The 72,089-nt window shown below is 36.7% G+C and overlaps 1 protein-coding gene across 6 annotated transcripts; it reads left to right on the plus strand.

Moving 5' to 3' along the window:
* The first annotated feature begins 3,289 nt into the window (after positions 1 to 3,289).
* Positions 3,290 to 42,411, plus strand: ITPRID2 (ITPR interacting domain containing 2). Of its 6 annotated transcripts, XM_047722349.1 has the most exons (18): positions 3,618 to 3,979; positions 4,340 to 4,385; positions 7,590 to 7,639; positions 8,463 to 8,519; positions 11,097 to 11,136; positions 11,220 to 11,318; positions 12,537 to 12,745; positions 13,686 to 14,383; positions 20,490 to 20,562; positions 25,069 to 25,157; positions 26,521 to 27,732; positions 30,710 to 30,787; positions 30,867 to 30,994; positions 31,637 to 31,787; positions 32,826 to 32,891; positions 33,592 to 34,056; positions 40,331 to 40,448; positions 41,252 to 42,411. In XM_047722349.1, exons 1-17 carry the CDS (start codon positions 3,769 to 3,771, stop codon positions 40,433 to 40,435), a joined length of 3,777 nt encoding a protein of 1,258 aa, XP_047578305.1. In that variant the 5' UTR covers positions 3,618 to 3,768; the 3' UTR covers positions 40,436 to 40,448; positions 41,252 to 42,411. The 6 variants fall into 6 exon arrangements, with proteins under 6 accessions (XP_047578302.1, XP_047578303.1, XP_047578301.1 ...); XM_047722346.1 differs by lacking the exon at positions 7,590 to 7,639 and having other exon boundaries at positions 3,290 to 3,979; positions 32,826 to 32,879; XM_047722345.1 differs by lacking the exon at positions 7,590 to 7,639 and having other exon boundaries at positions 3,292 to 3,979.
* Positions 42,412 to 72,089: the final 29,678 nt, after the last annotated feature.

Below are 72,089 nucleotides of genomic sequence, written 5' to 3' on the forward strand. Positions count from 1 at the left end.
GATTTCATGTTCAAATGAATTTTAGAAATACTGGGTAAAATGAAGTTAACCAGCTTTCTTCTTTTTTCCCAATAAATCTTGAGAATTTACTTCTCAAGTCTTTTACATTATTGTGACTGGATTTGGTTGTAAGAGGTGGGGATATAATATATAGTGTTTTCCAAACTTATTTCATACAGAAGTCTTTCTCAGGCAATCCTACTGAAATAAAAAATGCTGCTCTGTTTATTTAATCTGCAATTCTACTTATCTGATACCTCCCAGCTCCCTTTTGTCTTAATAAGGGCTGAAAATTTGGTAAACTGCAATGCTACCACTTTCTGATCACTCTATCATTAAATTTTGATGCATAAAATTTTGATTACATAAATATTATTGAACAAACAATGCAATAACTAGAACAAAATGCCTTAGCTTAACCAATAGCAAATCTTGTTTAGTAATTTTGAGGCATTTGTTAAGATCTGAAAAAAACAGAAAATAATTAAAGTAATTAAACTGAGCAAAATGTATCATTTCTGATATAAGCTTCTCCATTTAAAACTGTCTAACCAGAGTATGTTTTCTGTCCTGGCCTGAAATTATGCCATTTAAAAAAATTCATCTGCATTAGCATGTAGGTGTCACTTACCAGTATAAGAACAATCCCCTTATTATAGAATTGATTTTTGCCTTCTGCAATATAACAATTCCAGCAGCTATCCTGAATCACTTCCATGTGATTCCATGTGATGCTCACATCAGTTTAGGAAGGTTGTTATCATGATTGCTATTTCACAGATGAGGAATGTGATGGCCAGAGATAATAGCTGTCTTGCCTTGGGCCATAAAACTAGAAAGACATAGAGACAGATTTCAAACTTCAGTCTGACACCAAACACCCTAATGTTTCCACTACAACTTGCTGAATGGAATTATCCACATTTTATATAAATTTGTCTATTCCTCTACCTTGTAAGCATAAGTGAATCAGACATTATTCTTTACGCAGAGCTTCTGCAGTGTGGATTTGCAGTTGGTCTAAATACAGTACTTTTGAGGAAAATCCTTGAATAACCAAATAACAAGACTCTTTTCATGTGTGATATGGCATTCGTTGCTAAATAAATGAAACACCTTGGGCATTTTTTAAAATTCCAAAGTCGAGAATGCAATTAAAACCCTTTACGTTTCAAAATAGCTTGCTATTTCAAGGATTTCCTTCCCAACTACTTCTGTATCCTCAACATTTTGCATTAAAAATTTCCATGTAGAAGAAAACATACAATTATGCTATTGGAGATTCAACAATTTCTATATTCAATTCTTTTTTTTTTTTAAAGATTTTATTTATTTATTTGACAGAGAGAGATCACAAGTAGAGAGGCAGGCAGAGAGAGAGGGGGAAGCAGGCTCCCTGCTGAGCAGAGAGAACCCGATGCGGGGCTGGATCCCAGGACCCTGAGACCATGACCTGAGCCGAAGGCAGAGGCTTTAACCCACTGAGCCACCCAGGTGCCCCTCTATATTCAATTCTAATGTTACCTGCTGGCATCCCCCCTACCCCTTTCTTTATTGCTTGACTTTGGTGGTTCGTTTTTAAATTTAAAATATGGTTCACTGTTGCCTTTCTCAAAACTTCTTTGCTGTCTAAAAGTATTTAAACAACAAAGCTAAATAAAAAATAATAGGCCTTAGAGGGGTACCTGGGTGGTTCAGTTAGTTAAGTGCCAGACTCTTAATTTCAGTTCAGGTCATGATCTCAGGGTGGTGAGATCCAGCCCCAACAGGTTCTGTGCTGGTAGCGGAGCCTGCTTAAGAGTCTCACTCTCCATCTGACCCTACCCTCATTCTGGCATGTGCACGTTCTTTCAGTTTAAAATCTTGAAAAAAAAATTAGACCTTAGAAAAACAACATGAAGCAAATACTTTATCCATTTGTCCATCCCGAAGAACATAAAGAACAGAACATGTATCTCAACAGAAGTCATCATTCCTGGTGGGATTAGCACTGTACTGGAAGTATAGAGGGTACAAGAAGAATACAGAATAATGTTCTTTAATCTCTCACAGTTTACAGTGTGGCTGGGAAGTCAAACATACACCCTCAAAGGCCAGTCATATTATTTATTACACAATTCAGTCTCAACATAAGTGACCTAGGCATTTAGTTGTGTATCAGGAGATTGTGGGAGAGATGTGACCAGAAGTGGTGGAAAGATGTGGTTGAGGAAAAGTTCTAACTCGGATCTTGAAATTCATGAAAGTATAGGACAGAAAGAACAGCAATAAACTGAGATGTAAGGACATAGAGACAGCAACAGCACGTGGGGATAATGGAGTTGAAGCTGAGAGCCCCAAATGAAAATGGTGGTATCTGTCAGGGCCCAGAATGAAAATGTGAATACAGCATATTTTGTTGTGTGTGGCTTTTGACCACCCCTTTCAGAGCCTCCTCTCCAGCTACTTCCCTTTCTCTCTTGCTTACCTTCCCTATAGGGGGCTAGGCTCTAGCCTATTCTGAAGAGCCATTACATTGTTAGGGGCATTTTGCTATCAGACTCTTGAAGGCTGCAAAGTCTTTTAAGATTCAAAGAAAGAATAAAGTGAAGTTTCAAGACAAGAGATTCTAGTATCAGTGTTCTAGCACCCCTTCTATTTTCACAGTACATACATTACATAGGCCCAGAATATAATGGTGGTTCTGGAAAGTTAGTTTTGATTTTTGATATGATCTTGTAGATATTGGTAAACCATCATAAGTCGGTGTGTGATATTTGAATAGGATTTTAGTCTTTATACTAAATGAGATTTAAAAAGGGGTAGGGGAGGAGGATGACCAACCACATTTTTAAAAGAGTTCTGAACTTTAACATCATTTGTTTCTTGAAGCATCTTTAAACACCAAAATCCAAGCAAATACTTCTACACTTTTCCTAGCCATTCCTTGCTCCATTTTCCTTCATCTTTATGTCCAACTTCACTGTGGAATTTCAGATTAAACACTCTCAATTCACTTTCATAATAACAAAACCACGATAAATAACTTTCTTAAGCATGAAGTAGCACTTCACGAAGTTTGGTCTTCTCCAGTTTGACATTTTGACAAATACCAATTATGCGCGCGCGTTTCTTTCATCTTCAACCTCCTTGGGCTTGAGTTAAGTCCGCGAGCCTAAGCCGACACTTGTTTTGAAGCGGTGAAGAGCGGCGCTTGGCCTCCCCACAGGTTTTCTGCGAGAGAAGTTGACAGGAAACAAAGATGGCTAACAAACAAACAAGCAAACAAATCTCGCCCACTCCGCAGGCCAAGGCGAGAAGGACCCGACGCCCCACTCCGCGCACGCCGCTCCACGCTCCGCCCCGCGCGCCCCCGGCCGGAAGGGGGCGTGGGACGCCGCCGAAGGAGGGGCGCGCAGACGCGCCGCGGCAGACCGGGCCCCAGGCTTGTCGGGAGGAGGCGGGAGGCGGGGGCCTGGGGGCGGGGAGCGGGACCCGGGCGGGCCGGCCGGCGCTCGTTCTCAGCCGCGCTCGCTCGGGCCACTCGCGCTCCCGCGCCGCGCCGGGCCGGCTACATGTGAAGCGCCGGCCCTCTGCCCCCTCCCTCCCTTTCCTTCCCTCCCTCCCTCCCGTCCCCTCCTCCTTCTTCTCCTCCTCCTCCGCCCCCTCCCGCGCCCGCTCCCGCTTCCCGGGGCCCCCAGCCCGGCTGGGCGCTGACAGCAGGGGCGGGGGGTCCCCGCCGCCGCCGTGTCTCACTCAGGCTCCGGCAGCGGAGCCCCCGGTGCGGCCATGGACCGGCCTCTGGTGGCGTCGGCGGAGGCGGAGGAGGAACTGGAGTGGCAAGTGGCGAGTCGCAGGAGGAAGGCCTGGGCCAAGTGCCGCGGCTCCTGGCAGGCGTCGGAAACGGAGGACCTGTCCACAGAAGCGACGACGCAGGACGAGGACGAGGACGACGAGGAGGACCTCCCGGGCGCGAAGCTGCCGGCGGCGGCGGGAAGAGGTCTGTGCACCCGGCCGAGCCCCGGCGGGCGGAGGACTCTGGGAGGTGCAGGCTGGCGGGCGGGGGAAAGTCTCGTGCACCCTGGGCGACTGCTGTGAGTTCTGGAAGATCCTCCAGAGCTTGATAAGCCGGGGGAGAGGGGACACATTGGAACTTAAAATGCGTGCGCTTGGCGGGGCGTCTCCAGAGTCAACAGACACCCCGGTGCCATCTCGTTTCCCTTCAGCTGGACACTAAGACATGTTGCTTAGGCTGCATTTACCCCCAGTAGATTTTCCTACATGGGAGTGTTCAGGTTGACCCCGCGGTGGGAGTACCCCTGGGGTTGGTAACGAGTTGTCCCCTCACTCTGCCCCGCAGGAAACGTGCCCAACGAGAAGATTGCGATATGGCTCAAGGACTGCCGGTGAGTGTTCGCTTTTGCGGCTCGCGTCCCAGAGGGAGATCCGCGGAGATGACACTCCGGAGCGGAGTCACTAGGGCCGCAGCTGCTGTGGGTCCCCTGGCTGTTGCGAGCTATAAGCCGGAAAGTGAGCTGGCGGATAGTTTCCTCCTCCAAAAGATTAGAAATGGAGTGCTGTGACCGCTGATTATTTGGTGACAGTGTTGACTTTACAGTTGTTAGGACTTCAGCCCCTGTGCATGATGTTAGCATCAGAGATCAGAGACCTGAAACAAATAATCATGCAGTGTTATTATTCTTGCCTTGTTTTTATTCGAAAGGATTTTCACATTGCACACAGTATTTTATTTTGCCTTTGTTTTGACATCTGTATATCTGGCATGGAATTATTTCCCTTTCAAATGTGTTTTAGATGAATTTAATTTACTTAACAACACGAACTGGGCTTTGATTTTACTTTTGTGTCTTAATTCTATTTGGACAGCTATAAAACCAGCTAGCTTTGTTCTTAAAGTTTACTCCTTGGATGTGCATTTGTTAAATGGCACTGGAATGCACAAGGGGAAATAGAGCTTTGAAGGCATTCAAATGACATAAATCTAACTACATGCTACATGCTTTGGCAACTGGTACAAATTTTTGATAAAGTACAAGAGGAGATGAATTATATTGCAAGTAAATTTTACTACAGTAAAAAAGGGCTTGTTTTATATTTTAATTTTTTTCCAGTTTCTTATTTGTAAAATCTCATATGAAGAATGTTACTTTTTAATTCAGTTAAGGTGTTTGTTTCTGCATATATTTGCCATCTTATTTTGGGCTTTTCTTAATCTTTTGTTCAGGTACCTACAGAGTAGGGAAATGTATTTTGGAGGAAGGAGAAGTGATTTTTATATATGCCAACTTATTTTTCTTCCCTAAACACAGATAAAATATTGGCCACTACTCCATTGATGTCCTGTTTTGATGAGTTACCTGGATTTTTGAGTAATTTTATGAATTAAAAAGCACTTTTCAGGGGCACCTGGGTGGCTCAGTGGGTTAAGCCTCTGCCTTCGGCTCAGGTCATGATCTCACAGTCTTGGGATCAAGCCCCGCATCGGGCTCTCTGCTTGGCGGTGAGCCTGCTTCCCCCTCTCTCTGCCTGCCTCTCTGCCTACTTGTGATCTCTGTCTCTCTCTCTCTCTGTGTGTGTGTGTGTGTCAAATAAATAAATAAAATCTTTAAAAAAAAAAAAAAGCACTTTTCAGTACAAAACTCCTTAACCTTTATTGGGGGTGTCTTAGACCCTTAGAGATATGAAGAAGTATATGGACCTTCTCTCTAAAGATGAATCAAAAATAATGTTTAACAGCAAGAGAAAATCACATTGTGTTTATTTTATGATGTATAGGAATTAAGATTATATGCGATCATATCAAGTAGACAGTACATTTATCTTGTAAGATAAATGCAGGAGGCAAATGGTATTCATCAGACAAACCATCTCTGAAAATTCCAAAAGTTTTATTGCTAATTTTATGTAGGCAGATTCTGTAATTTGCTGCTCCTTCCCTCATAGGTTTCCTGTGTAGATTTCCTTCTTATTCCTTACAGTTGCGCCTATTTTGTACAAAAAGGGGCATTCATTTGTACCTGGGAAAGCTAGAATAAATTGTCTTGTAATATTAGCTATATTATCACAGATTTGACTACTAGGATATATGCAACTCTAGTTTTTTTTTTTTTTTTTTTTCCCCTATAAGTTTAGGATCCTTTTCAGAGTTAGGCAACTACCTACTTTATACATTATAAGTGATCTAAAGCTACCTTTTCCCCCTTGATACATTCTTACTTTTTTTTTTTCTTATTGCTGTCCATGTCCTGAATAAAGATGCCATTTGTCATTCCTTTAAAGGGGGATCTTTATTTTGATAATCATTTTTTTGACTAAATGGAAATAAATTGCTTGAAATAACATCTAAGAAAGGATAGTTTTTGAGAGAATTTGGAAGAGAGCAGTTTTAAGAGTGAGAAACTTGTTTCGGAAGGAGAATGGCAGTTATACTCTATTTGCCATTTTCTGTTACTGCACCCACCCGTAGAGAAATCTGCAGAAGGAGTAATACAGTGTTTTGTCCTAAGAAACTAGCCCAGGCAAGAAGGACTTTATAAAGGCATAAATTCCAGTTTTATTAAAATATATGAAAAAACTTAGCTCAAAATTTTTTATTGTCTTTATGGTAGCTGTTCAGGTTCTTTTCAAAAGCACTCATTTTCAAAGAACTGCCACTGCTTGTATATTTGCTTGCAGAAAGTTTTAACATTAAATTGTCATTTCAGTAATATTTTTTGAGACTGATATTTTTATGATCTCATACCTGATTGTGAATTTTTAACAGGTATAAACTGTTACTGATGAAAGGTTCAAATCACAAAACAGAACTTTCAAAATAAAACAAGTTTCTTAATATAATTTAGTTTTGAGAAAGAAATGAAAAATATTTTCATTTTCACATTAAAAAAAGATTTCTAAGTTATCTGTGTTTGAACAGAAAGAATATGAAAGAATTTTAGCAATGGCTGCTTCTAAGGTTGATTCTCAAGCCGACTTTTTAGTTTTTAGAGTTAAATGAATTTATGTATGTTTCATAGTTTAAAAACAGAAAAAAAAAATCTTAAACTTCTCCATTTAGACCAAAAAAGATAGTTGGAGTAAGGGACGCACTGAGCAATGCTCTAAAATGCTGGTGATAGGTTTAACAGATGATGTTTTAAAAAAACTGTTGAGCCTTATTTCTAACTAGACTCTGACTTTAAAATTTTATTAAAGTAAAGATTTGTTTTCTTTTAATTCTGTTTCCTGTTTCTAGGGAAAGGATTGAAGGGAGCAGACATTTTCTTAATGCCTGCTGACATTCTTTTTTTCTGTTTTTGTAAAGAAAATGCTAATTCATATCATTTGTAATTATAGTTCTTGCTCTTAACTGTTGGCAGATCAAATTTGTGATTAAATCATTCCTGGTGAACTGACTTGAGGATAGGTGTTTGCTTACTTAGTAGGATATTACTTATGTAATACACTTGCATTCCTTTTGTGTTTGGGGAGGAGAGTTAAACTGTGATTAGAAGCTTGCTTGGCTATGATCCTTTAAGTGTAAAATTGTGCAGTGACAACTCTCCAGATAGCTTTTTAAGACTAAGGTTTATATGTTTATGTGGTTTCAGTACCCCTTTGGGAGCCTCACTGGATGAGCAAAGCAGTAATACGCTCAAGGGTAAGAGAAAGTTGCCTTTCTAAATATGCTCTTTATGAGAGCCCTACTTTATTTGTCCTTTGATTGAATGTATACATATATAAATTATAAAAGTAATGTTCACTTTATAACTATGCCATTCTGAGAGAAAAGCCAAAAGAAAGAAACTTTGTTATAAACCATAAACAGTGGATAGTTTAAGCAAATTACTGAATTTCCACAGTGGTGAAACTCATATTTTTGTCTAGTTAGATATTATGAAGACTGGTGAAATGTAGAAATATGGTATGGAAATAGAAGAAAAATAGTAAGTGAACTGGGTCAGCTTTAGTGCAGCATTTCTTTGCTTACGTTAACTGAAATTGCCACACCTGAAATTTTACCACCTGTGCAAGACAGAATTCTAAAGTTCAAAGTACAAGAATGTGCAGGTAGTGGCAAGGCATATAAAAAACATTTATAGTATTAGAAAAGTCTAGCTTGAGTTCCTGACTGTTAAGGGAGGTAAAAGAAATGATTGCTCCAGGATCTGATTTTCCATGAAACTCTTGGATAAGATGTTAGCTAAATGAATATCTTCAAAGACATAGTAAGTATAAAATAGCCTATCTGGGGGCTTTTAACAACTTTACGTGGCTGCAAATCATGGTTTGTTTGCGATAGAGTAAAGCTTATACTTGATTTTTGAAATGATATAATCAGCATGATGAGTACATTCAGGTTTGAAATACTTTATTGTATCTTATTTTTTTGCTTGGTCAATTTGCTTTAGCTAAAACTATGATTTCATGTGGGGATCTAGAAGAACAGAACACCAGGATGAGTCTTCTAATGTTTCTTTCAGGTGTACTTGTGAGAAATGGAGGCAGTTTTGAAGATGATTTGTCTTTGGGAGCTGAAGGTACATTTGTTTGGAAGTACTGTATTTTCATACAGGTTTAAAATTAAAAAAAATAATAAAACAAAAAGCAAAAAAAAAAAACAACGAGTGTTTTCAGGTGTACAGTCCTCGGAGCCAAAGTTAAAGGTCTTGAAAATGGCTCAGACACATTTTACAGAGCCTTTATATGTTAATAATCTAGTCAGAGCTTGTAGGATGCTTGTAGAAATGGCCCTGAAAACCACTGTGAAGTGTTCATGTCTTCCTTGGACTTAACTGGTTAAAGGAACTGTTTGGGGGCAAACAATGGTCATAGAACTGAGGGAAGAATTGCCCTACCAGAAGGAAGGAAACTTAAATATTTATACATGAGAAGACTGAATTGAAGCTTATTTTTAGTATGAGGTAGCCTTATGTCAGACTTACAGCTGTGGCCTGTCTTTCTCTTTGTATTCAAGTGTTTCCTATCTTTTCCCCTTTCTCTTTTTCCAGATTTTTAGAGCACTAAAGGACAAAAAATAGAGTTATTAGAATTTAATTAGAAATCATTATGCTGATGTCTATTTCAGACTGCATTAATATTTTAAAAGTGCATTGTGCCATGTTTAAATTTTCACTGATGTTATTATTTAGTCCAGTAGATTCATAGTAAAGTTTTCCACAATGTAAAATTAAACACTTATTATTTTGTTATTTTACTGGTATTAGAAGATTATGGTACCTGTGTAGCTGGGTTATGAATGTGTGCTTTTAATAAAAAAAAAAATGAGGATTTTATTAAATCTTTTTAAATTAAATAATTAAAATAAAAATGTTATTAAGTCTTTTCAAATTATAAAAGACTTAAAATGTAAATCTCTTAAATTATAATGATGACTAGTGAATTTATCCATTGAATGTAATATCCTTGATCTTTTGCTGTTTTAAATCAGTTTGTATGGTAGATTACTTATTTAGAAACTTCTAATCTTCAGCTCTAGAATATGTGAATATATTAGGTTTTATTACTTTAGTTAATGTGCTTTCAAGGAATAAACTCTGTAAAGAGGTTAAACTTACTGCTTACCAATTAGTGCAGTAAGCATATTGTCAGCCCCTTATTAAAATGCATTTCAGTGTTTTTGTAAATAGCACTTTTGACATCTGACTTAATTTCACGATATGGAATTTTTTTAGACTTTATTTTTTTTTTAGGATAGGTTTAAGTTCACAAAATTGAGGGGGAGGTATAGAGATTTCTCCTGTACTTCCTGCCTAAATATATGCATGGCCTCCCCCATTATCAGCTTCTCCCACTAGAGTGTACGTTTGTTACAATTGATGAACCTGTAATGAGGTATCATTATTACCTGAAGTCCATAGTTCTCACTGGGGTTCACTCTTGGTCATGTATGTTCCGTGGTTTAGACAAATGTATAATGACATGTTATCTATCATTATATCATGTGTGTATTTTCACTGCCCTAAAAATTATTTCTGTTCTGCCTGTTCATCCATATTGATTGAGTTTATTGGACACCAAAACCTAAAAGGAAGTTTCCAGAGAAGAATGGAAATATTATGTTGTAATACTGAAAATTATATCAAGATTATTTTCATTCATTCAGTAAATATTTATTGAATGCGATATGTTAGGCACCTTTCTGAGTGGATGTACAAAGAAATATGAAAAATTACCATGACTTTGCAGATCAGAAGTAAAAAAAAAAATCTGGCATACTGAAATAGATATGTTTGTAATTATTCCCATTCTTTGTATTTGTCTATAAAAGTTAAATGCAGGCAATTTAACTTACTTTAAACTTAACATTAACGATACTTATCTGTTTAAGTCTAGGATAAAACTAAAAAGTAACTTCTTAAGAAAACTTATTTTGAAATGAATAGAAATTTTCAAAGTAGATACATAAAAAATTGGGTTGTAACTGGGATGAATTTTTAGCCTTTTAAAAAGTAGTGGATGGGGCACCTGGGTGGCTCAGTCGTTAAGTGGCTGCCTTTGGCTCAGGTCATGATCCCAGGGTCCTGAGATCGAGTCCCACATTGGGCTCCTTCCTCGGCGGGAAGCCTGCTTCTCCCTCTCCCACTCCCCCTGCTTGTGTTCCCTCTCTCTCTGTCTCTCTGTCAAATAAATAAATAAAATCTTTAAAAAAAAAAAAAAAGCACAGTGGAAATTTATGTATACTGTTGCCACACTTAAATAATGCTAAATCATGTTTTTGCTCTTAAAGTCTTCTTTAATAACAGCTTTTAAATATATTAATTAGAACCACATTTATTACAGATGCTGTGTATCTTATTTATTTCGAACTATTAAAGAAAGTTAATTGGTTATCTATATGTCTTTTATTTTAAACATTTAGTGAAGGGAGTTGTTTTACACAGTGCTAACAAATTAAAACAATTTCCTGAAGTTACTGGTTCTGTTTGTATTGATCTGTGTGAGACTTTTAATGATTCAGATTTAATGAACCAAGACAAGAGTGTGGGATGGTAGGCATTTAACTGTAATATTTGGCTAATCTTCTTTCTTGATGACTATGTCACAGTTACTGTCCTACTAACAATTCTGCTCTGCATCTATTCTTTTACCTGTAGCCAACCACCTCCATGAAACGGATACTCAAATTGAAAACTGGTACGTAGCTGTGTTGTTTGTTCTCTTTTCAAAAATGAACATTTATGAAAATAAGGTTTTATAGAGTCTAATTTTGTTTATAGCAATAATATCTTGGCCAAAGAGAGAAGACTACAGTTTCATCAGAAAGGAAGAAGTATGAATTCCACAGGATCTGGGAAAAGTAGTGGGACAGTTTCAAGGTAACTTATTCTGAAATTATACTAGTTGCATTGTGTTATAGATGACCTATTCTTACCACTTTTTTAGTCTTGCATTCGGCTTGATAGTATGAAATAAAAAAGAATCCAAAATGTTGCATTCATTGCTTTTTTAAAAAAAAAAAGTTAAGATTAAAGAAAAAGCAGCAAATGTGTTTATAATGCTGCTGGAATTCTTGTTATAATGAGTATTTTGAGCCTTATCAACAACTTGAAAGAGGAAGTCCATAGTGGAATAACTTCTTCCCAAATTCTCCATTTTTTTTAGGGTCTTGAGTCACTCTAACAAAAAAAAAAAATCAATAAACCTTTCTAATATAAAGTTTGATATTTAAGCATAGACTTATCTTCAACATATTAAATCAAAGTTCTTCAAACTATATATTAAAATAGGCAAGTAAATGGGCCTATGGGACCAGTTTAAATTGTTACGCAGATTATTGTATTGGAATCGGAGCATTTTCTCTGAAACAAATTGAAATTTTCTTCAGTTCAAGTTTCATCTCTGACATTTTCCTCAGTAAATCTCCTAAGGTGGATTATCACTGCTATGAAGAAGAGATAAGAAATGTTTAATTCTCTATAGAATCAGAGCAAGAACTTACCTTTGAATAACCCATTCTCTCCATACCTTCCTTACTCCTCCTCCTTCCTGAGTGAAAGTGGTTAGAGAAAATTTGAATATAGGCCCCTCCCTCCCTTTCTGAGTTCAGCTTGTTACCTGTAATGCATCTTCAGTGACAGCCAAAGATAGCAGAAAAGCTCAAATTCTGCAGAATGTCCTGTGCTACCACCTTCCCAGTGTGTTTTCCCTTTTCATTTCTTTCTTACTCTGTTTATTCCTTATCCTCTCTCAGCTGTCATCTAATGGTTTTAGCTGCTTTACTGGGACTCTTTTAAAATGACAAAAAAAATAAGGTGAGGAATCATTTTGGGAGTCTTGCTGAGTATCTGATCAGGAACTAGCTCTTTTTTCCAGTCCTAACAATTTGAAAGAATGGACTCTTTTTAAGAATTATATCACATTTAGTACACAGTATACAAAGATGCTGAAATAAATAATGGCGTAAAGAGCAGAAGCTCTTTTTTATAATGTGATGTGGACTATAAACTTATTTTATATCCTGATGTTTCTTTTCTTTCTTTCTTTCTTTCTTTCTTTCTTTCTTTTTTTTTTTTTTTTTTTTTTTTTTTTTGTAGTGTTTCAGAATTGTTGGAACTTTATGAGGAAGATCCTGAAGAAATTCTTTATAATCTTGGATTTGGACGAGATGAACCAGATATTGCTTCTAAAATTCCTTCCAGATTTTTTAATTCATCATCATTTGCCAGAGGGATAGATATTAAAGTATTTTTGAGTGCTCAAATGCAACGGATGGAAGTAGAAAACCCAAATTATGCTTTAACAAGTAAGGTTTTTAAATATTAGCATCCAGAGTAGGATGGTCTTATTTTTTAAAACCTTATTAATTTTTAGGAATAGCACTGGAAACTTAATTATTGAAATTAACACAATAGCTATTTTACTTATTCTGAATTTTTATTTTTCTGTTTATAGAAGTTAACTTTCTCCTCTTCTCATTATTAAGTGTTACTATAACTGACAGTAGAACCTTGTACTTATCTTAAACTTAGCTCCAGATTGCTGATGTTCAAAAAGGGAAGAAGTAGGGGAGAGCCTTGTTACTACTAAATAAAGTCAGTGAAATTTAGGTGCTTTTCTATATATCTAAAATAACATGGCTAATTTGCCAATTTTATTATATTATATCTTATTTTTCTCTGTTGCATAGAAGTTCCAAAAAACGGGATCCTAGGTGGTCCTTGGGACAGCTTTAAGAGGTTTATAAATCCAATCCTACCTACCCCCTTCCCAACAATTAGGTATAAAATGCATACTTATATACATTTGGAAGAGTCTTAATGGAGTCAAAGACATAAAAATAGAATCATAGCTGTTGATCAATAGCTGGTCCTTTCTGTTTTATTCAGAGTTGTCATACTTTGTTCTTCTTTTTGGTTTTAAGTCATAAAACATAAATTCTTAAATAAATTCTTAAAACATAAATTCTAGTGCTTACAGTGAAAAATCTTCTTCCCTCTCCTCAGTAAATGTAGAGAACTTTTAAATGTTGGATAAGGAAAAAAGTTCTGGTTTTATAACCAGATCTTTGTGGTCTAAGTTCAATTATTGGCATTCTGGAAAGTAGTAATATGTATACATATACATATTAGTAATGTATACATATATATGTATACATATACATATTAGTAATGTATACATATATATGTATACATATATAAACAGATAAATATATATATATAATTAATGTTGTTTCCTTTTTGTAGGTCGTTTTCGTCAAATTGAAGTGCTTACTACTGTGGCCAATGCATTTTCTTCTTTATATTCTCAAGTCTCTGGGACACCCCTCCAGAGAATTGGGAGTATGTCTTCAGTGACTTCTAACAAGGAGACAGACTCACCTCCACCTTTAACCCGAAGTAACACTGCAAATCGTTTAATGAAAACACTATCAAAACTAAATTTATGTGTTGATAAAACAGAGAAAGAAGGTAGTAGTCCTTACCCAGCAATCGAAAAAGGAAAGATCCTGAATGTTTCAGTGATGGAAGAAAGTGGCAATAAAAATGATCAAAAGTCTCAAAAAATTGTAAAGAAGAAAGACTCATCTTCTATGTTGGCTACAGTTAAAGAAGAAGTATCAGGTAGTTCAGCAGCTGTTATGGAGAATGCTGATGTTGATAGACTTTGTGATGAAGCGAATAGGAATTTTAACCAAAAAACTGAAGGTGAACAAAGTGAAGAAATTCAAAGTCATGCAAATAAACTGGGTGAGGAATCTGGTATTGTAGAATCTGACTTAGGTAACAATTTCAACATGTCCAGGCACAGTGAGCCAGAAAATGGCAACGAGGTGAAAAGCGCCCATCTGTCCACACCTGAGAAAGAGCCATGTGTACCTCTTACGATCCCATCCATAAGAAATATAATGGCACAGCAAAAGGACTCCTTTGAAATGGAAGAGGTAGGTAAATATTACTGAGACCTGTTTCAAATAATGAGTTAGGAAATAAAAATGCCAAAAATATGTTTATAAAACAAAGATAGCTAATAGATTTATACGAGAAGAAAATCATCCTAATTTTGACTTCTCAAGTTTTAGTTCTGTGTTTCAATAACCAAGAATTGGTCACAGGATTATGCATTGCCAGGGTAATGTGACAGTTCATCAGCTCCTCTGGATCCTCTGTTATTCATGATAATACCTGAACTTTAACCCCCTTTCTCCATTTGATGCCATGAGAGAGTATATTTAAATTAAAATCAGTACTGCATAATAGTTAAAAACAGCCTCTGAAATAAAAGTTTGAGTTCTTTTTTTCCTACTAAATTTCTATGTGCCTTTAAGGCATGCTTTTCTCAAAGTATCTTAGTGGAAAGGATAAGTGTCAGTAAGGCTTTGAGAAAGATAGGTTTTTGGCATGGGACTGGGAAGAACCCAAAGATGGTATGTTTCTGAACGGGAGGATAGGGAACCTCAAGGAAGAAGGTTTGAAACACCATTGAATATAATTTCTGCAAACCTAGAAGACCAATGTTTGGTTATTTTTTTTTCCTACCTAGAGCTATTACTGCATTTACATAAATTACAGATTGGGCAAGATAGAGATTCATTTTGATGAGGTCAACTAAAACTACTTTTGAATGGCCAGAACTAATACTTAAAATTGGCACTGTGTAGTTTGAGACAGGAAACTGAAGTTTATCAAGACCTATGTTGTGGCAGGCACTGTACCAGATCCTTGAAGTGCTTTTCTCTTTAGTCTGTGAGGTAGGCAGTGCTGGTCTTATATTACACATGAAGAAACTGAGGCACACATATACTGCTGAAGAGTATGGCTGAAAGTTACATAACGGGCAGCTTTTTAAAAAAAATTTATTGCAGAATGGCATTAGTTATATCGTAGTAACTCCCAGTAATTTTAGAATCACATGCCATTATTTTAGGGAGTTGAAAAATGGGATAATTGATTCTGCTCATAAATGTCCTTTTGTTGAGTATGTGTCTCTTACATTAGTGAAGATTTTTTATTTATTGCAAAATTTGTATTGTTGTTATAGCTATTTATCTTTTTTGATGTCTTTGAATTTATCTTTTAGTATTTTAATTCTAATTAAAAAATGAAATGAAAAGGGAGAGGAGCAGTCCTTTGAAATAGTTTACATTATTTGTAAGCTTCTTTTCCCCTTATTTCTTCATATATCCTTTATAGTTCTATTTAATTTCTGATGTATTTCTCATTATAATGAGTTCATAAGATGACTACTTCATAAAAAACCTCTTTTTGTTCTGTTTTACTATTTGATTCCTTTTGACTTTGTTTTGGTCCATACTTGTCCTACCATTAATAATTAAAGTGTAACTACTTGCCTTTCATTAGGGACCCTTTTCTATGACAGATATGTCAGTGGGTTTCTGTGTTTTAATAGCAGAGTATGAAAATTTAAACAAATTATGTTAGATATTTGCAAATCTAATGCAGGTGACCTGATGAGAAGACACTTTTTAACTTGCTTTTTAATTCCTAGAGTTCCTGAATTTTAAGCTACATATTTTTAAAATTATTGCTAGCATACACAAAGGTCTTTAAAACATTTGTAAAGTACTAGATCTGCTTTGGTGGCAGGTTAACATTTAATGGTTTAATGTGTGGGGGTTTTATGGGGGGTTTTTTTTGCTCCCTCTGCTGGCAAAAGCAATTAATGAGGATGGTAATGTCACTTGGAAGTGAACTTTTTTTTTTAATACAAAATTACAGGCATTGGTGGTTGAAGAATAATAAAAGGTTTTTGTTTTCAAAAAAAGAATGTATGGATATGATCAACCATGACTGCATTGTAAATATGGGGAATTTTAAGGATAACAAATCCTTGTTCTTCAGATGTATTTTAAATATGGATAAAAACCTCCTAGAACTGTGTTTTTATCCCTTTGGGAACTTTAAAGAGAGCTTGTAGAACAATGGATAAAGAAAGGAAATAATGTGTTTCTTTAATTTCCTCTTCTCCCAAGTGTGACTTGAATTATACTGACAAATGAAGAGAACAATCTTACTGAAGCAAACTTTTAGATCCCATTCAAAGTAGGTTGTTGCTGTTTTTCTTTTAAACTCCTTTCCCTTGAGGTTTTATTCCTGTTGGGAACTTTCTTCCTGTAAAAACAGCAAATAAATGTAAGTTAGAGGACACTCCCTTTCTGTCTCTCAGTAAACCAGTTCTCAAACAGATCAACTGAATGCCAGCTGCTTTGGGTAGCTAGGTGGGAGAAAATGTTGCAGACCTGACTCTGTGCATGACGCTGCCTAATCCCTATGAGGCAAAGGTAAGCTCTGATAGTCACCAGGAGTGAAGACAGGAAATACTTCAACGTAAGGGGAATTAAATAGATGACAAGACTGACTCAATTCTTGGAGAGTGAGAGTGATTATTTCTCACATTAAGAAAAAAATAAATAAAAGGCCAGAGACTATTTTCAATTAAAATTTAGTTTGCCTTATAAAAAAAATGTTTTGTAAACTATTTGTAATTTTCAGTGTGTCTAAAAGTCGTAAAACCCTCCTCTCGAGTTTTCTAATTCTTAACAACTTTCCTAGATCATTCTTGTTTCCTCTCAAAATAACTAATTTTTATTAAGTACATCATGGTAACAGTCTCGAGCCATAGATTTGTAGTATGAAGGATCCACAGTTAAACCAAAGTGATCCTACTCAGTAAGCCTTTGTTCATCTTGTAGGTGTCAAGGAAAAATTTCTCATACTTAAATATTAGAAGAAAGAGAACTTTTAGCTGTTTATTTCTGTAAATGGGTTGTTCTGTGTCTTACTCTACAAATTTATATTCAAATAGGGGTACTGTTACCTGAAGTATGTGTAATTTTTTAAGCTACTGAAGTTTTAGTGTTTCTAATTCTGTCTCTCTCCTGATTGTTGATCTACTATATCTCCTTATTCTTTAGTCACTGAGTTTTAGAATTCTTTTTTGTTTTATTTATTGGCCTGAGTTAAAATAATCTGAAATCAGTCAGATACTTGACAGATAGTTAAGTTGTTCCTTTAGCCTTTCAAATTTGACTGTTTTGAAGACAAGCATTGTGTCTTAGAACAGAATGCAATAAGATATGAACTCTAACACGATACATGTACCTGTGTCTGTTTTTTTGAAGTCCAATTAACCACCAAATTTTATTTGACATTTATCTAAAAGACTTAAATTCACTTTTTTGTTATATAAGCATTTACCTGATAGTAGAAACTAAACCTTGTAAGTAAAACCTGAAAGGTTTTTTTTTTTTTAATAAAAATTTACAACAAATGCAGAATAATAAACTAGGGAAGCCACTTGGCCAGCAAGTGCCATGAATAAGACTTGAATTCAGATCTTTGTATAAACTTGCTACATTTGACTATACCATACCACTTGGTAAAGGTCAGGCTGGCTGACAGTGTAAGACACTGGACAAGAACTCAAGTCATTTAGTGTACAGCCCCATACTACTTCCTTAGAGGAATAATGCTTTCATTTGAATTTTTTGAGATGTCCTTAAAAATTAGAATTTCTAAAACTCCAGTTTTGATTTTCTTTTTTTAAAAAACTGCTATACATATCTCTTTAAACTTTAGAAGAAGGGTTATTTGAGTTAGAACATTCCATGTATTGCTGCTTTATAGAACACCGCACAATAGTTTTGTGCCTGGAAAATGTGTATTAGGATAAATGTGACATGTTAAAAAAAAAAAAAAACCGACCAAAGTAGGTGCCTGCTGTGGTAGCAGGACATTGATTCACAAAGATACAGTTTTAATAAATGTTTTGTTAAAACGTTTTTAAAAATGAAATAATGCAAATATAGGGTTACTTTAAAGCTATTTTCATACAGTTTTAAATTTCAAAACACTGAGACCAAGCGATTTTTCATTTGGTTTAGGGTGGTGGGTTTTTTTTGTTTGTTTGTTTTGGGTTTTGTTGTTGTTGTTGTTAATTTTTATTATGGAAAATTTCAAACTTACCCAGAGAGCAAAGAAAATTGTGTAGTTGCACACCTGTTTTACATTACTCAATTTAGTTATCAATATTTAGCTAGAGTTAATGTAATGAAAGGCAATCTGTAGCAAGTGATGAGAATTGAGGATTTGAAACTGTTGAGTATCCTGCCACATAAATAAATCCAGGTTTTATTTGCTTCATAATTTTCTGTGCTGTACTCCGACTCCAATTTGACTGCTTTCCTTCGCACAACTGTGACCAGTAATAACACATACTAAGCTATGAAATTTAACTGTTACCACTAGCATGTCGTTTCATTTTCGGTCTTCAACAAGTGATTAATGATTTTATTAAGTGGGAAGAAGAATCCTGACATTAGTAATTTTATTAGTAAAATACGATCCTCTCAGCTTTTCTTTAAGGGTCCTTTTCTTTGAACTAACTATAGAATTTGTAGTTTTTATAGTTTATTTTTGTTTTGTTTTGCCATAGAGTAGCATCTTGAAAGATAGTATATTGAAGATATATATTCATTAAAGTCATGTTATTTTGTGACTAATTTTATAAATCTAAGGAGTGGAATATATGATAATTCTACATTTAAATATTAGAAAGTATAGTTTGGTGTCATAATGCCCTGCCTAAACAGAGATTCCTAGAGTATAATTAAAGAGGCATTTGATTTCTGTTATACTACTTTAGTCTGTTTGATTCTTCCTTTAACAGAAAACTCTTTGAAGTATGGTAGCCCTAAATAAAAACTAATAATAGCCTTTTCGTCGAATATAAAAAGAAAATGCATTTTGTTTCCTTGCACGCATAACAATGGTTTTCCTGTTGAATTTATGTCTTCTGCTTTGAAAAATATATATATAATTTTTCAGTAATAACAAAGAGGGTAGAAACTATTTTATATAATAATTTATAGGTGGTGATTTTAAATGACCAGTGTGTTTTAGTTCTCCAAAGATTCATAAATCTTGGATTCGCAAAACTGTATAGAACAAAGAACCACAAATCAGAGCAGTTTTTAAATTAGGTAATAATATCTTTAACCTTTGAGATTTTTTTCATGTTTGTCATTCCACTGTCATTCCTGTGGGATATTTCTTATTCATGGATGGATTCATAGCTCAAAACTACCAGGGTTCTACCTAAAACCTGTTTGCTAATTTGCTTTCTCATTTGTTCAAGGTTGAAAACCCTGTTTGGCTAGTTTGCCTACTTTTCTAGGATGCTGTTTGTTATTTTAAGTACTAATCATTACTGAGCAGTGTTAGGTATTAGTGTCTCTCCCTCCCCAAATGTTTAATCTCAATATAGAGTTAGTTATATTAGAGTATTTGGGGAATGGGATGGGTGTGGTGAATAAAGAATCTGAAAATTCCTGAAGTATGTAGTTGTGCAGGTGTGTGAGGGGGGAATATCATAAAAAAATAACTTTTTTGTGTTTGATAACTTCTCTGAATATAGGTTTCAGGGAGGATTTATGGTTAAGATCTTTCAACATTTTAGTTCTGTGACGAAACATGTTTTCTATTTGCAGCTCCCAAGTTAGATCTTTAAAGACCTCTTATGTTAGGACAAAGCAGTCTTTATACAAGTATGGTTTTTGAGATACTCAAAATTTTTGGGGTTTTATAAAATTTTGTAATGGGAGCATGACACACTATTTTTTAAAGATGCAAGACTTGTAATTGCCTCAATTGTGTATCAGTCGTGATCTCCTGCAAAGTCCTGACATTTATCCTGGGATTGGCCTTACATTTGGAATTTTAATATTTATAGAATTTTTTCTTAGGGGTCTATTTTTCATTTAATAGCAGCTTTTCTGAAAAATGAAGTAGTTTTTATACATGCATTCACTTCTCATTGCTAGCTACAAATTTTAGTCCTATTGTTAACTGGAAAATAGGTCATAAAATAAAGATATGGGGCATTCTCACAATTTTGAGATAAGATGCTTTGCATTTTTTAAATATAAAGCTTTGGTTCCTACTTTATTTATGCTGATTTATTTAATATCAAGAAATATTTTTCTTTGCTATAGCTTTTTAAAGTTTTAACTACTTAAAACCATTCTTTAGGTTCAAAGTACAGAGGGAGAAGCTCCTCACATTCCAGCTGCTTACCAGCTAGGTCTCACAAAGTCAAAAAGAGGTAAGTAGACTAATATCCACTAGTTCCCAAACCCATGACCAGTGTCATTAATTGATTTGGGAAAGGGGTTTATCTATCAGTGTTTGAGTACCTGTAAGTGTAAAATGAAGGTTAAGAACACAGGAATGCATTCTCAATTATACTTTGGTTATAGAATTTTTTTGTACCCTTTTGAAGACTTTTGTGTTCATATAATATAATTTTAGTTTGCCTATCCTGAAATGCCATTCTTTGTACTCTTAATTATTGTTTAGCTCTGTATATGGGCTGGATGGGAAGTGATAGAGCAACAGATAGAGGCCTACTTTTTACGTGGTTATGATTGAAATACATATTTGTATTTTTTATTTTAAGGATTTTATTTATTTATTTTTGGGGGCATGCCTGTGCAAGTGAGGTGGGGAGGGGCAGAAGGAGAGAGAGAGAGAGAGAGAGAGAGAATCTTCAGCAGGCTCCATGCCTGGTGCGGAATCCGAGGCAGGCCTGATCTCAACCCTGAGATCGTGATCTGAACCGAAATCAGTAGTCGGATGCTTAACTGACTGAGCCATCCAGGTACCCCAGAATACACACTTGTATTATCCATCTCTGCTTTTCATTATTTAAACATAGTCTCCTAAGTATATACATGAATATGCCTCTAGCAAAAAATACCAATCTCTCAGTACTGGTTAAAGCTAGTTAAGTTAAATTCAAACTATGGATCAAAGGTGAGTGGCGCTAGATACTGTTCTTCTCTTGAATTATTAATTATTGACCAAAACCTTTGAATCCATTTCTTTCACTTTTAATTTGCAATAAGAAAAACATGTCTGATGTTTAAAGTCACAAAGCATTTGAGATTTAGAGAAAAGGAGAGAGAAGTAAGGAAGTTAAAGTGACCACTGAAGGTAGGACTGTTTATTTTTAAAGCTTACACATGCTGAACCACCCTGGTTTTTTTTTTTAAACTAGGATTCATATGTATGTTCCTAGAATAGGAAATTGCATGTTTATTCTCTTCTGATCTCTAAAATGACTTTGTAAGAGACAATTTGCATATAGTTTTTGTTGTATTGCATTGTGGTACTAAGAAACAAGATAGGTCACTATAGTTCTGGTCAGACACAAAAAGAACTTTTCCTGTTTAATTTTCCTCCCCCTTTTAAGTCCATAAATATATGCATGTGTTTCTGAGCTATAAGGCATGGTTCAGAGCCATCAAGAAATTTTTCCTTTAGTTAGGTTGACATGGAATATGTTGGAAAAAATAGCTTGCCCTGTATCAAAAAAGGGGATTAAAAACAGTATGTGTAAGTACTTCAGGATCTTTCAAGATCAAGGTCCTTGTGGTAGAAAGACAGAACATGGTTTGTATTCACATCTGAGTTTCTCCCTCTAACCAATAAGAAGAGATCTCTTATTTCTGGTGGTACAAGTAAAAATGTTGACATTTTTATGAATCACATTTTTATAAATCAAGAGTACAGTGGTTTTGTACATGCATGAGAGGGAGAGGGAACAATATAGTGTTTTCATCATTTTTGAATATAGCCTATCAAATTTTGATAATGTGATAATGAAAGTATCTTAGGTTATAATTACAGAATCAGAATCACTAATAAAGTATGCATTTCACAAGCTTAATAAAAATGAATATATTACATGCATAAAAATACTTTGCACTTTTTAGTCCTAGGACTTTTGAAGTTACAGTAATCTTAATCTCATACCCAGTCCTGGGATTTAGTACTGAAGCCTATGGGTGCCTGGGTGGCTCCGTCAGTTAAGCATCTGACTCTTGATTTCAGCTCAGGTCATGATCTCAGGGTGGTGAGATTGAGCCCCATATTGAACTCTAAGCTGGGTATGGAGCCTGCTTAAGATTCTCTCTCCCTCTCCCTCTGTACTGCATCCCACCCCCCCTACCCCTGTTCTATTTCTTTAAAAAAAAAAAAATTCTGAAGCCTAGAGAGGTTTAGTGACTCAACTTTTGTCACAATTGACATTCAGTAAGCTATATTGAGAGCAATCAAACATTTTCCTTATTCAGGATGTACAAATTTTCTTTAATCCTATATAGAGTATATAAGTGTTCTGTTTGTGTCTTTATGATATTAGATAAATACAAATTCTAGGTTTGGTTTTGTTCTCACTTTAATGTTTTGCTCTAACTTCCTGGTTTTTAATTAGAAATAATATTTAATCTTTTCAGCTATCACAGAGGTCTGACTTTTTTTTTTTTTAAGATTTTATTTATTTGACAGACAGAGATCACAAGTAGGCAGAGAGGCAGGCAGAGAGAGAGACAGGGAAGCAGGCTCCCTGCCAAGCAGAGAGCCCCATGTGGGGCTTGATCCCAGGACCCTGGGATCATGACCTGAGCCAAAGGCAGAGACTTTAACCCACTGAGCCACCCAGGTGCCCCAGTCTGACCATTTTTAATTCCACCTTTTTCTGTGGAGATACATGTTTTTTTGTGAAATGTGGACTAAAGAACATAGATTGTGATTTATAGTTTACAGAATAGTTTCACGTATACCCTATTTAGTTCCTCAAGTAACCCTGTGAGAGATAGAAGAATTATTCTGTTTTGTGGAGGAGAGAAGTTACTGCTTATTGTGATAAAGTAGGAACTTGAACCAGGCCTCCTTGTTCTTTCCACTGCCCAACACCTGCTCTGAAGCCCGAATAGTCTACAATCTGACCTAGTGTGTGTGAACTCAAGGCTAACCACAGAGGCGAACTCACACAGAGTGTACACTGCTACAGATAAAGCAGATCTCAGCAGAGAGAACCTTGAGTGGTGTTGGTCACTCCGGCTTCCCCAGGCCCTCCAACAGTTGCCCTTTGCCCAACCAGATAGCCAGTTTCACTTCTAAATCATTTAAGCCACTGTTTAATTTTATTGTTGCTTTAAGGGGAAAGTTCTCATTGATTATTCAGCAAACATTTTTATTGTTCAATTGTTCTAGGTACTAGGATACAAAATAGAGTAAATGAGGTTTCTGTCTTCATAGTCTAAAAAAAGACTCATAGTCTAAAAAAAAAAAGTCATGCAAACATGTAATTATGGTGATAACTGCTCTGATGTAAGATGTTAATCATTCTCTCAGTTGATATAATGCATAATTAGTACCCATGGTAACAGCTTATTTCAGTTCCATTTCACAATTGTTCCAGTTTACCTAGACTTATCTAAGGTATGGATTAGTTTCTTATATCTCATTATGCAGTTTTGTTAACTTAAAAACAATACTACAGAATTATTCTGAATTATAATGAAAAAAATTATGCTATTCTGTGATGCTCTACATTGGACCTGAGGCTACAGTGGGATATTTTTCAAAGTCCAGTGAATTTTAATTGATTTTGGATTTTATTCAAACGTATTATCGGGTTCTATCATTCAAATCTTGAATGTGGATTTGGTAAACAACTTTATTTAGCTTGGTGCTTTTGAAGGTTTACAGAACTTGACCTTCTCATGAAGCTTCTTTCCTAGGAAATGTAATAGCTGTAAAGTCCTCCTCTATTTACAGTGTGGATGGGCATGTGATCATTCTTGCTGTGCCTGGTTGGCCTTTTTACTTTATAAAGTTTTTTTAGGTTATCCTAACCAGGAATTTGAGTTTTCAGGCCAAAAACCAGATGGTTTTTTAAATAAAATAAACAGTATTATGTACTAGTTGAATGTATTTGAATTTCATGCAATTGTTAGGAAATCATTGATTATCATGACTTTAAAATGTTTGCATCATTTGAAGTATCAGAAACATTTAAGTACTCTGGCATGCAAATTATTTAATTTATTGGCACCTTAGTTATAGTCTCATTTTCTTATTAGGAAAATAACCGAACTTTCTACACACTACATTTAAACTTCTAATTTCATCTGCTAAATACTTTACATATCTACTAATGGAAATGGTTTACTTTGGGATCTCTATTTTTTTTTTTTTTTTTTAGAGAGAGAGAACAGGGGGAAGGGCAGAGGGAGAGACTCTTTTTTTTTAAGATTTATTTATTTATTTATTTATTTGACAGAGAGATCACAAGTAGGCAGAGAGGAAGGCAGAGAGAGAGGGGGAAGCAGGCTCTCCGCTGAGCTGAGAGCCCCATGTGGGGCTCGATCCCAGGACCCTGGGATCATGACCTGAGCCGAAGGCAGAGGCCTTAACCCACTGAGCCACCCAGGTGCCCCGGGATTTCTATTTTTTAACATGATTCTTCATTTCAGCCAGTTGTCCTCCAAAGATAAGAGATTAATTGGATTTATCAAAATACATTAACACTAGAACTTAATTAGCAACTAAATGCTGAGAATTTTTGATAGATCTGATTCTGTTTTGGGATGAATTGGAGTTAACCTCCTGTGCTTTGAAGCCATATCTTGTATAAGGATGCATATTTTTCTAAGAAGGAACCAATATATGTACCTGTTAGGAATCATATATCTGTAATATTTTCTTGTCAGATTTAGCAGTCATATTTAGCAGTTTTGCCTAAATACATTTCTTTCGGTAGATCATCTATTACGTACTGCAAGTCAGCATTCTGATAGCAGTGGTTTTGCTGAAGATTCGACAGACTGCCTGTCCCTTAATCATCTTCAGGTAAAAATTTCTATTGTAGTAGGCACTGTGATTAACTTTATATTTATGTGATTTTTCAGTAATTATATATTTTGAAACCTCATCTGTCTAATCTTTATTTTTCAAATGACAGAATAAAAAATGCCAGGATGTGGATGTTATCCAAGCATTTGACTACAAGTTTTAGTTTTCACTAATTATACATCTCTCTCTGACTGAACATTTAGAAATAAAGAGAGCTTCTCCTTTATTTTTGGGCTTTCAGTAAACAGAGGTTATTTTGATCATTATTCTGTTTGGTATTTTTCTTCTGTTTTCTCATAATTGTTTCCGTATTTTACCATAATTGTTTTATTTAATAACAGTAACTATGTTACATAGCTTGCTGAATATTATATGACTTTGATGCTAGAGTGTATTAGATAACTCACACAATAGGCACATCTTTATCCTTAAAGAGTTTATAATTTGTGTATAGTATATGGAAACCTTGTATGCAAAGGTATAGAAGTATCTTGAAAGTGTTTAAAATATCTATAACCAAATTTTAAAGAAAGGTGGAGTAGGAGAAAAACATGACCCAAAAGAGACTCTAGGAACCTAGTACTGGGATATATGGACAGGAGAAAGAGACTCAGAAAGAATAATCCAGTGAGCAGAAGAACTGGAAGTTGAAGAGCCTTTTCTTTAAAGGGAATCTGTGGACATGAGCAAGATAAGAATTTGGCTTTTTGGAAAGTGAGTGGTTGAGTGAGTGGTTCTGAGGGAGTAAATGAGGAGAAGCATGAATGGAGATAAAATCAATGATAAGAGGAGATACGAATGTTGACTCCTTTTTCAAATAAAGATGATAGGTCTTTGTGTCTTTCTCATATGAGAATGACTCAGGGAAGTTGTCTGGCCAAGGGAGAGAGCTCTAATAGGACAGTCTGATGCCGAAAAATCTGGGATGAAATTGTGAAGTGATACTAGTCCTGGGGAGGATGTGATTGGATGCACAGACTGGAGGATTAACTTTGAAAAAAAGGATAGTTTTCTTTCAGAACAGAAAGGAAGGAATGATTGGGGAGAGGTATGGGAACTTTTGTAGGTGTTGGGGAAAAAAATTAAGAAACATTTGTCCATCTCAGTGATTCAGTGTCATATCTTGGAAGAAAAGGAAATGGGTGCTTGAAAAGGGGAGCTAAGGAAAATAGTAAAATTCTGGAATAATCTTTGTGGGAAAGTGGAGGGGTTGCCAATTAGAGTCAGTGAAAAACAGTTTTTAGTAGTACCTAACTGAGGTGGGAGATTGTGAAAATACAGAAGCATCACATCAGTTTGGTTTTTTTGTTAATGATACTTATTTGAATTATCCATCTTCCTACCTGTTTTCCTTTCACAGGTTCCTGAGTCTTTGCAAGCCATGGGGAGTAGCGCTGATAGTTGTGACAGTGAGACAACAGTCACATCATTTGGTGAAGACCTTGTCACACCAACAGCGCAAGACCAGCCTTATTTTAATGAATCAGAGGAGGAGTCGCTCATCCCTCTTCAAAAGGGAAGAGAGAAGGCAGCAATAGCTGCTGAGAAGAAAAGGTCAGATAGCCAGGACTTCCCCCAAAGCGAGACTGTGGAGAATGTAGGAAACACACAATCCATGTGCAGCACAGGAGGTCACATTACTGAAATTAGTGAAATGAGAGAGGATTGGTTTCCAGCACAGCCAGTGGACCTGCTGAGGGAAGCAAGTGCTGAAAGTGATGTGGATAAAAGCAGTGAATACGAATTTGCTCACTATACCACACACCATATTCTGAAATCACTGGCTTCTATTGAAGCTAGATGCAGTGAGAAGAGCTCTGAAAACACAACTGGGCCTCCATCTTCTGTGGACAGAGTTAATACAGCTTTGCAAAGAGCTCAAATGAAGGTTTGCAGTCTGTCTCACCAAAGAGTAGGACGTAGCTTGATAAAATCAAAAGATCTCTTGAAACAGAGGTACTTATATGCAAAAGCTGGCTATCCTCTAAGAAGGTCTCAGTCTTTACCAACCACCTTATTGAGCCCAGTAAGAGTTGTATCCTCTGTCAATGTCCGGTTGTCCCCAGGAAAGGAAACCAGATGCAGTCCACCTTCCTTCACCTATAAGTACACACCTGAAGAGGAACAGGAATTAGGGAAAGAGGTGATTGAACATGATGGTCCGTCTTCAGTTAAATCCACTATTTTCATCTCTCCGTCATCCGTGAAGAAAGAAGAAGCCCCTCAGAGCGAGGTGAACAGGTCAGCGGAATGCCATCATCGAAGGACTCCTACCTGTTCACTGTATGCTCCAGCACCTGTATCTCAGTCCACCTGTTCTCTTCACTCTGTCCACTCTGAGTGGCAGGACAGGCCCCTGTGTGAACACATGAGAACTCTGAGCACTCACAGTGTTCCCAACATAACAGGCACCACCTGTAGTGCCTTCAGTGCCCCTTTTGGGTGTCCTAACTCACATAGACATGCTGCCTACCCTTACCGAGCGTGCTCCGTGAACCCTCCTTCTGCCATCGAGATGCAGTTGCGAAGAGTATTGCATGATATTAGAAACTCACTGCAGAATCTTTCACAGGTATGAGAAAAAAATACCTTTTTTTTTCTTTCATTGATTTGAGCACCTCTTAATTCACTGAGAAGCTAGGTCCCGTGAGGCAAGATCCACTTCAGCTTCATTTTCTTATATGCCCAAACTTACGTGTACCTGCCCTCCTCCTATACTCTGCCCTCCTGTATCAAGGGAGAAGCTGTAATTAGTCCTGAACAAGGTTGATTTCTCTGTTCATAATCTCCCTTCTAGGGAAGAGATTTTGCTCATTGGGTAGCCTCCCTTCTTTAGCCTCTTCTCCGTGGTCTTTTTCTTAGTCAGGTTGTCCCTATTATTAAAAAATCTTCACTCTCAAATACTTTCTCATCTTTTCTCTGCCATTTGACTGTGTTTACCGCTTCTTTCCTTTCTAAGCTTCCCTCCCCTCGGCTTCTGTGTCGCAGTGCGTTCTCCTGGTTCTGCTCATAGCTCTCTGACTAAACTTTTCCCTCCATCTCCTGACTTCTGGTGCTGGGTCTCCTGGCACAGAATGAGTCTGCTTCCACTGGTTTCAGAGACTGGAACTACCCCAGAAAAGAAAAAATCAGGTAAAGTGTGAATTTGAATAAAAATAGTCTTTGTGTCTTGTCATTTTTAAAATTATTACTCTCAGATATGTTAAGTAGGCTGGAAATAATTCCCCAAAAAAGCTTTGAAAATAACTAAATTGTCTTTAGGTTTGCATTTCACATTTCCTTTCTAAATTTCTCTCCAAGCTACTTGTGTTTAGACAGTTGAAGAAATGGAAATGACAATGTAATGTAATGATCCCAGTGTTTAGCTAGGAGTCAGGCTTAGAATATATGTAATAGATCTCTTATGATGACAAAATAGGAAAACACTAGGAAAGTAAAAATGAAAGTTGCAACTTTTTTTTTTTTTTTAAGAGAGGGAGAGGAGGGGCGCCCTAGTGGCTCAATGGGTTAAAGCCTCTGCCTTCGGCTCCGGTCATGATCTCAGAGTCCTGGGATTGAGCCCCACATCGGGCTCTCTGCTCAGCGGGGAGCCTGCTTCCCTCTCTCTTACTGCCTGCCTCTCTGCCTACTGTGATCTCTCTCTGTCAAATGAATAAATAAAATCTTAAAAAAAAAAAAAAGAGGGAGAGGAGTATATACTTATTTATTTGTTTAATTTTATTTTAGGGAGGGAAGAGAGGGCAGAAGAAGTGGAGAGATAATAATAGGCAGGCTCCACACAGCACAGAGCCTGATGCAGGGCTCGATCTTACGACCGTGAGATCACAATCTGAGCCAAAATCAAAAGTCCAACTCTTAACCGACTGAGCCACCCAGGCTCTCCAAAAGTCGCAATTTTTTTTCTCTGAGATTTTTATTTACTTCAGAGAGAAAGAGCATGAGTGGAGGTAAGGGCCCAAGGGAGAAGGAGAAGCAGGCTCCCTATTGAGCAGGGAGCCTGATGAGGGGCTTGATCCCAGGACCTTCGGATCACGACCTGAGCGGAAGGCAGACACTTAACTGATTGAGCCACCCAGGCACCTTAAGTTGCAGCTTCTTAAGTTATGTAGTAAAGATACCTTCTTTTAAATATTTTATTTACTTATTTTTCAGAGAGAGAGAGAGAGAGAGTGCATGAGGAGGGTGGCAGAAGGGGAGGGAGGAGGAAGGAGGAGGAAAGAATCTCAAGCGGACTCTGGAGCATGGAGCCCAGTGTGGGGCTTGATCTCAGGCCCCTGAGATCACGACCTAAGCTGAAACCAAGAGCCTGACATTTAACTCATTGAGCCACACAGGTGCCCCAAGTACACCTTCTTTTAATATAGATTTTATCCTCATGACAACTGTCTCCTAATGATTTCCGGTCTAACTAGAATGTGGGTATTCTTCCTCCTTATAAATCTTAGTTTTATCTGTGAGTGAGAGAGCCAACTTTAAGCTGTTAATTATGTGAAACAGGGCTCTGTCGGCCTACACCCTAATGGAGCACCTTTCTAGAGCAGCTTGTTACTCTGCTCTGCATGTGGTCATCTCCTCTTGGATGTCCTATCAGAAACTCAGCTAATTAATCTTCTTACCACCCCTCACTCCGCCCAGGAGACGGAGGCTTTGGTCTCTGCTTATCTCTCCAGTCTAATCCGTTGTGTGTGTGCTGGCCAGCAGTGTTGGACTGCATGCGGGCTTCCAAATAGGTGTGCATTCCAAGGTGTCTGTTTTCACAAATACCACTGTTTTTATTTTTGGTTTTGGTTTTGAACCTAGAATGCCCCGCCCTTGCCTTTCGTTGCACAACCAAGTGCTGTTTACTGTTAAGGCTCAGCTCAGGTGTCAGCCGGTGCCGGGATCATTTACTCACCCAATCTAGATTTTTGTTTGTTCTGTCATAGCACTCCTCTCCCCCACCCCCAACATTGTAAGTTTTTTCTCACTTCTTTTTTTTTTTTTTTTTTTTCTTCTTACACTGTGAGAACACTTGGAGGCTGGGAATGCCTTTTGTCTTCCTTTTGTCTTTTTTCTTCACTCTAAAATAGTGAGATATAGTAGATGCTTAAATGTCTACGAATAAGTGTGATGACTGCTTACTACTTTCTCCAGCCAACTCAGTAATTCCCTGTAATCTCAGAATTTGCTATCACTTCTACATTTTTGAGTTTCGTTTTTGTTTTCTATTTCCTCAAGGCAAGAGGGAAATCCTGTAAGACATAGATTTAAATAGATTTAAATGATACATGTTTCTTTGCCTGTTCTTTGTTCCAAATAGGAGTAATCAGATAGGAGTAATCAGGTGGCACTGGGGACTGATTAGGTTCCTGCTTACAAAATGAAGTGGCATTTTTTGGTGGTGGTGGTTGTTGCTGCTTTTTTTTTTTTTTTCTTTCCCTCAAAGAGATGTAGGCCCCATATCAAATCAAAAATATGTAGGCCCCAAATCACCTTTTTAACACCTTAGGTTATTTGGAAATAACCACTTTAACATTGATTTGTAATCCTACTTTCACTTTTTTTAATAGAACCCTATGACGAGAGGACCTGATCTTGTTGCTGCTCCATATAGTACTCAGAAATCATCTGTTCTACCTCTATATGAAGTGAGTTCTTATTTAGATCTTTGTGGTACAAAGTAATTTATATGATTTAGAAGTATAATTTTGTCATGTTGTATTTTAGAATACTTTTCAGGAGCTCCAGGTAATGAGGCGGAGTCTGAATTTATTTAGAACGCAAATGATGGATTTAGAGTTGGCAATGCTGCGTCAGCAAACTATGGTTTATCATCATATGACTGAGGAGGAAAGGTAAAAGTTCATTTTGTCTTAATCTAACTCAAAATATTTTTCATTCCAAAGAAGAATTTTCACCTTTTTTTTTTTTTTTTTGCTTGGTTTTATGTCTGGTGCTATGTACCTTTTATTTTGTGAATCACTGTAAATAAAATTAGGCATAGTGTTTTACTAATTAAATTGCTTTCAGTATATTAAGGAAGACAGAGGTTGTAATGTGTTTTTAGTTTGGAATATTTGAGATACAGGGTAGAGGAAGAAAGACCATTTGTCCTACTGGTCACACCTGTGGCAGTTGCTGTCACGCTAATTTTTAGAACTGGCCATCTCAATACTTCCTTTTTTTTTTTTTTTAATCATTTTTTAAAAATTTATTTTCAGCATAACAGTATTCATTGTTTTTGTACCACACCCAGTGCTCCATGCAATCCGTGCCCTCTCTAATACCCACCACCTGGTTCCCCCAACCTCTCACCCTCCCCCCCTCTTCAAACCTTTCAGATTGTTTTTCAGAGTCCATAGTCTCTCATTGTTCACCTCCCCTTCCAATCTCCCCCAACTCCCTATCTCAATACTTTCTAATGGTTTGTGAGAGAGTGGTGAATGTGAATGTCCAAACTGCTCTTTTCAACATTGTGCCTGTCATCACACTGATAGGTATGAAGTTGATCAGCTTCAGAGTTTGAGAAACTCGGTCCGCATGGAACTTCAGGACCTGGAACTGCAGCTGGAGGAGCGCCTGCTGGCCCTCGAGGAGCAGTTCCGCGCCGTGCGCATGCCTTCTCCCTTCCGCTCCTCAGCGCTTATGGTATGGTGCCTTGGGGCTTGTCTGCGGGTTTCACTTAGGACTTATGTATCATGTTCCACATAATTTAGGACCAATGCCTTAATTTTAAAACACTTATTTTAATGGCATTGAGGCAAGCACAATGTTTAAGGAAACTCCCACAGATCAGTTGAATGTGCAAGTTGTAATTCTTTTCTTAAATATTTAATATATTTAGAAATATACTGAAAAATGTTAATCATCTTTTAATAAAGATTAAGGAGCAATACATAATTTTCTGGAGTTTTAAATGTGACTAATTTAGATTTTAATCCCTGCCTGTAACTAACTGCCAAGAACATAAATATCTATTTCACTCAGTCTTTTTTCCCCTTCTTGCCTTTGAATAAATAACTTTTTAAGTTTTTCCTTTATTTTGGATTCTTTGCAAGTCTTTAATTTTTTAAGGAATCAAATGAGATCTTTTTTAAAGGCAGAAAACATGTATACAGCCAAAAGAATAAATACTTTCTCTTTGTTTTGTATCACTTTTCAAACTTACAGTGTTTCTTTGAGTGAAATTTAAATTTCGGCAGTTGATTATTATTGCTGTAATCTTTGCAGTCGTGAAATACATTGTTTTGAAATGTTGAAATAATGAACTTTGCTGTTACTTGAACCACATACTTGATTTTGTTAACAATAGGTAACTCTGTACACACATATATATGTGCACCGTATGGAGTAGAATCAGTAGAATAAGAATGTGTATTACACATATATATGTGTAGCGTAGAATAAGATTATCACTTATCATTGGTGAATATCTTTTTCCATAAACGGTTTCAATCCATTATTTTTAGAAATGCATATTGGTGACAGCAGAGAATCAGAACATCTATGAATGTGTTAATTCAGTCAGAATTAACACATTTTATAGGATCCTGAGACAGTTGAGAGCGACCTTCATGACATAAAAGAATGTTTCAGGGCAATAATTCATTCATTTGTTGCGAAACATTTACATTTTGAAGAAGTAATTTATACATACATACATATATATTGTTCTTATTTTTCCAGGGAATGTGTGGCAGTAGAAGCGCTGATAACTTGTCATGCCCTTCTCCATTGAATGTAATGGAACCAGTAAGCCTCTCTCCTTTCAAATCACTGGGGAAGGGAATGATAATAACATTTCATAAACACACTATTTTCCCAGTGTAGATGAAATGTTTTTGTTTTTAAATACAGAATTTGATGATAACTAATTGATTGGAAGTGAGTTTGGCACTTCTGAAACTCTTTTGCCATCTTAGTCCATTAGAAAGCCAGTTATTTGCAACGGTGATTTATCTTCATGGTGTAAAGGAGGTAATGGATTATAAAAAGTATTTAATTTATGCTACAGAGAAAATATGCTTTCATAGTGTTTCCAGGTCCTTCAGGTAGTTGGAGTTGTAGGATGACTACTTTTTGAACAAAAGTCTGATTTTTGTTATGTTTTAAAGAAACTGATTCATCTGGATGCCAAAGCATTATGATTAGCTATTTTTCTTTTTACTAGTTACTATTCCTTAGCAAGAAATTTGGAAACCTATGCATTAATTAACAAGTAAAATTTCATCCAACCATATAGTCTAGTTATGTATTTTATGGCTTTGTCTCATCACGAATTTACATTTTCCTATGTTTTTGCAAATAAAATTAAGTAGTTACTAGATGAATTAGAATCATGTCTTTACAAGCTAAGTGATTTTTAGCAGTAATCACAACTAGAATTTTAATCTTCTTCTAACTATCAGTCTTAATTTAAAGAGAGAAGAATTACAATTTTTCTGACTTCCAGGTTACTGAACTGATGCGGGAACAATCCTATCTGAAGTCTGAATTGGGCATGGGACTTGGTGAAGTGGGATTTGAAATTCCTCCTGGAGAAAGCTCAGAATCCGTTTTCTCCCAAGCAACATCAGAGTCATCTTCTGTATGTTCTGGTCCGTCTCATGCTAATAGAAGAAGTGGAGTACCTTCTGGTGACTCAGTGGGCAAACCTAAGACCCATCTGGTACCAAGCAAGAAAGTATTCCGAGCATCAGTGGCCCTAACACCCACTGCTCCTTCTAGAACAGGCTCTGTGCAGACACCACCAGATGTGGAAAGTTCTGAGGAAGTTGGAGCTGCCGAAGAAGCCTTGGAAGCTGTAGGACCTAAATCTGAAGTGGAAGAAGGCAATGGAAAAATCCCATTAATGCCAGCTGCTGGGGAAATGCATAAAAATGTGGAGCAAGATGAGTTGCAGCAAGTCATACGGGAGGTGAGTAAAATCTATGCTTAATTTATTTGGCAGTACTTGTTGGAGGAGGTTTTATTTGGACGTTATTTATAAGATATTCCTTTGATTCACTGTGTTCAGTAATTTTCAGAGAGCTTTTAAATTAAATTTTCAGAGAACTTTCCCATTGATCTAGCTCATATCTATTAAGATATGTTTCTAATGGCATTTCTGCAAATTTTATACTCCAGTGTGAAATAATAAGTATAAAGAATTTGATCCATTTGGCTTAATGGGTGGTAGAGATACATGGAAGATACATGAATTGTTCAAGGATAGAAATACAGAAAGAAAAGAAGATTTACCCTGGGTAATAGCAATGTGTAAACCTGAAGCATTTAACCATAGTTCTAGGTTGCCAAAAGGAGTGCAAAAATTAGGAAGACTAGTAGTCACAGGTCAAAAGCTAATTGAGAAAATTAGTAAAATAGCTGTTTTGGACACTAGGATCAGGCAATAAGAAGGAATAATATATATATGACATATATATATCATATGAAAATAGTGAGAGCACAGATCAAAATTTTTGATGGCTTTTAATTTTTTCCTTTTCTTCCCAAATCACAGTATGTCCGGGTACAAAATGTAATAGAGTACACAGGATAAAACTTGCACATGTTGAATATATTTTTTTCAATCTGTTTTCTTAAAAGTAACTGAGGAAGAACCATATTTATCCATAGTTCTTTCCCAGTGATACTAAAACCCATGATGAGAAAGGATCTTTCCATTGGTCAAAAAGGGGGATAACCCTATACATTAAAAAAAAAAACCAAAAAACCAAAAAAACTTCTTAAGAGTCTTTTTGAGTATGTTGCTCTGTAACGGATAAAAAAATACATATAATACATGAAATCCTTAAGCTTAAAAGACTAGTAGAAATGTAAATAAGACTAATTCAGGAAATAATAAAATTACACAGAAAAACATGTAGTATAATGTATTCAAGCATTTAGAAATGGAAAAGGGCAAAATGGGCCAGAGAAATTAGGGTCAGTGGCTCCCTATTTTTAATTTGCATATTTCTAATAAATTTAACCTAAGCAATTGAACCTAAGGTATTTTTAAAATTAATTTGTGAGTAACATATGAACAAATTTGTAGTGGTTATAGGTCAAGAATGGTGGCAGCAGACCAGAATCTTCTCTCAAATGGGCCATTGATCCTCTGAGTCCAGAGATTAGTTCATGTGTATGAGGTACCATTATTCATAGCTGCATAATAGTAGCTTGAGAAGTACAGTAAAAATAAATACAGTCAGTTTTACTATGGTATGATATATATGCACTCCTAAAAATTGTTGTGCTTTGCACATTGGTGCAGTTAAAACCACAGAGCTTCTGGGGAAAATAGGATTAGAAGCATAACCTAAACTTTTAAGTGACATATTTAAAAGAGGATAGAAACCTAACAAAAATAACACAATTTTATACATGTTAAATGGCTAAGAAATACATAAATACTGCAATAAATATGGTATTTGACCTTGAAAAATACCTGAAATTTGCTTGTGGAACTGGGCTTTGGAAGAGTTGCAGCTTGTGAGGTATTGCAAGGTAGCAGAGGAGAGTAAGATGAAATCCAGCAGAAAGTTTTAATATCAGATGTGAGTAGGTGTGGCTCATGACACATTGAACTGAGGTAGCTGGTAGATATTTAATGTATGTGTATTTCGTGTACTATGTTCCTACGTTCAGCTGAATGCAGTTATCTGCATTCACCCAATATTTCTTACAGATGAAACTGCACATAAGCAGACGTGAAATTTATATTATACTCAGGTTGTTTCCTAATATTTGAATCATGTTGAGACAAATTTACATTTTCAAAACCAGCATTATAGCAGAAGAGACTGTATGTTTATAATTTCTTTTCATGACTTGAATTACCAGCTCAAAGTTTAAAAGGTCTTAAATTCTGTAATTTATTTGTTCTACAAATGTATTTTTTCTAAGTTGATTATATGGAGCTGGCTAATGTGTAGCAGGCTCTCTAATCCATCTTGCTCAGTTAGGTGCAAATGTTTAGAATCCATTTTTATTTATATGTTTCATTTCAAAAAGTAATTGTATGAAATTAAGTAATTATTTTTCTCCACACTATATATATATCAAGAGGTAAGTTTTATATGAAGAAGTAAGTTTTAAGGTACATTTTCTTCCCCTAGAAATGTGATATTTTTGTTCCCTTTAGCTTGCTTTAGTTTGAAAGCTTTCCTTGAAAACTTGACTTAATTTCGCTTGTTTGGCATAAATATTCCCTAATGCACAGTTGAGTCCTCATTTTTAAAGTTGTTAATAAGTCGCCTGATGTGTGTTGTGAGTAATTTTTGAGGAGTAAAACTCCAAAAAGGACCAAGACATTTTGATTCTTTGGCTGATAGAACATAACATATAGAAAAGACAGTTGTTTCTTGGTCCTAGAGAAGTATTTGATCATTTGGGTAGAACCTCCCATAAAGGGGTGCCTGGGTGGCTCAGTAGGTTAAGCCTCTGCCTTTTGGCTCAGGTCATGATCTCGGGGTCCTGGGTTTGAGCCCTGCATCAGGCTCTCTGCTCAGAGAGCTTCCCTCTTTCTCTCTCTGCCTGCCTCTCTGCCTACTTGTGATCTCTGTCTGTCAAATAAATAAATAAAATTAAAAAAAAAAAAAAGAACCTCCCATAAAATAAGAAAGATTTTATAATTTTGAAGACATTTAAACTGACATGCAGGGCAAATGTCCGAGGAAATTTTCAGAATTTGTAACTAAACCTGTTCATTAGAAACTCCCTAATTCAACATTTGGCATAGTTTGGAGGAAGTTGGGCTGAACATTTACCCTTTTGCCATTTACAGATAAGGACTTAACAAGCAAAATTATATAAATAACACAAGGTGTTAAAAGGAATTTTGATGTACTTAAGAAAATAAACTATTTTGAAGAACTTAGAAAGTATACACTATTAGATAAGTTAGTCCAATGCCATTTATAATTTAACAAAATGTGTTGATAATATCTTAGCTCAGTTATAAGGGTGTTCTGTTAAACTTCGTTGACAAAAAGTATTAAATTCATATTAGTCTTAATGCCATTCATTTCAAATCCATAATCTTTTTGTTTTAAATACCCATGGTACTGAGTAGCTTAGTTAAAGCTAGTATCAGCTACCAAGAAAATTAAATTAGACTCTACCTTTCTAGTAAATTCTGTGCCCCTGACACCCATTAACAAAAGCTACTCCTCAGGATGGCAGGATTTAAGCCATTTGAATGTTTTGCAGGTAAAGATTAAGCATGTTTGGCAGACACGTTCAGGGATGTTTTTTACTGCACTCTTGGATGCATGAAAACAATGATGTCTGTCAGGTTTTTGTTTTCACCATTTCACCATATGTGAAGTTTTGAAAAAGTATGCTCTCATTATAATGTGTTAATACAGTAGAGTTCTTCTGAAGGAGAAAGAGCTTCTTTTCAAAGAAGTGTTTTCTCTTTCAGAGAAATGTTTAATATACTCATTCAATAACAAAGCTTTTGTCATATTGAAGGTAACACACTTTTGCACAGATTGTATATGTTGCAGTGGGAAAAAATTACACTCTTAAAATTTGCCCAGGTGGTCTGCAATGTATGTAATCAGTGGCCTGAAACTGTTTACAATTATTTAAAAAGTTAAAAAAAAAAAAAAAAACCTTAAAAAAAATCTAGTAAGTGAGCGTGTGCCATAGAAGCAAATCAACAAAATTAAACATCAAAGAATAAACATAGATTGCTTTTCTCTTTAGAGAGTACTTTTTGGTTTGATGAATTTCCTAGGCTTGGTTCATGCCTTTTAGTATCTTTATTACAGGCCATCTGACATGCATTAAACATGTATTTTGGTAAATACTCAGCTTGTTTGTGTTCTTACTACAGTTTCGATCAGTCGTCACTTGATCTGATGGCTGCCACAAAGTCATCACCCAGGCTGTGCCTGTCACACCACACTTCACACTTGCAACGATCTGCTTCTCTTGCCTGTGAGCATTCTTTTCTTAATCTCACTCAAGTCTGTGTTCAGCTATACCACGTTTTGGAAATTGTGCTCGTAAGGGCAGTTTTCCCATCCATCCCAATAGAATTTTCTTACTCCTAATCCTGTAGCCTGTGAGACTTGGGAGCTAATTTATTTGTCCATACATGTATTCCTTCATTTAATTATTAAAGGCATTTTATTGTTTTCAGTGCTAGTCTGTCTATAATCCTTTACTTTTCTACCTTCTGTCTCAGATATTGTGTCTCTCTCCCTCCTCCTGCCTTCACTCTGTATTGCTTTTCTCTTTCTCATAAACGCAATGCGTTCAGACATTTATTGAGCACTTACTTTATGCCAGGGTACATTGATAAGTGAGGCCCAGTTGTCTCCCTGAACTAGCTCACAGCACAACACTCCCCCTTTGACCTCACCCTTCCTAATCCAAGCTCCTGCTCCCTGGTGGGAACCATCTGTTAGTGACACTCCTTGTTCCCCTCTCCTCCGAGGTGCTCTTGCTGCAGTTTTCTCTCCACAGTGTGACCTGAAGTTGCCATTATTTTTCATGACCTATACTATTTTAAGGTCTGTCATTCTCTGAGAAGTTTTTATTTTTTCCTCTTGTAGCCTATACAGATCTCTCATTCTCTGTTCTTATGTTTTAGTGAGTTAATACATTATATTTCCTCTTAATATTTTATGAAACAATATTCATTTTGTGCCCTTCTACATTACAACATCCTCCTTGGCCAGACTTTTTTTTATGCTTCCAGTAATGTCTGTACCCTCAAAAAGTGTTGGCACACATTTTTGGTTTGTAGAGAATACTTTTTGGCCTCTGTTTTATTTTTTGAATGATAAAGAATGATGAAAGTTACTAAAATTGCCATACTGCATGCAATAACAGGACTGGGAAGACTACTTCTTGTCCTCTGTAAATACAGGTTTGCAAAAGTTCTGATTCAACATATTGTATTTGTGCTTATAATACATTGTGGCTAAGAGGTTCTGGTTTTTCATAATATTTGTATCCAACACATATTCATTTAAAAATAAGCGTGAAGTACTATGAAAGCCAAACACTTTTCCTGATGTTTAAAGTTTAGAAATATTGGTAGAAGAGAAAAGGAGAAGTTTGTATTGATTTAAATTATTCCAAAACAGATGGTTGGTAGCTAAGGAGCATTTGTTTCTGTGAATACTTCTGTATAAATCTATGTATTTTGTACGGTTTTGCGTGACAGATTAATACAAAGCCATTTTTGGAAAGACTTCAATTGAGATGTGTTCAGGATGTACTTAGGAACATTTTAGGAAATAGATCAGGCTGACAGGAAACTGTGGAAATGTAGAATTTTTAAAAGCTGGTTGAAGTGTCTCAAGTTCTAATTTGGGAAGACATTATCAGTTTATTTCAGGAAATCCACATTTAAAGCCTTCACAAAGAGCTATTTGGAGGTGATGTTGTATTATTAGAGAGAAAAAGGCATGGATAGGCATGCATAGTGTCTGGGCATCTGGAAGAGAAAATCTTGATGGAATTATTGTTGCCCCTACGTCTGTTTGCCTTTTCCAACAATAAAATAAGATTGTATATCCTTATCTGAAGCAAAATTTTCAGACAGGTGACAAACTTCTACCATACAACTAAAGAAAAATTTATTTCTTTAGAGTTTGTGGTGGTTTAGAGGATGTTTTTCATGTTTTAAAATAAATTGTACTAAATTATCATTTTTTCTTTCCACTTAAAATGTGTATGTTAGCTTCGAACAATATATAACTTCTTTAGATACTTTGTTTTCAATTGGTGTAAACAGGCAATATACCAACATATTAGTTTGACACTAATGAGATTTCTTAACAATGACAACACTAAGTATACTGTTGATGACCATACGAAATTAGACATTAATAAAAAAACATAAAACTGAATCTAACATTTAATTAGTTCTGGGTTCCTTTGTGTCATGAAGCAAATGGAGTTTTTTAATCTATAAATAACATTTTTAATGTTCTCAACATAAGAATTGTGGTATTATTTTATAATAGAATTATCTGAGTTATGCCAGATCACACACTAATCTAGGTTTGAGGATAGATGGACATGATTCCTCACTACCTCTCTATATTTCATGAAGGTTTACATGAGTGTTTCTCTATGGCTTAGTTGATTGTAGGAATTAAATGTTGTTTTTGTTTTTCTGAAAACAGGAAAAGTAGATTATAGTCATATTGTTAAATTCTTATTTTTCTCTTTTTCCATTTTAGATTAAAGAGTCTATTGTTGGCGAAATCAGACGGGAAATTGTAAGTGGACTTTTGGCAGCAGTATCTTCAAGTAAAGCATCTAATTCTAAGCAAGATAGTCATTAAATGGAATTAATAGGTAAACTTTTCTGAAATTTTTTGCTTTGCTAAATATAAATAACTACTTAGTGTTTAATGCTTTCTTAGTCCCCAGGACTGTTTCTCTGGCTCATTTTTAATTTTTAGAATATATATAATAGGTGATCCTGCAGTGTGAAAAATTCACACAGCCCCATTGGAAGTGTAAGTAGGTCAAATCTCATAATATTTACCTCCAGGTGATTATTGATAGTGTGTTATTTTCCTGAAATTTCATCATAGTAAATAAATACTGGAATTGAAGAAATCAGAACTTGCAAAATTAAGCATTATTTTGATACCATTGGTTATAATGGTTTTTCAGATGTATAACTTTTGGACCAAGATTGAGAAGTAATCACAAATTATTATTATCTTTTTGTATTTTAAAGAAAAGTATCCCAGGGCACCTGGGTGGCTCAAGTCAATTAAGTGTCTGCCTTTGGCTCAGGTGATGATCATGGCGTCCTGGGATCAAGCCCTGCTTCTGGCTCCCTGCCCATCAGGGGGTTTGCTTCTCCCTCCCCCCACTCTTGTGTTCTCACTTGCTCTCTCTCTATCTCCCCTCTTCTCAAATAAAGAAAATCTTTAAAAAATAAAGTATTCCATAGGTCCATATCTAATCATGGCATAATTTATAAAGAAGGATGTTATTTATATATACACACACACAATGCACATTTGTGTGTGTGTGTATGTGTGTGTGCGTGCGTGTGTATTTAGAGAAGAGTCTCATCCTCCTATTTTAAAGAACTTTTAACACAAATATTTGAATGATGTTTAATGCTCATTTCTCTTTTGAAGGTTGGCATGGATCCTTTTGGCTGTGAGATGTTGGAGTTATCAATGATATACACTGGTAGAGATGTTATTTGTGCTTCAGAAGATACTTGCTGCTGGACTGGGCTACTGTATACAGTGTACAATGTTTATTTCTTCTATGCATATCTTTTTTAAAAACGTACATAGAAACATAGGCACTTTGCTGACTTCATTTCTTTTCTAACTACCAAAACTGTAGCCATTTGAAAAGCCTAATATTTATTTGTATGTCAATATTTTCCAATTGATTCCCTATGTAGAATTAATTTTAAAACTTGAAAACTTCCAGACTTAAACAACTTATAAATAACATATTTCTTCAGACTGGCTTCTTAAAACACTGACCTCTATGAGGTATTTACTGTGCAATAACTGATTCATTTTTTTGAGAGCTTGAAGCAACCAATGATTTTCCCTCCACTGCTGTTAATTAATGTCACTTCCAAGGAGAAAAAATTTTCTGTTGTAAAATTTGCTCTTAATTCTTGAGGAGGTTACTAATAGCAGTAGGATAGAATTGTATGAGGTTACCTACAACTACTTAATGTTCTTACACTGTAAGCATTGTTACTTTACCAAGATAAATGTAATTTTATTATAGCTTATGTAGTATTTTTCTTTTGGAAACATGCATTATATTAAACACTATTACTTTTTGCATTGTCCAGACTTCTTATATTATAAGGAGATGTTTCTTCTTCTTCTAGACTAAGTAGTAGAGTACTGCCAAAATAATGGGACTTCTGACTTGAATGGATTGAAATGAATAAGCTGGTTTTGTTTTTCAAAATGGAGGTATTTTAGATTTGTTCTCCTCATAATAGATGGTTTTAATTTAGTTTTAACCAGTGAGAACTGTTTGTTTTTTTGGGAAAAAAATAAAAAGGAAGGTGGTTTCCTATTTGGTTTTGTATGTATTAAATAAATATGTAAAGTAACAACCAAATTTATTAGAATTATTCCCTTAGCATTTATAATTTTCAACTCTTATTATATTTCTTTGTGTGAAATTTTAATCAAAAGTGGTTGAGATGTTAACAATATTCTTTGAAAGAATATCTAAAATGTTTATAAATGTTTGAATTATCACACAAAGGCTGATTTCTAAAAATAAAACAATAAAGTATTTATTTTGCCTAACATCTTTTTAATAGTTTCTTTTCTTCAACAACAATGTGAACAATTTGGATTAGATTTGATGAGTAACAAATAAGGTCCAAAAGAATTGGCTATAACCTAATAGGCTGATATTTTCTTTTTCTGAAGAGGCTTCTATGATGCTTTGAAAAATACAGTTAAGACCAGACCACCCTGGAGAAAGAGCTTATATTGCTCTTGGTCTCATCTAGTTTTGTGGTCCTAATGATTATCATCTGAAGCCAAATAAAACTTTCATTTAAAATGTACTATTAAAGAACAGACATTAAAGTATTATTTTATTCTCTGGTCAAAGTATTCAACTTAGTTGATTCTAATAATAGTAATGATACATATAAACCAGCTACCCCATATTAAACATAATAGAGGCATCGATGATTTTAACTGTTCAGCTTTTTAGCCACTTACAGTTCATTTCTGACAATACAAGATACCCAGAGTTTGATGGTCAAAATTAGAGATAAAAGAGTTGTAGTAGTACACTAAGCTAATGGACAGATCATTTCTCTAGTATATACATGAAATAAAATTTAGTGAACCTTCACTATTAGAGTTTCATCCTTCTCTCCGTTTTTTTGTTTTTTTTTTTTTTTTAAGATTTTATTTATTTGACAGAGAGAGAGATCACAAGTAGGTGGAGAGGCAGGCAGAGAGAGAGAGAGAGAGGAGGAAGCAGGCTCCCCACTGAGCAGAGAGCCTGATACGGGGCTCGATCCCAGGACCCTGGGATCACGACCCGAGCTGAAGGCAGAGGCTTTAACCCACTGAGCCACCCAGGTGCCCCATCCTTCTCTCCGTTTTAAACCTTTGTGTTTAAAAGCCACCATGCTAGCTCCTGCCATGTAGAAATGAATGTGAGAAAGAGCAAGGTATCTTTTTTTATATGGGTAAGTTTCCAAGTGCCAAACGAAAAAATATAAAGAAGAATCATAAAAAGAATTTGAGAGAGTCTTAAAAGTCTTAAAAAATGGGAAGTGGAAAGGATGGGTTCAAATAATCAAGAATGTTAGTAAAGGTTATTCAGAATGTATAAATTGAATTTGAGTTCCTATGTGCATGATGAAGAACTGTTTTTAAGAAACCAAGCTGTTGGGGTGCCTGCGTGACTCAGTGGGTTGGGTTTCTGCCTTTGGCTCGGGTCATGATCTCAGGGTCCTGGGATCGAGCCCTGCATCGGGCTTTCTGCTCGGCGGGGAGCCTGCTTCCCCCTCTCTATCTGCCTGCCTCTCTGCCTATTTGTGATCTCTCTGTCAAATAAATAAATAAAATCTTAAAAAAAAAAATGGTCTCTAGGTGAGACTGCTTGTTAAAAGAAAAAAAAGAAAAAAGAAACCAAGCTGTCTGTAGCTTGCACATGTGCTAAAAGCCTGAAGAAAGAAGGCATAGAAGAAAAAGAATCTCAAAATGGTGGTTTGGAATTTGGGAGTCACCGTGAATGATATACCATGGACAAAACTGGGCAGGTCCTCAGACTTGAGTACATAATTGTTCCTCTATGAATGTTCAACTGAATTTCAGTAACATTTAAAATATGCATTACATCAGTTAAGACTGTTTGCTCAGCTGGCCATCTTTGACTTTCTGAAAAAAACAATGTTTTTAGGGCAGTTTTAGGTTTACAATACACTTCAACTTCTTTAGAGGGCAATAAAGATGCAGTAAAGTACAGATAAAATAATGTAAGGAAAAAGTCTGTTTGGGGGATTCCTGAGGAGATAGTGACTGCCCATGCTCCTCACTTGTCCACATGGGAGTGTGGTGCTTGTGGAAGAATAATATAAAACCAAACATAAGTTCTCCTTTTTTCTGTTTTCCTCTCCTGGGAAGGAAGAATTGATAGCTTCCAAGAAGTGGGAAGAAGAAATATTCTATCTTATAATTAAAGCTGAGGATCTAAGTTGTACTAAGTTATAGAATGATTGATTATTATTAGAATCTTTTATAAATGTTGAATCATTGAATTAGCACTTATCCTGGCTGCATTCTAAATAAAGTTGTCATATCTAATTAATGTTTTTAAAATTTATTTATTACTGTTATATCTGGCCCTTTATTCACTTTATTCTCATTTTCACAACCCATGTTCTTTCTCACTGAACAATGGTTTACATACAGAATGTCAAATGTGCTTCACAATAAATTAGAAATGTATGTACTCAAAGAAACATATCAAACAAATAGTACTATCCGTTGCCTCACAAGAGTCCTTTCGGATACCCCAAAGGAGACTAAGTCTTGTGAACAATAGTACTAATAAAAGTTTGCTGGAGGGGCGCATGGGTGGCTCAGGGGGTTAAGCACTTGACTTTGGCTCAGGTCATGACCTCGGGGTCCTGGGATCGCCCTGCAGTCTGTTGGGCTCTGTGCTCAGTGGGGAGGTCTGCTTCTCCCTCTTCCTGTCCTTCTGCCCCTCCCCTGACTAATGTGCTCTCATGTATGCTTGCTCTCAAAATTTAAAAAAAAAAAAGTTTGCTGGATACCCACCCTTAACAAAGCTCTGAGTTTATGAAGATGGATATACAAAGAATGAGTAAGAGCACATTGTAAAGACAAGTAATAGATTATATTATTCAGACCTTTGAAGGAATCAGTACATTTAGGAGTTAAATTGTTTTTTGTCCATTTTAAAAAGATCGAATGGGTTCTTCAAATGGATAGGAAAGCATATTAAGGAAATGTAGGTAATGTGGGTTGGAATGACAACAAAAGGTAATGAATGCATTATGAAAAATAGACTTCAGAATGACTTAGAACTGGAACTGAGAAAATAATGATGCTTTATTTTAGAAATAAAAATATTTGAAGTAGTGATGAAATATTTTAGGGAAAATAACTAGTTAATCTGTAGGCTAAGGAGAAAAAAATTATAGGAAACTTGAGAAGTTAACTATACTACTTACATGAGGACCATACAACTATAGAGAAAGCATGCACGTTATAAATATTTGTATGCTCTTGTGGTTTTAGAAATTTAACATTCTTTTGATGCCCATATTGATTTAGATTTATAAAAATGTTCCTTGAATCAATCCCCATGTCATAAATATACTTTTATGGAATCGATAAAAATAGTATCAAATGACAAGTGTACTCAACTTGGACAAATGGTAGGTATAGCAAACAAAGATAATGTTTTAAATCAGAGATTAATGTTTTATGTTAAATTATTTTCTGTTCTAAATTCTAATGTGCATAAATCTTAGTTTTCCTAAGAAAGCAATTTGGCAGTGTTAATACACTTTACAAAGTAAACCTCTTTATGATTTTCTGTCTTTTAAAATAGTGTTAAATGTCCTATATTTTGCTTCATCTGATAATAGGAATGTAAATGCTACTCTCTCTTCAAAACAAATGCACATATTAGTAAAACACCTATTTTTTTTCCCAGTGTAATTAAGCTTACAACTAGTCATAAGGAGTGTTTGACTGTTTTTATTAAATAAAAATGGTTAAACATTGTATTTTTATAGGCACTTCCTCAGAAAACAAGTTACTACATCACTAGAAAAAGTAACAAAATGTTTTAAGCAAGAGGGCTTAGTATATATGAGATTTAAGCCATCACTGACTTGGCAAGGAGGCATGCCTTTCTAGTGGTTAAGACTCAAGCCGGCTTCAAATCTCTACTACGTAGAACTGGGATGGTGAGTCTAGTGCCTCTTTTACAGAGTTGTTAACAAATGTAAATGCACTTAGCACAGTGCTTGGCACCGCTCAGTAAGGTTTGTGGCGGTGGTGGTAGTCGTTCATGATGGGTAGATACAGGGTGACAGGTAAGGAGGTCTGGCAAATTAAACTTTACATGGAAGAGAGAACATGAATTTATAGATCCAGTCCTGAATTTTTCATCATCATGTTCTTTCAAGAAGATGAACCAAGGATTGACAAAAGATCCCTGATTATCCTACTTTGTGAACGGTGAACATGACTGTGTTCAAAACAATACAAAAGACATTTTGTTCTTTGGGGCAAAAAAATTTTTTTTAAATTTTATTTATTTATTTGACAGACAGCAAGAGAGAACACAAGCAGGGAGAGTGGGAGAGGGAGAAGCAGGCTCCCTGCTGAGCAGAGAGTGGGGCACAAATTTTTGCTCATGGAATACTACTTAGAACAATGCTTTGCAAGCTTTAATATGTGTAGAAATCAAGTCACCACAGATGTCGTAGATGTGAAGGTTCTGATTAAGAAGGCCTTCGTCCTATTTCTAGAGTCCAAATTTTTGTGTTTCTAGAAGCTCCCAAGGTGAGATTAATGCTGCTAGTCTTTGAGCTGTACTTTTAGAAGCAAGGATTTAGATTACTAGGTCTTAACTGCCTGTATGCCAGATGCTTTATTTTTTTTAAAAGATTTTATTTATTTATTTGGCAGAGAGAGATCACAAGTAGGCAGAGAGGCAGGCAGAGAGAAGAGGAAGCAGGCTCCCTGCTGAGCAGAGAGCCTGATGTGGGGCTCTATCCCAGGACCCTGAGATCATGACTTGAGCCGAAGGCAGAGGCTTAACCCACTGAGCCACCCAGGCGCCTCATGCCAGATCCTTTAAAAGGAGAAATTTGGTAAGCAGGAAAAGGACTTTTTATCTCCAAGGAGTTGTCATTTTAGAAGCTCCCTTCAGGAAACTTTCCATTACAGCCCAAAGTTCAAAACTGAGAACAAAGATAAGCACAGCACATCAGGAGGAAACTATGAGGGGAACTACCTAAGGCCATGTGCAAATGTACAACTTGTCAAGATAGGCCTGTTGGCGGGGCACCTGGGTGGCTCAGTGGAGTAAAGCCTCTGCCTTCCGCTCGGGTCATGGTCTTAGGGTCCTGGGATAGAGCCCTGCATCAGGCTCTCTGCACAGCAAGGAGCCTGCTTCCTCCTCTCTGCCTGACTCTGCTTACTTGTGATCTCTGTCTGTCAAATAAATAAATAAAATCTTAAAAAAAAAAAAAAAGACAGGCCGGTTGGCAACAAAAAACAGCTAAGCAAAGAGCTATTTTGCTATTAATGACAGCAGGTGATAAGTCTTTATGTGTTGACTGGAGATTGAGAAAATGCAGACAGTCTGAGTGCTTCTGTAGTCAACCACTCAAGAGCCAGGATGAGACTCAAAATGGAATGAACTAGCTCTGGAGATGCTGTGGAAAGAGTAAATCAGCTCAAGAGTGTGGAATTTGTTCCATTCAGTGGTGTTTGGAAAAATTTACCATTCCTTTTAGGAAGGGATTAGTGAATAAAAACAATTATACCTGTGTCAAACACATTGTAATATGTTATTCATGTTTCTGAGTTGTTTAGTATATTCATCCACAGATAATTCATAGTTTGTTTGGTACACCTCAAATAATTCCTTTTATTATTTCAACAGTCCTGAGGTTAAAAAAAATCCCTTAGGGTATTGCTAAGCAATTATTATATGATATGATATATTGTATGACATTAGTTATATGTATTACTCAGGCCTCCTCAGTCTATGAGGACAAATGGGATTGTATTAATGATGATAGACTTTTTTTTCTTTTATCTTTTCCCATCACCACCTCATAACTGCTGAAGAATATCCTCTTCCGGGGCACCAAGGTGGTTCAGTTGGTTAAGCAACTGCCTTCGGTTCAGGTCATGATCCCGGAGTTCCAGGATCAAGTCCCGCATCGGGTTCCCAGCCCCATGGAGAGTCTGCTTCTCCCTCTGACCTTCTGCCATCTCATGCTCTCTCTCTCTCAAATAAATAAATAAAAATCTTTTTTTTTTTTTTAAAAGAATAATATCCTCTTCCTAGAGGAGTGTTTACTTGGAAAGTCCTCAAAAGTTATTCATGCATCTTCACAATAGTCCTTATCTATCAATGCCAAGTGATCTTTTCTCTTTATTGGAGGCTACAGTGCTCCCCTGCTCTTCTACTGGGGTCCTTAACTGGCCAAAGCTGTGATGATACCAAGCCACACAGAAGAGGGGCAAGAGCCTCTCTTGCTCTATCATTGCTTACTCCACTGGCAAAAAAGCAGCTGCTTATAACCCAGCCTTCTCACATGGATCCCCTAGGAGTATATCGTTGATTGCTTGTGCTTCATTACCATCTCCAAGGGGCTTGCCCATGGGTGAGATGTATTTAATATAGACACTTTGCTGTCCTTCCTATCCCCTGTTCTCTGATGCTGGCAAGCTCTCTTGCTGTCTGCCAAAACACCAAATTGACCATGGCTGAATCTTTAGCATGAACACAAATTAGTGTGTATAGGCACAAGCTGGTTCTCTTTTACTCTTGGACACAGACCAGCATTTAATGACAGGTGTGGAACATTCACATTTTTATTATATTTTCTGAAATCTTATCACAATTAAATTCATTAACACACACATCTAGTGAATAACTGTTGAGGACAAGGCACTAGTGACAAAACTGATTTTTATATGGCCTTATTTTATTACTTTGGCTTATTAGGGGAGATTAATAAGGTATAATAACATAACGGTATTTAGCATACTGCCTAGCAAATGGTAAGAGCTCAAAAAATAGTAACTGTTAGAGGTAGTAATGATAATAATAGAAGAGAAAGTAAAAACATAGCAATGTATTGAGATATCAAGATGAAATACTGTATTGATTATCTTAGTCAACTGAGTGAAAATACAGCTGAAGTTATTCCAACTTTATGTTAAATAAACCACTACAAACATTGTGTGCCTTATCATGCCTAAGTTTTATTTAATTCAGGAAAATCTCAGTGCTGGATACATTTGTCACAAGTTTATCTTTTATCTTATTTTTTTTTCTTTTATCTTATTTTTAATACACTTAGTTGGCACTGCAATAAATGACCAATTAGGATAATTGCCAATGGTGAGATGCTTTACTCTGTATCATTTATTTAAAGGATTTGAGGCTTTGGAAAATTGAAATCCTTAGTTTTGGCTATTTGTAGCCCTTTATTGTTTTCTTATGAATGCCCTTGACAACATCGTTCTCTTAGCATAATCCTGTTTCTTTTCTGTTCTTCATTTTTTAAAATGAATCAGTGAACAACTGAGATAAGATTTTAAAAACCCGCTGAGCATAGCAATTCTCACTGGGCAAGAGCAATTAATTACAGAATATATGTTGTGTCTGGGTGTGTGTATATGTGTGCTTTCAGGCACATAAGCCTGGGCATGTTGTTTTTATTGTTTTGTAATTTTGTATTTGGAAAAATATTCCTTTGAAATACAAGCTTCAAAAAACACAACCTTCTAAAGTCTTCTGAAAGGGTGGAGTATGGGTTTTAAAAAGTTAAGAAAAACTAACAAATTAAGCCAATTATTAATGTAGGACTATTACAAATAAGATGTACTATACCCAAAGAGAGTACATTATGATGATTTACTTTTGAGAAGTTCTGTTCTTCAGAATATTGTAATTTTAATTGATATGTAATAGCTAAGAGATTTTCAAGTTGATAGATTCTGAAGGGCATACAATTTAAAGTTTAATAAATATTCAACTGGTAGAAACTGCAAATAATTCTGACAATTTTTAAAGTCACTGCAATGGAAGAGTTGGCATCTTCTGTCTAGACGGGAGAATTTACAGCTCTGGGTCATAAGGATTGCTAAGGGAGGAACAGTTACTTCACCATGATTTGTATATCTTAGAGACTAAAGATCAGGAAGTGTGCAAATCAGTATTTCATGACCAACAAGAGGCACTTTTGAGAAGTTACAGCCACTGCCAACTTCCTGGTTTCTTCTTTAAACAAGGGACATTTAGACACCTCCAGAAGATTCTGGTACAATACCAGAAAAACATAGCATATGCAGCAGGTGCTTGCTTCTTTCTCACCAAACTATTTTTATGGTTGCTGGGGACAAAACACCATAATTACTTCTCAAAGATTATGGGACTTCTAATTTAACAATGATGATCTACAAAAATAACTATAAAAGAACTTCACAGTATTTATAAGTCACTGGTTATGTAGTTATTAAAATTCATATCTGGGGGCACCTGGGTGGCTCAGTGGGTTAAGCCTCTGCCTTCGGCTCAGGTCATGATCCCAGGGTCCTGGGATCGAGCCCCGCATTGGGCTCTCTGCTCAGCAGGGAGCCTGCTTCCCCCTCTCTCTCCGCCTGCCTCTGACTACTTGTGATCTCTGTCAAATAAATAAAATCTTTAAAAAATGTCATTTAAAAAAATAAAATAAAATACATATCTGGCTGTTTCTTGGGAAGAAATGTATAAGTGGTTTTATATACTGGAACCCATATTTATAGGTTCTAAGCACATAAAAATACGTTTATAGATTGTGCCATATGTCATTTCTTTTCCTTCAGGAAAATATTATATGTGAAGATTATGACCTTTGAAGCATTAGCCATCTCAGAGTATTTTTTATGTTTTGCCCTTGTTGAAATATCTAGGTAAAAGGCCCACCAAATTCCAGTTCTACTTACCAAATATTAATTGTCTTTGTTTGCCAGGTGCCTTGCTTCTTCACAAGTGCTGAGCATCTAACTCCTTCATATCCAGTCACCTCCACTGCTAATTCATTAGTTCAGGCCCTCTTGCTTCTTAGGCCCTTTTGTAATTATGGCCCTAATTGCCACCTAGGCCTTTCTGCCTAGTAGTTCATCTGCCGCCCATATTCCTCCATACTGTTAGACTGTTCTAAATGCAAATATGATTCCATCACCTCTTTGCCCTTATTGCTCAAAGACTTTCAATGATGCCCTGCTCTTTTTGAGTTCAAGTCCAAATACATCCCTTTTTGCAACTTCAAGCGTCTTTCTTGAAATCCCATAATATACAGATGTGCTTCAGCCATTTTCAACTGTACTGCTCCAACCTTCCCTGTATTCGCATGTTTTTGTTCTCTGTGTCAAGTTCTTTCCTTCTCCAATGTCAAACATTTTAAGCATTTCTCCCTCCAAGAAACTCTGTGATCTACCAAGCAGACATTATTTTGTCTATGCCTCCACTCTATGGAGTACATACCTTTAGGTTTGTGTGTGTGTGTGTGTGTATCATCTTTACTGAAATATAATTCATATACCACACAGTTCACCTATTTAATGTGTAAATTTCATAGTTTTTAATATATCCACAAAGTTTGCAACCATCATTAGAGTTAATTTTAGAACATTTTTATCACCTCCAAAACACTCAGTACCTATTAGCAGTCACTCTCCATTCTTCCTCAACCCACCCCCATCCTAGGCAACTACAATTTACTTTCTTTCTCTATAGATTTGCTTATTCTAGGGGTGCCTGGGTTGTTCAGTCAGTTAAGTGTCCAACTCTTGATTTCAGCTCAGGTCATGATCTCAGGGTTGTGAGATCCATCCCTGCATCAGGTTCCATGCTGGGCATGGAGCCTGCTTAAGATTCTCTCTCTCCCTGTGCCCCTCTGCTACCTCTCTCTCTCAACAAAACAAAACAAAACAAAACAAAACAAAGATTTGCTTATCCTGGGCACCTCATATAAATGGAATAATATAATATGTAAGCTTATGTGACTTCTTTCACAACAATATTTTCAACGTATATCCACGTTGTAGCATGTATCAGTACTTCACTCCTTTTTACTGCTGAATAATATTCCATTATATGAATGTACCACATTTTATTCATTCATCATTTGAAGGACATTGGGCTGTTTTCACTTTGTCTATTACAAATCATGCTGTTAAGTACTTTCATGTGCAAGTTTTTGTATGGACCATATATTTTTATTTATCTTGCATAGATAGTATCTCAATGTGGTTTTGGTGGGCATTTTTCTGAATGATACTGAGCATCTTTTCAGGTGCTTATTAACCATTTATATATCTTCTTTGGAGAAATGTCTATTCAGATACTTTAGGCATTTAAAAAATTGAGTCGTTTTTCTTTCTATTATTGAGTTGTAAGAGTTCTTTTCATATTCTAGCTGAGTCCTTTGTCAGATATGATTTATATATGATTTGCAAAATTTTCCTCCTACTCTGTGTCCTGTTTTTTCACTTTTTTGATGATGTCCTTGAGGCACAAAAGTTCTTAATTTGAAAAAAATCATCGCCTAATGGTCATGGAAATTTACTGTTGTCTTTCAGGAGTTTTATACTTCAAATTCTTACATTTAGATTTTTATGGATTTTGAGTTTTAATTTTTATATATGTGAGGTAGGGATCCAATTTCATTAATTTTCATGGAGATGTAGTACAGACCATTATTATTTTTTCATTTCTTACTATGGTGTAGTTAACTATTTAGTGTATGTTTTTCAAACTACAGTATTACAGGAACATGCCTTATTCACCATAGTATACCTAGAACAGTGTTTGGCATGTAGTTGTTCAATACATACTTATTAAATGGAACTCAACTGGGTGGAAAATATTGGTCATTTTAAATTGTTACCATGAAACTAAGTTATTTTTATTGACATATGGAAAATAATATTTTAGGATAGTAATATTTTACAAGGATATGTCTGATTTAGATGAACATAAAAAGATTCCCAAACTGGGTTAGATCTATAATCCATCTCAACAGATACTGTGTACTTTCAGAGAAACAGGAGCTATATTATAAAATGTTTAATTCTTCTCCATAATTCTGGTGTCAGTGATAAGATACATTACCACCCCCCCATATTAATTCCTTATGCCATCACTTTTTACTTGGTATATCAGATTATATTTTCTAAAGATAGGTCCAACAATATCATTCAGTTTCACATTCTCTTCTAAAATTTTGCCACTTCCCCATCAAGAGCTGGAGTCTATATCCCTTCTCTTCATAACTGGCTGAAACTTCAAGACTGCTTTAAATAATAGAGTGTAGTAGAAGTGACCTGACTTTCAAGGTTAGGACATAAAAAAATGCCATGAACTGACATTTGGTTCTCTCAGGATGCTTGATCTTGAGACCCAGCTACCATGATGTTAGGAAGGCCAAAACATCTAGGAGGAGGCCAGTGTAAAGAACAGAAGCTCCAGCCTTTGCTCTTGGCTAACGTCCCAGCCAACAGACAGCACCAAATTGCCAACCACATGAATGAGTTACCTTGACAGTAGATTTCCAGTTACCAGTCATGCCACCCCAGATAATGCCATACAGAGTTCAGAGAAATGGTCCTTGCTAAAGCTTATTCAAACTGTAGATGCAAGAACAAAATAAATAATAGATGTTGCTTTAAGTCACTAAGTTTTAGGGACAGTTTATGCATCAACAGGTAACTGCTGCAACTTTTGGAGCCTGGAAATGGGATGCAGCTATAATAAAAGCCTAAAATGTGGCACTGACTTTGGAATTGTACTGTGGGAAGACGTTGAAATGCTCTAGAGGAGGCTGTTACTGAAATCTAAAGGGTCTCAAGTAGAGTGTTAGTGGAAGCTTAACAGGTCTTGAAGCAAAACCTTAAAGGAAACAGAGGAAAAGATTGTTGGAGGCTGAGGGAAAGGGAACCCTTGTTAGGTGATCAAAGAGTTTGCCAACATAGTCATTTGTGATAATGTGGCAAAGAAGAAATGTATGCCATTAATAAACTCAAAGATCTAGCTAGGGGATTTCCAGGAAGATATTCAAAATGCCATTTGATTTTTTTTTTCATTGCCTATGACAAAATGTAAGAAGAGATGAGCTAAAGAATAAATTATTAAATATAAAAAAGCAAGAACTTGCCGGATTTGAAATAAAATTGTTTCTCATATCCAGATTCTTTAAAAACAAGTTGAAACAATGGCTTCTGGAAAAGATCAAATCCAGTATAAGTCTGTAAGTTCTTTGTTAGTATCTCAGAAGGATTTAACACAGTTACTCATAGAACAGAGGAAAGGTCTTTTAAGGATTTTTTTTTTTAAGGTTCTATTTATTCATTTGAGAGAGAGAGTACGAGCAGAGCAGAGGGAGAGGAAGAAGCAGACTCCCCGCTAAGCAGAGAGCCCTAGGAAGGGCTTGATCCCAGGACCCTGAGATTATGACCTGAGCCCTGAGAGGAAGGCAGACACTTAAAAGACTGAGCCACCAATCTGCCCCTCTTTTCAAGATTTTAATGCCTTCCTGGCCACGTCATTTCAGTTAAATAATAGGGCTTCTAAGATTCTTAATGGTGTTCTCCCATAGCAGTCTCAAAAAGGCCTAATTATACAACTTTATCTTGAGGAGCTTTGTGAATTTGGCTTTTGTTTAATGAAACTGGTTATGAGTGAATACTTAAGAAACCCACAAGGATTTTTAAAGAATTGTATCACCTTACACTGAAAACAATATAAAATAAAGAAGGCTTTTGATCCCCAAACTTTTAGAGGCAGGGAGCAGACCTTTTCAATTCATACCATCTTTGTGCTACATCAGATTATTCATTGTCTTGCTTGGATGATGTATTATTTTCTTTAAGGTGTCTTAATTTTCATATTTCAAAAGACATAATCTCTAATACTAGTAGAATCTAAAGAACAAAATGTCCCTCTTCTATTTTTTTTTTTTGAAGATTTTATTTATTTATTTGACAGATGGAGATCACAAGTAGGTAGAGACGCAGGCAGAGAGAGAGGGGGAAGCAGGCTTCCTGCTGAGCAGAGAGCCCAATTCGGGGCTCGATCCCAGAACACGGGGATCATGACCTGAGCCAAAGGCAAAGGCCTTAACCCACTGAGCCACCCACGGGCCCCTCTTCTATTAATTTAGTAAAGTTTTAGAGGCTTCAAATAAACTGTTACACAGAGTTTAAGGTTGAAAAACACTAGAATTGTCTCAGAATGTAGCTTCCTTTCACCTGCTACCCACCATCCACATTCCTTCAAAAGTTTCCCTTTTATCTATTTTCTGCCTTTTTGCTGTCTTTCTTAAAGTATATTGGCCAGCACTCTACTTAATGTTTCAGAGCAGATGACATGCTGCTTTTGTCAAAATCAGGACAAGGTTATCTCTCTCTCTCTCTCTCTCTTTTTTTTTAACCACAATGCTCTTCTTGGTGATTGTGGAGGTGATATTTGTCTTATTAAATCTGGTGTGACTGAAAATGTTCTTAAACATCTTTAGCCATAAATCCATTGTCAACTGCCTCTATGAGAAGCAGTTCATGGATTATGGGAAATAAAGTAGGAAGCAAATATCATCTCAAATGTGGTCAGTAGAAATAGTAAATATTGGCAGAATCCTGTTTAAATAGTGAGAAAATATTATTTCACTCTTTTTATTCATTTCAATTGTTAGGTTTAAGGAGGTGAATTCAAGTTTAAACATATCTGAAATACTTCCCTTTGCTTTTGGCATTATGGCCCTGGAAGCCAGTATCGCAGCAGGTACATATTTGGAATTGTCTCAGACCCTCTGTGAAGTATGTCCTTCCCTGTGCAGCACGCATTTGCAGTGTCAACAGTAGCTAAGTACCAGCTGAGCTGCATTCCTTGTAAAGCAATCTAATTATGGCAAACTCAAAGACCTTAGCCCTGATGATAATTTCCAGAATGAAATGTTCACAAGATGAAATGGAAAAGCATCAGCAGCTCATCCTTTTCTCTGTCATCCTTGTTTATGAAAACCTAAAAAATGTGAATGAGCTTCCCTCATTTGTGTTTGCCCAGCTTCAGAGAGAGACACACAGAATTTGGCCCAGTGAGTTGGCATTTCCATGTAAGTTCTATACAAATGGCTTTCTACTGTTTGAACAACTAGTCACTTTTTCTGGATCCAAAGTCATTTACTTACAAAGAAAGAAACCCAATTTAATCAAATTATTAATTTAAGACCGAATGTTAAATAATGGTGGAATTTCACTTTTTAGTTGTTATTTGATTAGTCCAGTTTTTTTTTTTTTTTACAGTTTAACAGAGTCATTGTCTGTCAGATCTTTATTCCTGATTTACTCTGACAGAATGATGTTTTCCTATTGATTTATGCATATTTCCTTAGTATTCTTCTCACTCCAATTAGAGGAGAGTAGTCAAAATTAGTAATCCCTGGCTTCAGGGTTGTGATGCAGGGCTGATTCTCCAACACTAAAGAAGGAGAGCCTGCTGTCATGGATTCTGCCGCTAAGAGGACTCCACTTTGGCTCATCTTTTGACTGGTTTGGAGAAAACCCACCACCAACACAAGACAGCAACTACAACCCTTCCATAGTAGGTTCCCTGGGGAAATGGGTATGGTACAGGCTGGGTATTCTCAGGCCAGACATCACTGTTCTTCATCTCTGATGATTTAGACAGAACAGAGGCTTTTGTAGAAGGACTTCCTAATAAGAAGCCCACATAACCTTTAAGATTATTTTCAGCAACTTTGTGAACTTCAATGTTCATATAAAGGTAAATAATCTAATAGAACTTTCTATTACTAGGTCAGAAGGAAGTTAGGAACTCCAGACAAAAGATAATGTCCAAAAGAATTTGTGTGTGTGTGTGTGGGGGGGGTCTTAAATTTGTAATATTCCCATATTTTCATTGTTGTTGTTGTTTATATCCATCTGTTTTCCTAAAGTGAACACCAGAGACATACGAATTGATAAAAATCTCTGTACTTTTTTTGGGATCAGCTAGTGAGACTGTACCCAGTGTGGAGATGTTCTTTGGAGATAAGCTTAAGGGACAGTGTGGAAGAGGGCTCTGATCTCTTGAAAATAGAAATTTCCAAATAAGATGAGTTTTTATTTTTTTATTAACATATAATGTATTATTTGTTTCAGGAGTACAGATCTGTGAATCATCAGTCTTACACAATTCACAGCGCTCACCATAGCATATACCCTCTCCAATGTCCATCACCGAGCCACCCTATCCCTCCTACTCCCCTCCACTCCAGCAACCTTCAGTTTGTTTCCTGAGATTAAGAGTCTTTTATGGTTTGTCTCCCTCCCCGGTCCCTACCTTGTTCCATTTTTCCCTCCCTTCCCCACAGGAACCCCCACCCTGCCTCTCAAATTCCTCATATCAAAGAGATCATATAATTGTCTTTCTCTGGTTGACTTATTTTGCCTACCATCTAGTTTCATCCATGTCATTGCAAATGGCAAGATTTCAAGGTTTTGATGGCTACATAGTATTCCATTGTGTGTGTGTGTGTATACCATTTCTTTTTTTTTATTTTATTTTATTTTTTATAAACATATATTTATCCCCAGGGGTACAGGTCAGCGAATCGCCAGGTTTACACACTTCACAGCACTCACCATAGCACATACCCTCCCCAATATCCATAACCCAACTCCCCTCTCCCAACCCCCCTCCCCCCATCAACCCTCAGTTTGTTTTGTGAGATTAAGAGTCACTTATGGTTTGTCTCCCTCCCAATCCCATCTTGTTTCATTTACTCTTCTCCTACCCCCTTAACCCCCCATGTTGCATCTCCTCTCCCTCATATCAGGGAGATCATATGATAGTTGTCTTTCTCCGATTGACTTATTTCGCTAAGCATGATACCCTCTAGTTCTATCCACGTCGTCGCAAATGGCAAGATTTCATTTCTTTTGATGGCTGCATAGTATTCCATTGTGTATATATACCACCTCTTCTTTATCCATTCTTCTGTTGATGGACATCTAGGTTCTTTCCATAGTTTGGCTATTGTAGACATTGCTGCTATAAACATTCGGGTGCACGTGCCCCTTCGGATCACTACGTTTGTATCTTTAGGGTAAATACCCAGCAGTGCAATTGCTGGGTCATAGGGTAGTTCTATTTTCAACATTTTGAGGAACCTCCATGCTGTTTTCCAGAGTGGTTGCACCAGCTTGCATTCCCACCAACAGTGTAGGAGGGTTCCCCTTTCTCCGCATCCTCGCCAGCATCTGTCATTTCCTGACTTGTTAATTTTAGCCATTCTGACTGGTGTGAGGCGATATCTCATTGTGGTTTTGATTTGTATTTCCCTGATGCTGAGTGATGTGGAGCACTTTTTCATGTGTCTGTTGGCGATCTGGATGTCTTCTTTGCAGAAATGTCTGTTCATGTCCTCTGCCCATTTCTTGATTGGATTATTTGTTCTTTGGGTGTTGAGTTTGCTAAGTTCTTTATAGATTTTGGACACTAGCCCTTTATCTGATATGTCATTTGCAAATATCTTCTCCCATTCTGTCAGTTGTCTTTTGGTTTTGTTCACTGTTTCCTTTGCTGTGCAAAAGCTTTTGATCTTGATAAAATCCCAATAGTTCATTTTTGCCCTTGCTTCCCTTGCCTTTGGTGATGTTCCTAGGAAGATGTTGCTGTGGCTGAGGTCGAAGAGGTTGCTGCCTGTGTTCTCCACAAGGATTTTGATGGATTCCTTTCTCACATTGAGATCCTTCATCCATTTTGAGTCTATTTTCGTGTGTGGTGTAAGGAAATGATCCAATTTCATTTTTCTGCATGTGGCTGTCCAATTTTCCCAACACCATTTATTGAAGAGGCTGTCTTTTTTCCATTGGACATTCTTTCCTGCTTTGTCGAAGAGTAGTTGACCATAGAGTTGAGGGTCTATTTCTGGGCTCTCTATTCTGTTCCATTGATCTATGTGTCTGTTTTTGTGCCAGTACCATGCTGTCTTGATGATGACAGCTTTGTAATAGAGCTTGAAGTCCGGAATTGTGATGCCAGCAACTTTGGCTTTCTTTTTCAATATTGCTTTGGCTATTCGAGGTCTTTTCTGGTTCCATATAAATTTTAGGATTATTTGTTCCATTTCTTTGAAAAAAATGGATGGTACTTTGATAGGAATTGCATTAAATGTGTAGACTGCTTTAGGTAGCATAGACATTTTCACAATATTTATTCTTTCAATCCAGGAGCATGGAACATTTTTCCATTTCTTTGTGTCTTCCTCAATTTCTTTCATGAGTACTTTATAGTTTTCTGTGTATAGATTCTTAGTCTCTTTGGTTAGGTTTATTCCTAGGTATCTTATAGTTTTGGGTGCAATTGTAAATGGGATTGACTCCTTAATTTCTCTTTCTTCTGTCTTGTTGTTGGTGTAGAGAAATGCAACTGATTTCTGTGCATTGATTTTATATCCTGACACTTTACTTAATTCCTGTACAAGTTCTAGCAGTTTTGGAGTGAGTCTTTTGGAGTCTTTTCCACATATAGTATCATATCATCTGCAACGAGTGATAGTTTGTCTTCTTCTTTGCCAATTTGGATGCCTTTAATTTCCTTTTGTTGTCTGATTGCTGAGGCTAGGACTTCTAGTACTATGTTGAATAGCAGTGGTGATAACGGACATCCCTGCCGTGTTCCTGACCATAGCGGAAAGGCTTTCAGTTTTTCTCCATTGAGAATGATATTTGCGATGGGTTTTTCATAGATGGCTTTGATAATATTGAGGTATGTGCTGTCTATCCCTACACTTTGAAGAGTTTTGATCAGGAAGGGATGCTGCACTTTGTCAAATGCTTTTTCAGCATCTATGGAGAGTATCATATGGTTCTTGTTCTTTCTTTTATTAATGTGTTGTATCACATTGATTGATTTGCGGATGTTGAACCAGCCTTGCAGCCCTGGAATAAATCCCACTTGGTCGTGGTGAATAATCCTTTTAATGTACTGTTGAATCCTATTGGCTAGTATTTTGGCGAGAATTTTTGCATCTGTGTTCATCAAGGATATTGGTCTGTAGTTCTCTTTTTGATGGGATCCTTGTCTGGTTTTGGGATCAAGGTGATGCTGGCCTCATAAAATGAGTTTGGAAGTTTTCCTTCTATTTCTATTTTTTGGAACAGTTTCAGGAGAATAGGAATTAGTTCTTCTTTAAATGTTTGGTAGAATTCCCCCGGGAAGCCATCTGGCCCTGGGCTTTTGTTTGTTTGGAGATTTTTGATGACTGTTTCAATCTCCTTACTGGTTATGGGTCTGTTCAGACTTTCCATTTCTTCCTGGTTCAGTTGTGGTAGTTTATATGTCTCTAGGAATGCATCCATTTCTTCCAGATTGTCAAATTTGTTGGTGTAGAGTTGTTCATAGTATGTTCTTATAATTGTCTGTATTTCTTTGGTGTTTGTTGTGATCTCTCCTCTTTCATTCAGGATTTTATTTATTTGGGTCCTCTCTCTTTTCTTTTTGATAAGTCTGGCCAGGGGTTTATCAATCTTATTAATTCTTTCAAAGAACCAGCTCCTAGTTTCGTTGATTTGTTCTATTGTTTTTTTGGTTTCTATTTCATTGATTTCTGCTCTGATCTTTATGATTTCTCTTCTCCTGCTGTGTTTAGGGTTTCTTTCTTGTTCTTTCTCCAGCTCCTTTAGGTGTAGGGTTAGGTTGTGTACCTGAGACCTTTCTTGTCTCTTGAGAAAGGCTTGTACCGCTATATATTTTCCTCTCAGGACTGCCTTTGTTGTGTCCCACAGATTCTGAACCGTTGTGTTTTCATTATCATTTGTTTCCATAAATTTTTTCAATTCTTTAATTTCCTGATTGACCCATTCATTCTTTAGAAGGATGCTGTTTAGTCTCCATGTATTTGGCTTCTTTCCAAATTTCCTCTTGTGATTGAGTTCTAGCTTTAGAGCATTGTGGTCTGAAAATATGCAGGGAATGATCCCAATCTTTTGATACCGGTTGAGACTTGATTTAGGACCAAAAATGTGATCTATTCTGGAGAATGTTCCATGTGCACTAGAGAAGAATGTGTATTCTGTTGCTTTGGGATGAAATGTTCTGAATATATCTGTGATGTCCATCTGGTCCAGTGTGTCATTTAAGGCCTTTATTTCCTTGTTGATCTTTTGCTTGGATGATCTGTCCATTTCAGTGAGGGGAGTGTTAAAATCCCCTACTATTATTGTATTATTGTCGATGTGTTTCTTTGATTTTGTTATTAATTGGTTTATATAGTTGGCTGCTCCCACGTTAGGGGCATAGATATTTAAAATTGTTAGATCTTCTTGTTGGACAGTTCCTTTGAGTATGATATAGTGTCCTTCCTCATCTCTTATTATAGTCTTTGGCTTAAAATCTAATTGACCTGATATAAGGATTGCCACTCCTGCTTTCTTCTGATGTCCATTAGCATGGTAAATTCTTTTCCACCCCCTCACATTAAACCTGGAGGTGTCTTCGGGTTTAAGATGAGTTTCTTGTAGGCAACATATAGATGGATTTTGTTTTTTTATCCATTCTGATACCCTGTGTCTTTTGATTGGGGCATTTAGCCCATTAACATTCAGGGTAAGTATTGAGAGATATGAATTTATTGCCATTGTATTGCCTGTAAGATGACTGTTATTGTATATTGTCTCTGTTTCTTTCTGATCTACTACTTTTAGGGTCTCTCTTTGCTTAGAGGACCCCTTTCAATATTTCCCGCAGAGCTGGTTTGGTATTTGCAAATTCTTTCAGTTTTTGTTTGTCCTGGAAGCTTTTAATCTCTCCTTCTATTTTCAATGATAGCCTAGCTGGATATAGTATTCTTGGCTGCATGTTTTTCTCGTTTAGTACTCTGAATATATCATGCCAGCTCTTCCTGGCCTGCTAGGTCTCTGTGGATAAGTCTGCTGCCAATCTAATATTTTTACCATTGTATGTTACAGACTTCTTTTCCCGGGCTGCTTTCAGGATCTTTTCTTTGTCACTAAGACTTGTCAATTTTACTATTAGGTGACGGGGTGTGGACCTATTCTTATTGATTTTGAGGGGGGTTCTCTGAACCTCCTGGATTTTGATGCTTGTTCCCTTTGCCATATTGGGGAAATTCTCTCCAATAATCCTCTCCAACATACCTTCTGCTCCCCTCTCTGTTTCCTCTTCTTCTGGAATCCCAATTATTCTAATGTTGTTTCGTCTTATGGTGTCACTTATCTCTCGAATTCTCCCCTCGTGGTTCAGTAGCTGTTTGTCCCTCTTTTGCTCAGCTTCTTTATTCTCTGTCATTTGGTCTTCTATATCGCTAATTCTTTCTTCTGCCTCATTTATCCTAGCAGTGAGAGCCTCCATTTTTGATTGCACCTCATTAATAGCTTTTTTGATTTCAACTTGGTTAGATTTTAGTTCTTTTATTTCTCCAGAAAGGGCTTTTATATCTCCCGAAAGGGTTGCTTTAATATCTTCCATGCCTTTTTCAAGCCCGGCTAGAACCTTGAGAATCGTCATATCTATATCTGACATATTACCAATGTCTTTATTGATTAGGTCCCTAGCCTTTGGTACTGCTTCTTGTTCTTTTTTTTGTTGTGAATTTTTCCGCCTTGTCATTTTGTCCAGATAAGAGTATATGAAGGAGCAAGTAAAATACTAAAAGGGTGGCAACAACCCCAGGAAAATATGCTTTAGCCAAATCAGAAGAGATCCCAAATCGTGAGGGGGGAGAAAGGGGATGAAAAGGGGTTCAGAAAGAAAAAAAAAAAAAAGAAACTATTAAAAAAAGAAAGCCGATAAAAAATATAAAAAGGAAAAAAATATATATATATATATTAGATAAACTATTTAAAAAACGTTAAAAAAAGAAAACGGTAAAAGTTAAAAAATTTAGCAGAAGAAGAGAAAAAGAAAATTGAAAAAGAAAAAAAAATTAAATTAACTGCAAGGCTAAAGAATCATGGGGAGAAAGCCATGAGTTCCATGCTTTGCTTTCTTCTCCTCTGGAATTCCGCCGCTCTCCTTGGTATAGAAACTGCACTCCTTGGTAGGTGAACTTGGTCCTGGCTGGATTTCTTGTTGATCTTCTGGGGGAGGGGCCTGTTGTAGTAATTCTCAAGCATCTTTGCCCCAGGCGGAGTTGCAACGCCCTTACCCGGGGCCGGGCTGAGTAATCCGCTCGGGTTTGCTGGGTTTGCTTTCGGGAGCTTTTGTTCCCTGAGCGCTTTCTGTAGAGTTCTGGAAAACAGGAATGAAGATGGCGGCCTCCCGGTCTCCGGCCCGGAGGAGCCGAGAGCCCGGGGCCCCACTCCTCAGTGTGCCCTCAGAGAACAGCGCCCAATGACTCCCGTCACCCTGGCCTCTGGCCACGCTCCGAGCTGACCGAGCCTGCGACCGGTTCAAGGTAACCCCGAGTTTAGAGCTTACTCCTCGGCTCTGTCTCTGTAGCTGGCTTTCCTGTTCTAATACCGGTAAGCTCTGCGACACTCAGACACCCCCGATCCTTCTGTGACCCTGCGGGACCTGAGGCCGTGCTGACCCCGCCTGGGCTTCACCCCAGTTAAGCCTCTGGAGCGATGTCCCTTAGCGGAACAGACTTTTAAAAGTCCTGATTTTGTGCTCCGTTGCTCCGCCGGGAGCCGGGAGCCGGCCCCTCCCACCACGGTCTATCTTCCAGTCGCTTTGGATTCACTTCTCCGCCAGTCCTACCTTTCAGATAGTGGTTGATTTTCTGTTTCTAGAATTGCTGTTCTTTTTCTCTTCAATCTCCCGTTGGATTTGTAGGTGTTTGCAATCTTTAGATAAGCTATTGAGCTGATCTTCCGCTACCTGAAGTAGTCTCAGCCTGCTACTTCTCCGCCATCTTGACTCCTCCTATACCACTTCTTCTTTATCCATTCATCTGTTGATGGATATTTAGGCTCTTTCCATAGTTTGGCTATTGTGGACACTGCTGCTATAAACATTTGGGTGCACGTGCCCCTTCAGATCACTACATTTGTATCTCCAGAGTTAAATACCCAGGATGTAATTACTGGGTCATAGGGTAGCTCTATTTGCAACTTTTTGATGAGCCTCCATACTGTTTTCCAGAGTGGGCTGCACCAGATTGCATTTCCACCAACCATATAGGAGGGTTCCCCTTTCTCCACATCCTTGCCAACACCTGCCGTTTCCTGACTGGTTAATTTTAGTCATTCTGACTGGTGAGGGGTAGTATCCCACTGTGGTTTTGATTTGTATTTCCCTGATGCCAAGTGATGTTGAGCACTTTTTCATTGTCTGTTGGCCATTTGGATGTCTTCTTTGGAGAAATGACTGTTTCTGCCCATTATTGGATTATTTGTTCTTTGGGTATTGAGTTTGAGAAGTTCCTTATAGATTTGGGGTATTAGCCCTTTATCTGATATGTATTAGCAAATAATGAGTTTTTAATTGGTGTCTGGGTGGCTCAGTCAGTTAAGTGTCTGCCTTTGGCTTGGGTCATGATCCCAGCTGGGATGGAAACCTGCATCAGGCTCCCTGCTCAGCAAGGAGTCTAATTCTCCCTCTCCCTTTGTGTGTGAGCTCTCTCCCCCTCTCTTTCAAATAAATAAATATATTTTTTAAAAAGTTGAGTTTTTAATTCATTTACTGTGACTTAAATGTACAGAAATGCAGATTTTTCTCCTCTAAAACTGAGCTGGCTCAGGAACACCTGAGAAGATCCATCAGCTAAGTTACCAACTCTTGATTTCAGTTCAGGTCATGATCTCAGGGTCCTGGGATCAGGCCCAGCATGCTTGATGGGCTACATGCTCAGTGAGGAGTCTGCTCAAAATTCTTTCTCTTCCTCTCCCTCTGCACCCACCACCCCACCCCATGCTCTCTCTCTCAAATAAATAAATAAATATTTTAGAAAATTAAGCTTGCTCACCATCTCTTCGTGCTTGATACTCATCAAAATATAGTTTTCAAAAAAATTAAAAACATAGCTCTTCTACAAACATAAAATTAGTTAAGTGTCGAAGACTGATTTAGTACATTACTGACGGAACTAGAGGGATAATAAAGCTAGCTGGAAAATGTACTGGAGGTGGAAATACTATAATTGAAAAAAAAGAATATGGAATAAAATTGTTAAACTGAATTTTAAAACCTGTGTTTTATTTCTACCATATAGAAACCATTTATATATCTACATGACAAATTCATTTGCAATGCTAGTGGACAAAAATAATTTATACTATCAGTTTTTCCATAAGTTAACATTTACTTTTTTACAGTTGTAAGTTACTCTAATGGAAATAGTAAGTCAAGACAAATCTACATACCCTTAAATAATTTTTTCCTCTTCTTCCTTTGGAAATTTTCTTTTTACTGTGCTGATACAATTAATTATATTTTCTCTCAAAATGAGAAATGCAGAACAATTTCTCCTGAGTTGTGAGTCTAATAAGAGAGTGAAATTATGGTACAACTTTGTTGGCATTTATTTTTCCTAAAATTAAAAACTAGTGTCTATGATTTTTTTTTTATTCTGAAAGTGTGTTCAGAAGTCAAAATAGTTAATGAGACCAAATGCTTATAAATTTAAATACAAACTTCATGGAAAAATTACAAATCACAAATTTAAAATGCAAAAGAATATAGTCAATGATACTGTAATAACTTTGGTGACAGATGGTAGCCACATTTGTGGTGGGCAAAGCATAAAGTATAAACTTGTGGAATCACAATATTGCACACCTGAAAGTAATGTAGCATTGTGTGTCAACTCTACTCTAATTATAAATAAATAAATACCATTTTTATTTTTTTTTGTTTTTTTATTTTTTTTTAAAGATTTTATTTATTTATTTGACAGAGAGAGATCACAAGTAGGCAGAGAGGCAGGCAGAGAGAGAGGAAGGGAAGCAGGCTTCCTGCTGAGCAGCTAGCCCGATGCGGGACTCGATCCCAGGACCCTGGGATCATGACCTGAGCCGAAGGCAGCAGCTTAACCCACTGAGCCACCCAGGCGCCCCAATAAATACCATTTTTAAAATGAAAATATAAATGTCAAAAATTTTCTCACTTATAAATTAATAGATACAAATGTAAAAAGAATAAGAATATTAAATCAAAGATTCATAAAATGCTGAAAGCTTTATTAACCATTAGAAATAATATCATTCAATTTTTAATTACAATTAAAGAAAAAAAATGCCCTCAAATACTGGTGTAGTTAGATGACAAGGTTGCTTCTGCATAAATTGTTACAGGTATTGGAAAAGTTTTTTTGACTTTTATTTAAGGTAATATGAGGTATAATTTCAAACTGAGGTTTGTGGTGGTATAAGAAGATGCTTTCTAAATGAGGGCACCATTTTTAATGTAAAATTTTAAAGATTCCCAGATTCTCTGGGAATATCTCGACAAATAAATTATACCAATTCCAGCCCTTATTCCTCAATACTGGCTGCTTTTAAGATTTTTCCCTTTAATATGAGTTTTCAGCAATCTGATTATGGTTTGCCTTGGGTGGTTTGAGTTTCTTGATGAGATTCTTGGATCTCTGGGTTTATATTTTCATTAAATGGAAATTTCTTATTTTTTTTCTTCTTCTTTTTTTTTTTTTTTTTCTTATTTTTCTGTCCTCCTAGCACTCCTTTCCTTCTGGGATGGCAACTATGTGTATGTTAAAATTTTGATATTGTTCTTCAGGTCACTGTGGTTCTGTTCTTCCCACCACCACCACACTACCAACCCACCCCCACCCCACTCCAAAACCCACCACCCCATAGATTTCCTCTATGCTTCATTTTGGGTATTTCAATGGCTATTCAATTGCTATGTCTTCAAGTTCATGGGTTTTTTTTCTGTAGTATCTAATCTGTTATATCATTCAATGAAATTTTCAACTGCAATATTATAAATTTTCATGTCTAGAAGTTCCACTTGGTTCTTTTTATATCTCCCATTTCTTGTCTCATCATGTTTCAGTTTTTCTTTGACTTTTTGAGCATATTTATAATAACTGTTTTAAAGTCCTTGTCTGCTAATTCCATCATGTCTGTCATTTTGGAACTGTTTATATTAACTGATTTATCTCTTGATTATGGGGCACATTTCCCTGCTTCCTCGCATGACTAGTAATTTTAGATCCTGTCACTTTATGCCATGGAGAGCTGGATTTTGTGGTCTTCCTTTGAAAAGTATCAGACATTGCTCTGGCAGGGTAAGCTTCTCACAGATCAGCTTGATTCGTTCAAAGCTTGCCTTTAAGTTTTTCATAGAGTCCTATGGTAGTCTTTAAAGCCACTACTACCCCTGTACCTTCTGGTTTCTCTTATGAAATGCCACGTATTTGACATTTCTCCACTCAGACTGATGCGAACTCAAATGATTCCCAGGCTTAGGTAAGTTCTGAGGATAGTTTAGTTTACAGCTTCCTAGTAATGATCTTCCAGCGGTTGTTTTTTTTGGCTGGCAATACTGAATTTCACCTCACCCATCAAAGACTGTGGTGCAGATTTCTAGGGCTCATTCTTTGCATAGCTTCTTCTTCTTTGGTAATTCTCCTTGCAAATTCTAGCTGTTTCATCCTCCCTCATCTCTAAGCTCTGTCTTCTGAACTCATTGTAACTGCCAGCTTCTGTTTGGGTTTATCCTCCCTGTACTGCAATCCAGAAATTGCTGGAGCAAATATAGGGCTCATTTTGGTTAGTTCCCTTCGCTCAGAAAGCACAGTTATTCAGTGTATAAAAACAGTCGTTTCATCCACTTTGTGCAGTTTTGTAGTTGTCTGTAGTAGGAGGGTAAGCTCTGTGAGCAGTTGTGCTTTGGGATAAGGATGCATCAATTAAAAAAAAATCCAGAATAACGTCACTATGCCAACAAAAATAAGTATTTTCTTACTTAAATATAGCATAGTATACTGGAATAGTAGAATGCCAACAAATGGTAGCAGCCACTGTGTCTGCAGAAAGGAGACCAACTTTCATTGTTGGTTAAAGCCTATTTCAGCTTTGTTAGTATTTCAGATCCAGTGAAATTTTCCTATTTCATATATCCAGTGAAATATTCCTATAGAATATTTTCTATTCCTACTCAATGTCTGGTTTAGGGGATTCCTTACAGCCTTCTGTAGAGTTGCTTAAAGTTAGCAACTCTAACATGTGGAAACATCCACAGATGGAGATGAAGATGCTGCACACAGAGTGTTATCATAGGTCTTCTCAGTCTAAATATTCCTGATTACCATTTACTTTATGACACCCATGGTGATTTGGCATAGAACATTCTTTGAGGCTGCCTCTAATTAGAATTCCAGGCCCCAAACAAATGAAAGTTCCTTTTGCTCATAGAACTGAGCTATTTGAGTTTTCTGCCAGTTAGTGTATTGTCTAACCCACCTTCCTCTTGGGAGGAGGGCGGGCAGGGGACTATGGAAACTCATCATGATTCACTTACATGCTTTACTCACTCTGAGGATCCTTTCCACATGCTTTGGACTGAATTGCGTCCCCCCAAATTTATATGTCCTAACCCGCAGACTGGCTGCATATGGAGTACGGAAATAATTAAGGTTAAAGGATTCCATAAGAATAGAGTCAGGATCCAATATGATCGGTGCCTTTATAAAAGGAGACAACCACATGCTTGCTGTCTTTGCCAGTGAGGTCACAGAGAAAAGAGGACAATCTACAAGCCAGAGGGAGGATCTTCACAAGGAACTGGATAGGCTAGCACCTTGACCTTGGACTTCCCAGCCTCAGAACTGTGAGAAATAAATGTCTGTTGTTTAGCTACCCAGGCTGTGATATTTTGTTAGAGCAGCACCCAAGCAGTCCAAGATACCACACCTAAGGAAGATTTTATTATTGTTTTGTTTCCTTTTTTGGAATAGAAAACTGCCTTTCTAAGATCTCTTCTATTTCTCATATTTAAAAGTTTTTAGTAAAAATTCTTTTCTCAATTTTCCAGAATTTATTTCTTGACATTTAAAGGAAAGATTGTGGAGTTTAAAAACAAATAAAAAACATACAAAAATCAAAAAGTTTTCATCTTTCTCAATCTCTTGCCTGGCTCTTGAAATTCAAACCCAAATTCAAAATGGCCTTTACTGAAACTGATTTTAGGAACCTAATTCTGGAAGCCAAAAGCCAAACTCTGATTACTGACTCTTTTTCCTTTTCAATGTTAACAATCTTAATCCTCTCAGAAGTAATGAATAGTTTCAGTTGAATAGGGGTAAGATTAAGCAACAACAATAAATATAAGGAAATGCCAAAAAGAAAAGCATTGTGAAGTATTCCAAAATATTATTTCATTGCACAAATATAAGATTTCTTGCCCATGCATAAAAAAATAATTGAGAACTAGGTAACAACAATGGTTTAAAAAAAAAAAAAAAGCAGTACTCTTCGCTAAGCTATTTCACCTTTCTTGATCCCTTGGTATTGCTAGAATTCCTATGACAAAATTCTCTTCTCTGTCAGGGTTTCTGGTATAGAGTTCTTTTTTTTTTTTTTTTTTAAAGATTTTATTTATTTGTCAGAGATCACAAGCAGGCAGAGAGAGAGAGGGGGAAGCAGGCTCCCCGCCCAGCAGAGAGCCCAACACAGGGCTCAATCCCAGGACCCCAAGACCATGACCCGAGCCGAAGGCAGAGGCTCTAACCCACTGAGCCACCCAGGCACCGCTGGTATAGAGTTCTTATGGGTAGTAGAGGCATGGGTCCCACAGTGGTCTCAGGACTGCTGCCTGTCTGACATTTTCCATGTCTTACCTTGGAGTGTGACACAGGGTTGGCTGAGGTCTCCCTGTCTCCTCTTGGTCCTGGGTTCTGGTGTGCAGGGCTCCTTTAGATGAACTTACAGTGGTGGTAGAAAGTGTACTCCCCCTAGCAATATTATTAATGTATACAGTTTCCATGTAGAGTAGACTTTTTATTTTTCAGATTTATTGTATTGCCAGGTATTACATATTTCTTGATAACCTCTTCAATTTCTTGAGGGATTTAGATCTAACTCTTCATTGGCAGAGTTAGAGGACAACCCATTGGGGAATCCCATGAGATTACCCGGAAATATCACCTTTTATTACAAAATCAGTCAGTTTCTTATGATTCAATTCAAGCATCTTCCTATTCCTCTCCCTAAGTTTTGTATAGATCTGCTATATTCATTGAAAAGTTTTAAGATTTCTTTTATCCTCTGTTTGGAGAGATTTAATTTTAATTCTTGATTCTTTTTTTTTTTTTTCTTAAGTCCATTTACAATGTCCCCAGAATTTATTGCAAATATACTTACTGACATTTTTGTCCTCACGTTAGAATTTTAGGTGAATATACAAATTAGGTCTTTCTGGAATCCAATCCAAACTGGTTAAAATGATAGGATTTTTGGCTCATGTAACTGGCAGTTGACATATAAGTTGGCTTTAGAGTTGGTTTGTCAGTTGCTCAATCATGTCTTCAAGATTCAGTTTCCTTTTCTCTCCCCTCTGTATCATACAGGTTCAGCTTCTTCTTCTTCTTCTTTTTTTTTTTTTTAAATTTTTCAGGTTCAGCTTCTACTTAAGCCTTGTTCTACTTCCTTGCCACAAGATGGTTGTTACAACTTCCATGGGAATGTGCTTCTCTAGGCACATCTATGGAGACAGAGGGGATTGTTTTCAAGAGTGTTCTTAGAAGAGAGAGGACACCTTTCTTCTAGAAACCATCAGAAAGCCTGTCCTTTGATTTTGTCAGTCTGAGATCAGTCATTCTGGAACAAATAACTGTGAATAGGGAGACGGACTGTGTTCACTGTTTGGGCTTCAGTCACTCATCCCACTGCTAGTGTGAGATGCCCAGGGGAGGTGAAGATATCTGAATGAAAATTTGGATAGTAACCAAGGAAGATGGACAGTAATGTTAGAAAACTAACCACAATGTCCAGTACATCTTAATTCCTCAGAAGAGAAAAATGTCTTAAAAGGGAAGAAAAACATGCAAAGTATTCACTTTTGCTAGACCTTGTGCCAGGCAACATATATATTTCTGACACTGTCCAGGAGTGTCTACCCAGCCTATTACCTCCTTTCTTTGGGAATTTCCCTGCCTTCAGTGAGAGGCTCTGATAACCTGTTTGTTGGACAAAGATGACTGGATCAGGTATAGACACCTGGTCCAGATGAGGCCAATTATTTTCTTCTCTAGGAACTTTGAAGTGGCATTCATTTACTTTTTAAATTTGTTTAGATTAACATATAAGGTATTATTGTTTCAGGGGTACAGATCTGTGAATCATCAGTCTTACACAATTCATAGCACTCATAGCACATACCCTCCCCAATGTCCATCACCCAGCCACCATATTCCTCCCACCCCTCCAGCAACCCTATTTGTTTCCTGAGATTAAGAGTCTCTTATGGTTTGTCTCCCTCTCTGGATTCATCCCATTTGCTTTTTTCCTTGCTTCCCCCATGATTCCATAATGTTCCTCAAATTCCATATATCAGTGTTCCTCAAATTCCATATATCAGTAAGATCATATGATAATTATCTTTCTCTGATTGACTTATTTTGCTTCAGCATAATACCCTCTAGTCCCATCCACATCGTTACAAATGGCAAGATTTCATTTTTTTGATGACTGCATACTATTCCATTGTGTGTGTGTGTGTGTGTGTGTGTGTGTGTGTGTGTGTGTGTGTACACACTACATCTTCTTCATTCATTCATCTGCTGATGGACATCTAAGCTCTTTCATTGTTTGGCTATTGTGGACATTGCTGCTATTAACATTGGGGTGCACATGCCCCTTCAGATCACTACATTTGTATCTTTGTGGTAAATACCCAGTAGTGCGATTGCTGTGTTGTAGGGTAGCTCTATTTTCAACTTTTTGAGGAACCTCATTATTGTTTCCCAGAGTGGCTGCACCAGCTTGCATTCCCACCAACAGTGTTAGGTGGGTTCCCCTTTCATTCAAACTAGTTAGTCTCTGCTGGTCTGTGGGAGCAAATATAACATTGAAAGCTGTGGGTTAGCTATTTTTTCTATGTGCATAGAGAAACAAAGACAGTTTAGAGATATTATGAGCAGGGAGAAGCAGAATTCAGATCTGACTCTAGAGAAAGAGAAAAGCTTCCTTGACACTTAATGATTTTCCCATGCATGGTTTAGTTAATGCTTAAGCCTACCATCTATGTAACAGACTATTAAAATGGAAC

Source organism: Lutra lutra, chromosome 3 (genome assembly GCF_902655055.1).
Source record: "Lutra lutra chromosome 3, mLutLut1.2, whole genome shotgun sequence".
NCBI lineage: Eukaryota > Metazoa > Chordata > Mammalia > Carnivora > Mustelidae > Lutra > Lutra lutra.

Bases quoted from the DNA above. Each gene is read 5' to 3' on its own strand.
- ITPRID2 (XM_047722351.1), top strand. From the start codon at position 3,769: ATGGACCGGCCTCTGGTGGCGTCGGCGGAGGCGGAGGAGGAACTGGAG. The intron at 20,563-25,068 runs GTAAGTAGACTA...TTCTTTCGGTAG, and splicing joins TCTCACAAAGTCAAAAAGAG to ATCATCTATTACGTACTGCA. The intron at 25,158-26,520 runs GTAAAAATTTCT...TTCCTTTCACAG, and splicing joins TGTCCCTTAATCATCTTCAG to GTTCCTGAGTCTTTGCAAGC.